At 48.8% G+C, this 70664-nt stretch overlaps 2 protein-coding genes across 3 annotated transcripts; both read right to left on the minus strand.

The window, feature by feature from the left end:
- Positions 1-913: 913 nt before the first annotated feature.
- On the minus strand, positions 914-27956 carry LOC111148147 (F-box protein 41). 2 transcript variants are annotated; one of them, XM_022504585.1, is made up of 13 exons: positions 27930-27956; positions 13756-14780; positions 12080-12305; positions 11497-11570; positions 10873-11231; positions 9797-10038; positions 9466-9581; positions 9192-9344; positions 8938-9033; positions 7401-7519; positions 7060-7218; positions 5228-5343; positions 914-5094 (listed from the first exon to the last, which is right to left on the minus strand). In XM_022504585.1, exons 2-13 carry the CDS (start codon positions 14640-14642, stop codon positions 5032-5034), a joined length of 2610 nt encoding a protein of 869 aa, XP_022360293.1. In that variant the 5' UTR covers positions 14643-14780; positions 27930-27956; the 3' UTR covers positions 914-5031. The 2 variants fall into 2 exon arrangements, with proteins under 2 accessions (XP_022360293.1, XP_022360291.1); XM_022504583.1 differs by lacking the exon at positions 27930-27956 and having other exon boundaries at positions 13756-15144.
- Positions 27957-35446: 7490 nt separating this feature from the next.
- Positions 35447-37606, minus strand: LOC111147904 (early growth response 4). The gene is made up of 2 exons (XM_022504171.1): positions 37162-37606; positions 35447-36765 (listed from the first exon to the last, which is right to left on the minus strand). The coding sequence occupies exons 1-2, from the start codon at positions 37604-37606 to the stop codon at positions 35447-35449; spliced, it is 1764 nt and encodes a 587-aa protein (XP_022359879.1).
- Between the last annotated feature and the right edge of the window lie 33058 nt (positions 37607-70664).

The raw sequence follows: 70664 nt of genomic DNA on the forward strand, positions 1-70664 counted from the left end.
GAGGTTTGGAGTGGCCAGCACAGATAAACTGGAAATCTGCAGGGTCTGACTGCCTTCTCGTTCACACTGTCCTGAGAGCCAGCCTGTAGCTAGCTATCGTCATTGTTGAAGCTAGAGGACTCTGTCTCCTTGAGCCATGGAAGCCTTAGCTGCCTGACACTGGGAGGCGATCAGGAAGAAAATCTCTTGAGTTTGGCCCACCTTTGGATAGGTGGACTCAAGCAGGATGGGGTGCTGGGCAGGCTGTGGAGTTGGGCATCCCTCCCTACTTGATGGTCTCTGGGTAAACTAACTTCTCTGAGTCCCCGCCATGCTGCCCATATGGGGAACAGAAGATCCGGCTTGGAGTTTTGGGGACACGTGTTCATCTGCTTGTTCAATGCTGGAACCGCACGTAATTTAAGCCCAAACCCCTGGTCTTTTTTCTGATTTTAAATATTTCAAGACCTTAGTAATCAAATCAGTGGGGCAACCTCATTTGGCAAAATGGGGGAGTTGAGGCCAGAAAACAATGGTCAATTTGGTCTCTCCCCCAGGCCAGAGCCTGATTGGCTAGAGCTTCCTGTAGAGGTGGCCAAGCCACTGAGGGGCTGGGCAATGCCTGGTGCTCCTGCTGGACTTGTCCTGTTGTCCTTAAAATGGCCTCCCCCAGCTGAGGGTCAGAAATGACGCCCCAAGGCTCTTCATCTGTGTGCAGAGTGATTGTGGCAGGGACAGCGATGTCTAGAGCCCTGAGACAGGTCTTCCTAATGCTTTATTCACTCTCAATGCTGTTCAGGTCACACACACCCCCCACCTTCCTGCCTCTGCACTTGAGGGGCAGAAAGGCTTGGTGACACAGATGGACAAAAATACGACCACCTACCGTTTACTTCCCTGGCAGATAGTCCAGTTTCACCATCTTTTATTGGATACAAAGTCATAAATTCTCTGATGCCCACATGAGTCCTTTTAAATACATACACTCAGGTACATTCGGCAGAGGGCACCTATGGGTGACGTGGAGCAAAGTGCTGGGATGGTGATGCCTGGGGGGCGGGCAGAGAAGTGGGGCCAGGGAAGGCCCCCTGGGGGCTGGAGGTACAGGCACCACTTCAGAAACAAAACCAAAAAACGGCTCTCCGCCTCCGCCTGCTGTGCTTGGGGTTGGGGGAGCTCCGCTCACGGTTCAGGCCCATTGCAGCCTGGCCGTGCAGGGAAGGCAGGCCTGGGGGCCACTCGTGGAGGGCCCCACTAGCAGTGCCCACTAGAGCCAAGCCTACTGGTGCCAGTCACGAGGCAAGCCAAGGTCGCCTCGGGCCTCTGCACTTGAATGCAGGACCCTGCCGGGGCAGAACTGAGGCTTGGGCTCATGGTGGGGAAGCCTGCCTGATTGTCAGGGCAGTCTTGGGACTGGCCGGGGTCCCGGGGTGTTGGGGAAGGAATAGGAGCTGGTTGCCTTAGTTGGCCCTGGTATTCCGGTCTTCACCCAATCCTAAACCTTATCCTCAGGCAGAAGCTGCAGATGAGTACACTTGTCCGGGAATAAATACACACACAACACACAGCAGTATATACAGAGATGCAGGCCTGGAACAAGGCTGGGTGAGAAAGCATGACCACCAGGGTTAAAGAGAGAAGTGCCAGGCCCCTGGGGGAGGAACCAATAGGCGGGACAGATGGCATCAATCTGAGTTATTATTACCTCTGGGCAGGTAAGCCCTGTCCCCACTCACCATTTCTGCTGTCCACCAGGAATTGGGTCTTTGGCACCAGTAATCACTCTGGGAAGGTCTTCAGCCTAGCGCCTTAGAGGGATTAGGGCCTGGGCAGCTTCCCCCCCATAGCCCAAAGGACCAGGGGAACAGGCAAGGACCCAAAGGCAAAGGATGGAGCCAAACCTTGGAGCAGCAGGCTTTGGGAGGGAGGTGGCTTTTTGTTTTTGAAGCATTTCTTGAGGGGCTGGCTCAAACCACTCTCACAGGACCAGGAAATCCTGGGCTGCCTTGGTCCTTAGGTGGTTTCTTGGCCAATGGAAAGCCACAATTCTGGGCAGCACCCTTCCTCTCTCCCAGGGGTCAGGTACCTACAGCACCACCTTTGTTCCCTGCTAGTGCCACGGGGAGGCAGCCCAAAGCCTGACGAAGTGCTCAAGCTGAGTGCGCCAAGCCTCTGTTGCTGGGTCCAGACCACGTGGCAGGGACAGGTGTAGGGACACCCGAGTGCTGGAGCCCATGGGACCTCTACACGTGCCTGGGAGCCCTGGAGCATGTCCTGCCTCGATTTCCTCGCTCTGATGTTTCTCCCCCTTTGCATCTTACTAGGTGTGAGATATGGAGGATTCTCCTTTGAGTGAGTGAAGGACGGGTGCTCCAGGAGCGGCCAGACCCTCCATCCCTGTTGCCTGTCCTCAGCCGCCAAATGGAGCATCTCTGCAAATGGGCTCCCCGTATAGCAGCAGGGCTCATCCCCGAGAGTCAAAAAATAGCTTTGAGCCAGGGGACGAGGGCCCTGCGCCCTGCCACTTCTCAGCATGCATGAAGTCCAACGTGCATGAGTCTGTGAGCTCTGGGGCAGCTGTGCGGCGGGACACGCTATGACCCATCGTTCCTGTTGGCAGGGCCAGGGACCAATGCCATAGGTCCTGTACCCCCTTCACACTCAGCTGGGAGATACAAGGTGGGGACTTGCTAGCCAAACTTCCTCCTAGTGGAGCTGGGGGATGGGAATGGGGTGGCCTATTCACTCTTCTGCCCCCAATGCTGGTGGTGCTCAGGGCTGTTGCACAAATGAATGAATGATTGAATGAATGGGTAAATGCACCTACTCCTAGAATCAGTCTTTTCAGCACTGCCTTGCTCCCACTCTAGCTCCCAGCCCGGGCACCCTGACCTCCTTTTTCCAGGACTGATGCCAGGCATTCCAGAGGGCACCCACCCGGGGAGACATTGCCCAAAGTCTTGTATTCAGGGATGGAAGCTTCATGGGGCAGAAAAAATCCCTCAGTAAGGCAGGCTCTGGCCAAGCAGGGCATCCCTTTGTGCTTTGTCCAGGAGACGGGGAGAGCAGCACCTCTGGTCCTAGGGTCTCGAGCAGAAGCTACAGGGAGTACAGCTGGCAAGGCAAAAACAGATGCATCCAGGGCACCCCCATAGCCCTTCACAAGCCCCTGGAGGACAGAAACGTTGTGTTTACTGCAACTCCTGGGGACAGGGCCAGGCAGGTGGGAGACAGTGGGGCCAGCTGCTCTGGAATCGGGGGTGCCACACGGCCAAGGCTTTGTGCAGGACTGGACAGGGAGTTGCCAATATGACAGACACCCTTAGTATTTGGGGGTCTTCCAAGGGCAGGGCCAGAATAAGCCATGGGAGGAAAAATCAACAGGAGCAGGGACGAGCTGGGTGTGGAGCCGGGGGAGCTGGATACTGAGGCTGTGGGGTCCCAGATCTGAAGGGCTCCGTACAGGGTAACCCAGGGCTGGGTCCTGATGTCCAAGCCAGGCTGTAGCAGAGAGGTCCCTGGAAAGGGCTGAGAAACTAGAGAAGCCCAGGCCCCAGCCAGGACCGGCAGCCTAATGGTTAGGGCAGAGCTGGCTCCTGTATGGGAAAGAAGGAAACCCTAAGATGGATTGAGGTTAGTGTTTGAAAGAACTTCCCAAGTGAATGTTAGCAGGACCCAAGGCCTCTCCACCACTGGGGGAGTTCTGAGAGGAGAACTGGGGAGACCTGAGTCTTTGGAGCCTTAGTGTCAGAACCTGGTCTTACCAGAAATGTGCAAGAGTCCATAAAAAACCCCCATTTGCATTCTGTGGTTTCCAAGCCAAGTGGCTCTGGCTCGGGCCCCAGCACCCTCCCTGGCCAGAAGCACTCCAGCAGAGCCCACAGCCCATGGGGCCCGTGAAGACTGTGGAGGGAGGCAAGTCTGATGAGGCTACTCTTCCTCGTCCTTGGCTCCATGGGTCTGGTTCCCTACCAAGGCCATGTCTTCAAGCAAGCTAGCCAGACAAGGAAACGAACCAAAATTCCCTCCTCCTGGCATCCTCCGGGCACCAGCATAGAAGGCAGCCCAGTGACTCCCTCCCACCCACAGCACTGGGGATCCAGAGGCCATTTCGTTCCTGCCCAAGCACCAGAAAAACACTTCTTGAGGATAGGAGCTGCTGCTCAGTGCTGCTAAGGTTTCCCAGAGCTACGGCCTTACCCCTCCAGAGACTCGGGATTGGAGGAAGGTATAGATACATGCACCTTTTAGCTCTGAATTTAGCTCTGGTGTGTCATGAGGGTATGCGATGGCTGGGAGGAAAGGTCTTGTTGTTTCTACAGCAGTAAAAACTAAGTTTTCTCTACTTGGCAATTTCCCCCCTTTGGGAGTGGTGGTTTCAATATCCTGGGGAAAAGTTCTAGATGAATGTTTTGCCATTTCAAGCCCATTCCCATTACCTCACTGTTCCCCTGCTCCCCACTTTTGGGTGACCACATTCCCAGACCCATAGACCTATCTGTGTTATCCCTGGGGAATGTGGACACGGAGCCTAGGAAGGATGTCTGAAGGGGATGCCCCACAGAGAGCTGGAACAGGGCAGGACGAGGAAAGGAGCCCTCCTTGCCAAGTCTGAGCTGCTTTGGGGAGCCCACTCTGGCTGGGGCCTAGTGGAGCCCCCTGACCAGAAAGAAAGGTGGGGGGGCCTGCCCCAGTAGCCTGAGCAACCAAGGAGCCACTCCATGGTTAACTGCAGGTCCTGAGGGCAATGACACCAGGTGCTGGTGGTGACTCAGCTCCTTGCTGGCTGTGCCCAGAAGGATGCCCCAGTTGGGGGGTGGAGCAGGGGTCGGAGGGCAGCTTCTGTCCAAGCCCCAGCCCTGAAGAGGCAGTGCCCAGGGTCAGGCCTGTTGCTCCACGGTCCCAGGAGAAGAACAGGAAACTCAACCCTTCCCTGGAAGCCAGGGATAACACCAGGCCTCCAAAGGTCTAGTCCAATCAGGGTCCCTCTGGAGGTCCAAAGAGAGTGCCCTGGTGTGGGGCTGGCAGAGGCCCTGCCGCCCCCCGCCCGGGTTAGCAGCCACCGTCCACCTTGATGTGCAGGATCTTAGAGAAGCCGGGCCTCCGTCGTAGGGCCTGTAGACCGAACCCTGGGTTAGTTCCCCTCAGGGTTAGGCAAGCGGGGCCCTCCCATTACATGCCTAGGTCAGCAACCCCAGCCTAGGGATGCCACCTCAGGTCTTGTGGGGCCTAAAAGCCAACTCCTCACCTGAAGTTTTGTCACCATGTCCTCAAACAGCTTCTGGGCCTCGGGACTGCTGGGTTCTTTGAAATAATCGGCAATCCCAATCTGGACCACAATAGACTTGAGGTTCCGGCAAATGCCTGGGAAAAGGTGGGCAGTAAGGTGGTGGCTCACGTTTCGCCTGGGCAATGGGACTGCTGCCTCTCCTATCAGTACTTAATGAACCCAGAACCCTACAGAGAGACAGTCACATGCCAGGCACTGGGCACTACATAGAGGAAAGCAGGCCCATGGCACCCAGAGGGTCAACCAGGCAAGGGGTTGGTGAGGGGCATGGAGGGCAAGGTCATACAGCAGAGGCTGCGGTGGACTCTGGGAGGATGAGTGGGCAACAGTCAATCATGCAGAGGCTCTAGGAACATCCCTGGCAGAGGGGACAGTTGTACCATGGCCTGGCCATCTGGAAATGAATTCAAGGACAGAGCAGCTGGGGTGAGGCTGATGGTCTTCTCTGGAGCATGGAGGGGAGGCAGGCAGCAAACAAGTTGGGAATGGAGGGCTTAAGGGACTAGATGTTGCCATGAAGTCAGTGGAGGAGGAGGAAGAAAGGAGGCTGAGAGGGTTCTGGAGGTCATGCTTATGGAGGCTGAGCAGTTAGTCCTGGAGGTCAGTCCAGGGCTGGGCCATGAGGCTGAGGGGGAGGGAGGAACAGGGTCTTGGAAATAGTGAGATAGTCAAGAAATCTTCAGGGCTCAGGACTTGGGTGTGACCAGGACCTCAGGAAAGGGGGCATGCTCCAGTAGCCTGAGCAACCAAGGAGCCACCTGGTGGTTACTGTGGGTCCTGAGGGCAGTGACACCAGGTGCTGGCGGTTACTCAGCTCCTTGCCGGCTGTGCCGGCAGGAGGATGTCCCAGTGGGGGCATGGAGCAGGGGTCAGAAAGCAGCTTCTGTCCAAGCCCCTGCCCTGAAGGAGGGTGAGCTGCCCCAGCTGGGCGCCCGTGTCCTCAGTGAAGGTGGAGTAGGTGGCAGAGGGCAGTGGGATCAGAGGACACATGTGGAGTCTGCAGTAGCATGGAGAGAGGGGTCTTCACGCTGAGAATGGGCCTGGCGGGGCTCACACACATGATCTCATCTGATCCACCCACCCATTCCAGAATGTCTGCTTAGAAGATGGAGATACAGGGGCACCTGGGTGGGTCAGTGGTTTAAAGCCTCTGCCTTCAGCTCAGGTCATGATCTCAGGGTCCTGGGATCGAGTCCCACATCGGACTCTCTGCTTGGCGGAGAGCCCGCTTCCTCCTCTATCTCTCTCTCTGCCTGCCTCTCTGCCTACTTGTGATCTCTCTCTGTGAAATAAATAAATAAAATTTAAAAAAAAAAATTGAAAAAAAAAAAAAAAAAAAAAAAAGAAGATGGAGATACAGAACCCAGAGAAGCAGAGTAACTTGCCCAATGACACAGCTGATAAGCAGCAGAACCAGAATGGAGACCTAGATCAGTCCAGCTCCAGAACCTGTATTCCTAACCTGTCCGTCCTGCCCCTGCCCTTGGCCAGAGCCCCACGTGGAACAGGTGACAGCCTACAGCTCATGTCTCCCGTGGGGCCTGAGCACAGGGCAATAAATGTCTGTGGCACTGAACCATTTGGACCAGATGCTAGCAGGCCTCACACGCCACACTGGCCTCCAGAGACACGGGTGGCGAGGCCGAGACTGGCAGCCTCATTGGTCTGCCCCCCGCCCCCGGGCTGGCGCTTGCTGACAAGGAGCGACAGGGACCTGGGTATGCTACCTGCTGACCAGGCATGGTGAGAAAGGACAGCGGGCCCCCGCCCCCCGCATTCCCATCGCTCACTGTTGAAATGCAGCAGGGCCTTGGGGGTGACAGGGGTGGCCGTGAGCACCAACATCTCCAGTCCCTTCAGGCCTTCCCGGCAGACCTCAGCGGCCACCTCCTGGGTGATCTCTGACACATGGTCCAGCTCCAGGACCTGCAGCCGCATGCAGTTTCTTGCTAGGGAGAGGAGGAGGAGGGGAGGTCCTGCTGACAAACTCCCCAGGTCGCCTCCAGCCGACCCAGTGCCTCCATGCTCCTGCCACCACCCGGGCTGCAGCCCCAAGCCCCTCCGGGACATCGGTGTCGCACCCACACCTGCTTCCCATCACCTTCCACCCCAGTCCCGAAGCAAGACTCACCAAGTGACGCCAGGCCCTGTACCCCACAGCCAGCACCCCCAACCCCCAGGGCCCGAAGGTGCGGCCAACAGCGACCAATCATCTGCAGGCAGCGGTTACTGAAGCGCGTGGGCTGCTGGCTGGAGAATGGGGCAGAGAGAGGGCTGTCAAGGAAGCTTCTGGTTGCACAGCACCCCGAGGCTGCTCCTCTTTCATGCCTCCCCCACCCCCACCCACAGCTCGGGCTGGGGTCCCACCAACCACCCAGCAGCTCAAGTTAGAAACCTGGGATCATCCCTGACCCTTCCTCACCCCGGCAGAGACCTACAGAATCTGATTCCTGAAAAACTATTCAATGCACCATTCGCACCACCACCCACATTCGTGTGGGTTCATCTAGTTTCTCTGCCAGTTCACCCAGCCACACTGCTGACAGCGAGCCCCTTGCTCCTATGTTCTCTCACTCAGTCATTCAACAAATGGGCCTCAAGTGTCTATTAGAGCGGAGCACAACTGAGCTGGGCCCTGGGGACACAGCGGTGACAATACAGAGATGGTCCCTGCCCTCAAGGAGCGGGGCAGGGAGGGGATTCAGAGAACATAACCAGCCTGGTGTGATCCTGTCTTTAAGATCAGAAATACTAAAAGGCTTCCCGAGCACTTCCTAGGTAAAATGCAAAAACCTACCCCCCTTACGCAAAACCTTCCTAACCTTGCCCCCACCTTCCTCTCCACACTCACTGCTCCACCCAGCCCGCCACACACAGCAAACCCGCCGTTTCCCTGAACACCTCCTTCCTCGGCATTGGCCCAGACAGCGGGCTCCCTGGTGTCTGCTACACACTCGGTACCAGGGATATGGAAGCGAACATTCACAGCCCGGCCCTGAGAGCTGCGAGTATGGTGGAGACTCAGAGAGAGAAAGATGACGGCAAAACAAACTCCAGCAGGGCTCCAGCCCAGGCACCTGACAGGAATGGGGGCCAGGGAGCAGGAACGGATTCTGCCAGGTGGCTAGGAAGGACATGAGATGCCCCAGGAGGAGCTGTCGTGCAGAGAGAGGACTTGGAGGACAAAGTGCAGGGACAAGGAAGCCTGGTTTGAGGAACACCAAGTCTAGTGGTGAATGATCTGGATTCTCCAACGACCACCTCCTTTGTGGATGTTACATCGACCTTCCTCAAAGGCCTTCTGTGTGCCAACCAGACATGGCTATTTCTAGCTAGCGCTGACTGAACACCGACATACAGGCTGTAGAGATACAGCTCATCTGAGCCATCTACAGTCCCACTAAGGCTAAAAGATCTCTAATGTCACCTTCACTTTGCACTTGAGAAACTGAGGCATGCCTGGATTGCCCTGTATCACACGGCCAGTGAGCCGGGACGTCACCCCAGGTCTGATTTTGAAGCCCCGCTCCTAACAGCTAAACACGCAGACTGATGAACATCAATCCGTCCCCTCAAGCATCTTCTGGAATGGCCCAGATAGGCTCAGTCCTCAGCTAGCCCCAGCCCAGGCTCAACCCCAGCCCCTCCAAACCCCTGCTGGGGCTCACCAAGGGTGAAGTGGCGCCACCTGGAGGGAGACAATCTCTCTGCAACCTGCGCCCAGGGCCCAAATGACCTCATGGCCCACCGGGTCTGTGGCGCTCCTGTTGAAAAGACAGATCTGGGACAGCCCACTCTGGTGGCACCTGCTCCCTTCCCTTGAACCAGAGAACTCTTGGGTCCCCTCGCCTTAGAGCCCTGGGGGAAGGGTATGCAGACCGCAGGGACCCCTTTGGCCCCCAGTGGAGAGGGTGCGAACTACCTGTAGGTGACGGCCTGCAGGGCGCGGCAGTAGCAGCTGGCCAGCCAGAGGGAGCGGTCGGTGAGAATGTTGGGACAGTGTGAGATGCGCAGGATCAGCAGATTCCCCCCTGCCGCCTTCAACAGGGACTCCAGCCCCGCTTCCAGGCAGCCCCTATGGATGGCCAAGAGCTCAGGGCACTGCTTGGGGCCACTCCCTGCCCCAGGAAGCCTCCCCTGTGGAACTCCAGGTGTGTCCGCAGTACCCCCCCCACACCCACCCTCCCTGGCCTCACCGGGTGCTCCGCGCATACTCTTCCTTGCTCTCCTTCTTGCCCCGCTGCCGGGGCTTCAAGTTCTGCAGCGTCAGGGAGTGGGCCTGGGTGCACCACTGAGCCAGCATGGCCAGGAACTGCGGGGAGAGAGGGGTTGCCTGGCGATGGGGGGCCTGAGCTTGGTTGGGCTGGAGGGAGACCAGCCCCAAGACAGGAGGCCCCGACAGAGCATCTGGGGGAGCCAGGCTAAAGCTGGGGTGTTGAAAGGGATGCAAGGGCCAGACCTCGAGGGCCCCAGTTCTGCGGGAAGAAAGGTGGGTTCGCAGCAGGGCCGGCGGGTGAAGACAGGCACCTTGGAACAGACGCGGGCGTTCTCGAGCAGCACCCGGGTCCAGACCGCGGGGTGGCGAGCCACGAAGCGCCAGTCCCGGCAGACCTCAGCGGCGTGCAGCAGCGTGCGCGTGTCCAGGTAGGTGAAGATGCAGAACAGGGCAGCGCGCATCTTGAGGATCTCTGGGCTGATGACCTCGTTGGAGCGGGAGGGGCTGCCCCTCTCAGCCCGCCGACCCCGCCCACTGCCTCCCTCAGGGCGGGCTGCACATACCAGAGGGTCAAAGGTCAGTGTGGAGGGTCAAAGGCCAATGGGGGTGTTGTGGTGGGGAGGTGGGGTGAGGTGGGAGCTATAGAAGTAACAGGCACGGGAGACCCCTGCTGGGGGACCAGTGACTTGGGAAGGACACAGGGCCTCTGCTTCCCCCTCCTCTGCACACCCCATCTCTAATTATACACTTTAGAAAAAGGTGACCCTTCCTCAAGTAAACTGTTTTTTAAAGATCATACATCAGCATATTGTCCAAATTCACCCCCTAGATGAAGCAGCTGAGTCAAGTCTAGGAAAGGCAAGGGTTTAGAGGGTGAGGGTGCAGATAGATAGAAACCCGGCCTCTGTGAACAGAAGGCCAGGGCGAGCCTGCCCAGAAGTCACTCAAAGAGCAGCCATGCACCTGACCTGAGCCCTCTAACCTCCTGACCCTGACCCACCCACATATGCACATGCCTTGTGCATATATAGAGGTGGGGGGCTCTCCCTGCTGTTCCAGGGACTTCAGATTGCAGTGAACACTCAGCTACTGTCCTGTAAATGTCAACGAGCCCATCATGTGAATGGACCCCCTGAGACATGGCATCCTTGTACAGTCCCCAACATGAACACCCCTGTGCGGCAGCACTGCTCTGTCTCAGGAGTTCCTTGCCCCGCCTCCCAGGACACTTGTAGAAGAGTTTGTCATCCTCACTGCGGGAAGTCTGGGACAATGGGAAAACACGTGCAGGAGCCCAAGAGATCTACTGCCCCAGCCCCGTGTCCCCTGAGAGGGCCCAGCACCCAGGAAAAGCTTGGCCTCTCTGGCCTACCCTTCCAGGACTCACCTGAGAGCCGGCAGCTGCTCAGCGGCCCAGCCAGAGCAGGCCCAGGGCGGGGGGCCTCTGAGGGGCCCTCAGCCTCCGACTCGGTGGTTCTCGAGCCCACGTCTGAGACATCACCCTCCTCCCCCTCCGTGCTGTGTCGGCGGGGTCTGCGCTGCCAGTTCTGGATGGCCTGACGCCGCAGGCCTGAGCTGCGAGGGGCCTGGGTGCGCTCCGAGCCACCGTTGGCGGCCTGGGCCCGTGTGCCCAAGCCCCCAGGGCCACTGTCCTCGGGGGCCCCCTCTTCTGGCCGGGGCAGCTCCAGACTGTCACTGTCATAGCAGCCTGAGCTCTGGGACGCAGCGGGGACGCGACTGGAGGCCCTGGGGTGGGGTGGACCAGACAGTGAGGAGTGAGGGGCACCAGGTCGGCCTCAACTCCCCATGCCACCCCTACCGAGGGCAAACCCCCTGCCCTACTTTCCAAGAGCCCCCTTCCAAGAGTGTGGAGAGGCAGACAGAGGTGACCCAAGGAATGTGGGGAAAGGAGAAGGAGCCAAGGCCCCAGATGGGCCAACCAACCAGGGGGCCAGTGGATCTTTCTGGGGTGAGGGTGGGTTGTGTGGGACGGGCCAGGCCCGAGGCTTACCCTGTGCTGGGAGAGGAGCCATGCCTCGACACGGCGTATGTGCTAGGCATGGCCGGGCCCGCGTGGTGTTCTCGCTGTGGGCCCCCGAGCAGGAGGGAAAGGCGGAGGGGCAGGGGCAGAGGAGGCAAGAGGATGAGGAGGAGCAGGAGAAATAGGGCACAAGATGGAGAGAAGAGAGGAGGGAGAGGAGAGAGAAGGAAAAAAGTTGGGAAAGATGGACAAAAAGACAGACAGACAGCCCAGAAAGGCAGGCTCACCACCCCCCTCACCACACCCACCCAGCACCCCAGACCCCAGCTTGTGGCTCCTGGGCTCTCATTTGGGCAGAGATGGGCCCCTGAGAACGGGGGCGGTTGGATCACAGCTTCAGGGGCTGGCACTTCCGCCCAGTCAGAGGGGCACCCCTGTTCCCGGACCCCTCCTTCAGACCCCTCCTTCAGACCCCTCCGGAGTCGGCTTGCAGGAAAGAGCCAAAGAAGGGAAGCACGGACCATAACAGGGAACGCCAGGCCAGGCGGTGCACACGGTGGTACTGGAGGGGGCAGGGGTGCGAGTGGAGCAGGGACGGCAGGTGGACACTCACCATTCTGCCGGGGCCCCGGGGACCAGGCCCAGCGCCCCCTCCACCCCCTCCGCGACCCAGGCTGGCACTCGGTGTGCTCCCACAGCTGCTGCTGATGACCTGCAGCTGCCGCTCAGCGCGGTCGGCACGCTCCAGAAGCTCCTCGATGAACTGCTGCAGACGCAGCTTGGCGCTGGCCTCCCGCGCCGCTGTCTCCTTCAGGAACTGGTCGATCTGCACCACCTCCCTGGGCCGGAGCAGTCTCTCACCCAGGTGCCTCAGTCCCTGCCTGCCCACCCGCCCTCCAGATGAGACCCCGAGTGGGAGGGAGAGACACACTCACGTGGGTGCACGCAGCACGCGCCCCACGCTACCGCGCACCCAGAAATGCAACCCATAGACCCCAAGACCCACGCTCACACCCCACTGACCCAGCCCCAACGCTCCTGCCACACATCCCTCATCCCCACGGAAGCGCTCTGACATTCACAATCACACCCAGGGCCACCTCCTCCTTCCGGAAACACTCACCGGCACAGGGCCACACACAGTTCCGTACGTGTGCTCGTGTCCTGTTCACTTGCAGGCATACGCGCCATCTGAGACAGGCACAGTCCCGCTCACACAGCCCAACACACACACACACACACTTTCAGAAACATTCTCAGATGCAGAAGCCTCTGGGAAGTACACACAGCACCCTTCAGAGTCACTTGAGCATTTACTCCCAAATGTATTCACATTCAACACCGTCTAGGTGTCAGGCACTGTTCTAGGTATTTAGGGGCACAGCAGTGGACAGACCTGAGAAAAACTCTTGCTCCCACAGAACTTACTTGAATCACAACGGGGGTAGATAAATAACATCCTTATATTTCCTTCTACATTTAAGGACCGCAGAAATAAGAAGCGAGCAAAGAACACCGAGAAGGAGCAGAGAAAAGGAGAGTGTTCTGGAAGCCAAGTGAAGAAAGCATTTCAGGTTGTGTTTCATTTCATTTCATTTGTTTCATGTGTTTCATTTGTGTCAGATGCTGCTGACAGGCTGAGGTGAGGAATGGGACTCGGCGACCTGAAGGTAGTTGGTGACGTGGAGGACAGTGGTGGCGGTGGACATCTATCTGATCAGAGTGGATCCAAGAGAGAAAGTGGAGAAGGAAATTGGAGATAAGGAGTATAAACTTTCAAGGAGTTGTTCTGGAAGGGGAGAAAAGGGGCAGCAGCGCAAGTGGGCAGTGAGGCTATGGCGGATAGGAGAAACAACCTCCTGTTTGGCTGCTTTCAGGAATGATATAGCTGACAAGGAAAATCTGATGACGGCAAAGAGAGAGGACAGAACTGTGCCACATCTTTGAGTCGGCAAAAGGTTAGAGGATCTGGTGCCACAGTGCAGGGTCTGGCCTTGACTAGAGACATGGAGAAGGAAGAGAACGAGCTGTCATAGGCAGGCACACGGGTGTACTTGCATGTCCTCACAGTCCCAAACACACACCATCATGACGCTCTTGGCCCCACACACACTACCATCATGTGTTCGTGGCCACAGATGCCACAGGACCAAGCCATGGCCACACAGGCACACGCAGAGCCACACTCGGGCCCACTCACGGTGGTGGCAGCAGCAGTGACACACACGGTCACCCAGTCAGGAACATTCACGGGGACACCCGCCCACAGGGCCCTCGCAGCCCACTCACTGTTGCTTGCGGCTCAGCTCCTGTTCCTTGTGCACCAGGTCCTGCTTGAGCGAGGCCAGCAGCTCCACACTCACGTCCACCTGGCGCGAGAGCTCAGACGCCCGCTCCTCCAGCTCCTCCTTCTCGCGCCCCAGCCGCGCGCTCTCCTGCCGCGCCGTCTCCAGCTCGGCCGCCTTGCGCTCCAGCTCGGCCTGCAGCCGACCCACCTGGCCGGCGATCTTCTGCTCCACCTCCTCACTCAGCCGCTCCAGCCGCCGGTCCACCTCCAGCTTCTCCAGCGCGCGGATCTTGAGGCGCGCCAGGCCCTCCTCGTAAGCCACATCGGCTGGCGAGGGGGACGCAGGCGAGGCGGAGGCGGGCCCGGGGCCCGGCCCGGGCGGCGGCGTCGAACACGCGGAGGAGGCCACGGACTTGCGCGCGAACAGCTCCCCCAGCGGGATCTCGATCTCGCGCAGCGCGTAGCGTGCGGCGGCGGCGGGCACGAGGCCCGGCTCGGCCAGCTCCTCGCACGGCAGGCTGGCGGGAACCAGGTCGCCCGCGAAGTGGGCGAGGGGCGCGTGGTGGTGGTGGTGGTGCAGCAGGTGCGGCGCGGCGGACGAGGGCCCGGCCGCCTGCTCCTTGCCCTGGAAGGACGTGCTCTCGAAGACCTCGCGCCGGGCGCCGGGCACGGCCAGCAGGGCGGCGGGCTCGGGCGTCAGCGGGAAGCCGGAGGCGGCGGCGGCAGCGGCGGCGGCGGCACCGTCGCAGATGCTGTTGGTCTTGGAGAGGATGTAGAGCGTCTCGTACGTGTGGCTGTACTCCAGGTGAGCACGCAGCGACGACAGGCTCCGGAAGCGCTTGTGCTCCCCGCAGCGGGGACAGCGGTACGGCAGGTCCAGCGAGGCCATGGCCCCGCCGCCTCCGTGGCGCCCGGGCTCCACCGCGGCCGCCCCGCTGGTCAGCCGGGTGCGCTCATGGAGGGCCGCGGGCGAGCCCCCCCGCGGGGTCGGGAAGGCTCACGGCGCCCACGGCGAGGGGCGAGGAGGCTAGAAGAGAGGGAGTAAGCCGTAGGAGGATGGTCTCCCCCACGCGTAAGGAAATTGCCCCAGGAAACACACACCCATAAAGGAGGGTATCCCATGGCTTGGCCTCCTAGAGGGGGCCGGCCTGCTCTAGTACCTGCAGGGGTGAGGGGTGTACATGCACGACAGTGAGAAAGAATGAGAATTCTTTGGTGTGGGGGGAGGCATTCATTATACTTATAACACTTCCAACCTATATTACTACTAGACATAACCCAGGTGCCCATCACCAGTAGAATGGATAAATTAAATTTTATCCAGCAATAAGAAAAGGAAGCACTGGTACATGCAAGGACATGGGTGAACCCATCCCACATTATGCTGCACAAAAGAAGCCAGAGCAGAGGGCACACTGTAGGATTCCATACATACAGAGTTCAAGAACAGACTAAATTCATCATGATATAAGTCAGAACAGAGGTCACTCCCTGGGGACTAGAAACTGAGAAGGGACAGGAGGGAACCTTGTGTGATGCTGAAAATGTTCTAGATCTTGATAGGAGTGGTGGTTATTCATGTGAATACATATGTAATAATCAGGCTAAATGCTTAAAGCTACTGCACTATATGTATTTGGCTGTATGTATCTTACATCTGAAAAAAAAAAGTCTTTAAAGGAAGGTGCTTATTTCCATGTCACGCAAACCATACCCATCAGACAGGGTGGACTGTTGGTACCATGTTGCAGCGACCAAGTTGTCACCTCACCTGATGATACCTGTGTGCGTGTGTCACTGTTTATTCTTGTCCTGCTTCTGTACCCTCCCATCACTGCCACTCTTGGTGTGTAGGTCCTTTTTCAGAGTCCTTTGCTAGGTCGGTCTCTAATAAGTGTCCTGCCCCTGCCCTTTGCTCCAAGGGCCACCATATTTGTCTTCTTCAGGCTATTTCTAGCACAAGCCACCACCCTTCCTGACATCCTACCCCCGGTCGCCCTGAACTCCCACTGCCTCTCGTCCCTCATCTCTGGCTTCTGGTCATACCTCTTCTACCTTGTGGAATCTCTACCCCACTCATCACTGCCCTCCTCTTCCTAACTGCCTGTGACTGGACTTCAGCCACCCTCTACTGACACTGTGCTCCTCTGGGTCACAGACCACCCGTTTATCAATCCAGTTGTCATCAGGTATCTCCACCCACTTGGTCCCTTGGCTGACACTACTGGCCCCTCCATCCAGGCTGCCATGAAGCTGCCCATTTGGGTTCTCCAACCTCCTCTTCCTACTGCCTTCTAAATCTTCCTGATGAGAGGTCCACCTTCACACCCTCTTTGCATCTGCCCTCTTCCTGGCAGTCGGGTTTGCTCCCACAAGTTCACTCCTAGCTTTAAGCCACTGACTCTCAGCTCTGCATCTCCATCCTGACCTGCTCTCGAGTTCCCATCACCTTCAGGGATTTCCATGTGGGGGTATGGGTGACTGTTCCCTTTACTAGCCCAGCACCCAGTCCTTCTCCTGATAAAATCATTCTTCTTTGACCTTGGAGAAACATTCTTCCTTCCCCACTTTCTCCATCCACATGCTTTGAGTGGGGGTTGATGGTCCAGCCCGGCTCCAGGGGTAAGAAAGTAATATGGACCTGGCCAAACAGAGTCCCAGGATGGGCAGAGATCACCCAGGTTGAGTCCAGGGGTCATTCCTCCCTCCAGGACTTCTCTGGAACTACTGGGGGGAAAGTATCCTCTTTGGGCTCGGGTTTCTAAGCTGATGGGGAAGGCTAGAGCTACAAGAGCTGTCTTTGCTTCTTTGGGGAGGAACCTCCTGAGAACAAAGCCAAAGCAGAGAAGTAGAATTGAAATGGAGAAAGAGATTTCTCACAGACACTGTTTGAGATCTGGTCTGTTCAGTTGGGTGAGCCAATCCTTTCCCTTTGTTGCTTAAGCCATTTGGAGTCAGGTCTGTGGTACCTGCACTAGAAAGAAGTCCTAACTCAGAAACTAGAATGAGAAATGGGATTTTTTTTTTTAAAGGAATAGACCCTAAGGAGGAATTAGCTGAACTAAGAGAGGAAGTAAGATAGTACCACTTCCCCCCTCAGAAGTTGGTGACCCCTTTCTGCTACCCAGCAGCAAAGCAGCCGATGAAACTCTCCCACTGTCTCTGGAGCTCAGGTGATGTTCCTACCTGGAACTTTAGGGGACTTGTAAAAAATGTCACCCTGTTGGGGTGTGGCCCCTCCCTCAGCCTCAGTAAGGTCCAACAAGAAAGAGACACATGGCTGAAAGGGGCCCATCTGAAAGCAGAGGAAGAAAATGCTGCTTTGCCTAGAGAGGCGCTTTCTGCCTGAGGCCAGTAATCCAATATGGCTGAGAGTCAGATAATTAAGAGTCCGTTCTCTGCTTCTAGTAAAGTCAGCTCAAGCAAGGATAGGGAGGCTGGAAACACAGAGAGACAAACCTGGGCCATGGCAGGCTCTTGACTCCTCAGGCCGTTCAAGAACCCTTCCTGCTGTGCCACCATTGCTTTCATCAGAAACAGCCTTCCACTAGGATGCGGCTTGAGTGGGAAGGGGCAGATGGACTCTGCCTCCCACCCTAGAGGAAGGGTTTGCCTTGCCCTGCGGCAGAGGCCTCCCAAGAAGCAACAGAACCATGGGCTTCTGGGATGGGCAGGGCACCAAGGGCTGTTGCTAAGAGACAACCTCTGCTCCTCCTCCAACACCATCACCAGGGACTTGATTCAAGAATTACAACTTCCAATGAGGTCTCTAGTTTGGTTAATGGCTCTGGGGACAACTGAATGCAAATTGACTGAAAGCTTTCTAATGATTAAGGGGATTGTATTGCCAGAAAAACCCACAAACCTGGAAAACAAAGGCCAGGGATTACTCAGCTCCTAGTGTTCCCCACCCCTTACACTTGCATCAGTGGGAGGTGAGCCCCCAAGGCCCCTTTTCTGCGTGGCACAGAACCTGAAGGACCAGTGGAGGCTCTTGGAGATGGCAGAACCAAAGAAGCCGAAAACAGGAGTCAGGGAATCCCGTCCTCCCCAACTGGTAAAGTATGTGGACCACATATGGGTCTGTGACCACTGAGTATTTTTCCTCATCTCCCCTCTTCAGCTGGGAGGATTTTGTGCTTTCAGCTGTCTGGTCTTTCCTCCATCATTGTCTGGCCCTCAACTGAAAGACCATGAGGCCTAGCTCAGTACCTGCCAAAGAGACAGCCTACCACCAAGATCTTGAATTGGGGCCGGACTGCTAAGTGGATGAGAACTTGGAACATCTCCTTCTGGAGATGGGACAAGGGTATTTTAAGTTTTGTGAGGGATCGTTGTGTTACCATAAAGAGAAGGATTTTAAAAATTGTACAGTTAGCAGGATCTGTGTAGATCTTGTTTAGAGGATGGATGCAGGGGACACGTATTCTTTTTGCTGTTCAGCTCCAGTCCCCCTTTGTGACTAGACTCCCAGTTTTCCCTTGGAGAACCATTTCCCCCACTGTGGGTTGGGCTATGACCTTAGCCTGTTTATCAGTCGCATTTCCCACTCCAGGCCCATACAGCCACTACAGGACCTGTGCCTGCTGAGAGAATGTGGGCCTGGAGCTGTCCGTGGCCATTTCTGTCCTCCTTGGACAAGAACACAGAGACTCCTGATGACCTCCCTTGGCCATCCAGATCCAGATGTGCCTGAAACTTCAATCCAGGACTTGTCAATTGTGAGAGGCAGCAAATCCTTTTTGTAGCCTAAATCTTTTGACTCTGCTGCCAGTCACTGGTAATGAAACTCTAGACTGAAACCATGACCTCCGGCGTCAAAAAGCAAACCTTGGACTTCCCCTCACCCACTCCCTAGGATCCATCCTTGTTTCCTCACTGTCCTCCCAGTCACACCACACACTGGCCATCCTGACCTTGCTCTCTGCTCACCATCAAGACCTATGGATTCTGGGGTGCCTGGGTGGCTCAGTGGGTTAAAGCCTCTGCCTTCGGCTCAGGTCATGATCCCAGGTCCTGGGATCAAGCCCCTTTGGGCTCTCTGCTCAGCGGGGAACCTGCTTCCCGCCCCCACCCCACCCTGCCTACTTATGATCTCTGTCAAATAAATAAACTCTTCAAACAAACAAACAAACAAAAAAACCTATGGGCTTTTTTCTGAGGTGGTTCTCTTCTCCTGCTCTGTGCTCTTCCTCACACCCAGAGTGCTGACCCGGGCTTTAGCTCGGGGCTCTCCTCTGTCCCGTTAGGCACCAGACTCCTCTATCTACAGAGGACTCCTGCTCATGCCCTTTCAATGGTTCCCAACGTCTACCAACTGCAGCCAAATTCAGCTTCTCTTTGGCCTTGCTGTACTCTTGCCAGTTTGAGAGTGAAAAGTGGCCTGGCTGTTTTACTTGCCTTTCTTTTTTTTAAGATTTTATTTATTTATTTGACAGAGATCACGAGCAGGCACCTGCTGAGCAGAGAGCCCGATGTGGGGCTCAATCCCAGGACCCTAGGATCATGACCTGAGCGGAAAGCAGAGGCTTTAACCCACTGAGCCACCCAGGCGCCCCTTTGCTCACCTTTCTACCTTTCTTTGTTTATTATGCTTGGTTTTTTTTTTTTTTTTTTTTTTTTACACATTTAGCGTTCCTTTTTATTTCTTTGGTGACTTTGCCTCTGCACTATTTTGCTCATTTTTATACTGAATATTCATATTTTCTTACTGATATTCAAAGGCTTTTTCTAATATTGATCCCTTGTCATTTATATACCACAAATGGTTTTCTCCAGTGTGTTGATTGGCTTGTTTATGGTCTTTACTGATATAATAAAGCTGATAGTTTGCTTCAGTAAAAATCTTTAGGATTTCTGATTTTGTTATCAAGTTTACTGAGTCCAGGCCTACCCGAAGACTATATAAACAGTTATATATGCTTTCTTTTCGTACTTTGTGATTACCTTTTTTTAAAAGTCTAGAACAATTTTTTAAATTAAGGGCGTTAAACAAATAACCATAATAGCATAAACCAACAGTGACTTGGTAGCATGCAAATACTTCAAGCTGTATGGTTTCCTTTTATACAATGGAGTTGTAAAATCCAAAAATTTTTGGTATGCATTGTGGGACAAGGATTAAAGGAAAACATAGGTTTTGGTCATGGGCATTTCCACACATATTCAAAATACAAAATACAGTAAACTCCTATGTACCCAGCATCCAATTTCAACTGCGACCAACTTATGACAATTCTTTCATCTGACACCTGCTCCTCTGCCTGACACTTCCCCCACCCTACCACTGAATAACTTTGAGCAAATCCAAGATTTTATATTATTTTACCCAAGAAGTACTTTAGTACCTAGAAGACAAGGACTTAAATTTCTTTTTTAAAAAAATACTTAGGGGTGCCTGGGTGGCTCAGTGGGTTAAGCCGCTGCCTTCGGCTCAGGTCATGATCTCAGGGTCCTGGGATCGAGCCCCGCATCGGGCTCTCTGCTCTCTAGGGGAGCCTGCTTCCTCCTCTCTCTCTGCCTGCCTCTCTGCCTGCTTGTGATCTCTCTGTCAAATAAATAAATAAAATTAAAAAAAAAAATACTTAGTCACTGTTCTAACATCACCATCATTTAGGTATATTAAAACCAAAAAGTAGCCCCTAGAGGTAAATCCAGAAGATCGTTCTCTGAAAAGACCAACAAAATAGAGAGTCTTCTGGCAAATCTATTCAAGGGGCAAAAAAAAAAAAAGAAAGAAAGAAAACAAATATATAACACTATGAATGAGAAAAGGGATAGAACCACTCACAGAGATTTTTTTTTTTTTATTACTAAAATGTTATCAGGTACAACTCTTGGCCCAAATTTTTGAAAATCTGGATGAAGTGCATATTTTTCCAGGAAAATATAAATTACCAAAATTGACCAAAGAAGAAATAGAAAACCTGAATAAATTAGCAACTATAGATGAAATTGAAGAAGTTGGCAAAGTGACCACAGATGTTAGAAATAGAATTCAGTGATCTCAGGGATCGAGCCCTGCATTGGGCTCTCTGCTCAGTGGGGAGCCTGCTTCCCCCCTCCCTCTCTGCCTGCCTCTCTTCCTACTTGTGATCTCTGTCTGTCAAATAAATAAATAAAATCTTTTAAAAAAAAGAAAGAAAGAAATAGAATTCGGCACATACACACACTCACACACACACCTGCTTAGGAACAGGGCTATTCCATAATGTCCGGTCAGCCTGGTATCAAGGCACCCATGTGTACTCGACCATCCCAAGCACTGGTCCCTTCTGTGGGGGCCCTGTCGGACATCAGAACTGACCAGCCTCCCTTCTCTCCTCCCCATATACTTATTTATTTGACAGAGAGAGATCACAAGTAGACAGAGAGGCAGGCAGAAGGAGAGAGAGAGGGAAGCAGGCTCCCTGCTGAGCAGAGAGCCCGATGCGGGACTCGATCCCAGGACCCTGAGATCATGACCTGAGCCGAAGGCAGCGGCTTAACCCACTGAGCCACCCAGGCGGCCCTCCCCATATACTTTTGAAGCATCCTCTTCCTGCACAATACCCTGCTAGCCAGGCCCCGAGAAAGGGGAAAGTCTGGGGGTGCAGGCTGTGTGTGGCTGTGCAGGGTAGAAGAGGACTTCTCAGGTCCAGGTGGCTCTTCACTGAGGCCAGCCTGCCCCACAGTTTCCCTCCACAGGCCAGAGCAGAGGAATGGCTTATGAATCATTCTTAGGAATATTTTTGCCTAGATGTGTACACTTCCTCAGCGTGAGTATAAGCTTTGCCCAAATGCTGACAAGATGATGATGGAGGGAGAGGGAGGCAGAAGAAGAAGAAGAAGAAAAATAGAAGTGTTGCCTGTTCAAATTTGATCACAGTCCTGTATTATTAGTATCATGACAGAACAGTTGGCAATTTTCCTTTGCATTCTGGTCTCCCCAAATCAGCAACCCCTGCAGCCCTAAGACCTGCCTCCTTTTTCAGCCAGGACCCGCCCCCTCACCATCCACGGGACCTGGTCTGCTCCCCACCCCACTTCTGAAATGCCTATCTCAAGTCTCCTTTCTTCTAAGTCCAGCTGAAGGTTTTCATTGGGTGGAAGGACTCTCCAGGCTGAACCAAAGGCACTGACTTTTTTTTTTTTTTTTTTGGTAAAGTTTTCAGGTATGTGAGTCTCATCTCCTTAAACAAGGCCAACCATCTCGAGATGGGTGTCTTCCCTGGCTCCTGTCTACTGTCACATGATCATGGTCTCTGCCAAACACAGAGAATCCTACATTTTCACGGCTTCCACTACCAAACAGGCCCTGAGAATTCCTGCAGTGGATCTCCACATTTTTATATGTTTGGCAAGCCTTCTTCACCTTCTGATGACAGAACCTCTCATTCCTTCTTTGGTAAGCTGCCCCTCCCCATTCCCTGTGGTTCTGACAGGGCTGCGTGACCCAGGCCTGACCTAGCATGGTGCCCCACCTCTTTGGCCACAGTGAATGACACCAGAACAGCCACATTCCTCAAGCTGAGCCAACAGAATCCTTCCCTGGAAATACAAATGAAAGACTAAGGAGTCTCCTGTTCCTCTGAGATCACTGGCTAGTGAACATGAAGCGGTCTATGGCCTTATGTAACCTCTACCTACCACATGAAGGAAGTCCATGCACGGTGGGGGGAAAAGTATGGCAACAGAGTGAAGCTGAACCAAGAACCAGGAAGAATCCTCATCACATTTTTGAGAACCCAGCTACGGTCATGCCCCAAACCCACTCCCCCTTCTTTCCAGTTATTTGAGTTGGTACATATCTGTTTTTGCATAAAGTAATTTGAATGGTTATTTCTGTCCCTTGTGACCAAAAGTCCTAACATTCTCGCAAATTGATATTTTTAGGCTAGAATTCTCCCCTGGGCTTTATTAAAACATGAATTCATTCATGTTACATTTATTGAGTCCCTCCTCTGTGCCATGAATGTATCAGGTACAGTGGAGAGTACAGCCCACCGGGGATCAAGATCAGGAAGAAGCTGATGGGCGCCTGGGTGGCTCAGTTGGTTAAGCAACTGCCTTCAGCTCAGGTCATGATCCCGGACTTCCAGGATCGAGTCCCGCATCGGGCTCCCAGCTCCTTGAGGAGTCTGCTTCTCTCTCTGACCTTCTCCTCTCTCATGCTCTCTCTCACTCATTCTCTCTCAAATACATAAAAATAAATAAATAAATAAATAAATAAAAATCTTAAAAAAAAAAAAAAAAAAAAGATCAGGAAGAAGTTGAAACTGTTGGCCAAGGCAGCAGGAGCACAATGAGAAGGATGGATATGGAAGCAGCATAGGAAGGAGAGTCAAGAAGGCTTGGTGACAGAATAATTGTGGCTGGTATTAAAGGGAGGAGTGAAGGATCAATCTCAGCTTTGGGTTTTGAGCATCTAGGTAGATGGGGCTGTGGTTCAGTTTGCAGGGAAAGTGAAGCAAGGCACATTTGGGGGAGAGATTGGTTTGGTTGTAGATTTCACAAGTTTGAGGTTCCAGTGGGCCCTGGAAGTAGAGATAGTACATAGTTTGCAATGTGAAGCCAAAAATACAGTTTTCGCACCTTAAGCGTAAAAGTGGATGAGTAGGATCGGGGAGAGGGTGCAGAGAGAGGGGAGCAGGGGAGAAGGGTGCAGAGAGAGGGGAGCAGGGGAGAAGTGGATCCTCAGAGAGGTGGAGGAGGGAGAAGAACCAAGAAGATCCTAAGAACCGGCAGAAGCCGGGGGATTCTGGTGGGAATTCTGGTGGGAAACCTTTGGGAAGAGAGGATGTCAAGGAGGGAAGCAGTGGGCAGTAGTGTAAACGACAGTGTAAACAGCAGGCGTTGATGACACAAGCCAGAGCAGAGGTGCAAAGGGTCCACTGGGGACTTCAGGGAGCTCCGCTTTCATGAACCGGGTTGATGGGGTTGAAGGGAGAGTGAGGTAGAGACAGTGAGTAGACACAGGAACCTCAACTGTGAAGGGGGAAGAAGCAGCGTGGGAGATTCCAAACAGAGCTTTTTTTTTTTTTTTTTTTTAAGATTTTATTTATTTATTTGACAGGCAGAGATCACCAGTAGGCAGAGAGGCAGGCAGAGAGAGAGAGAGGAGGAAGCAGGCTCCCTGTGGCCCAGAGAGCCCGACGTGGGGCTCGATCCCAGGGCCCTGAGATCATGACCTGAGCTGAAGGCAGAGGCCTTAACCCTCTGAGCCACCCAAGCGCCCCCCAAACAGAGCTTTTAAGAGGAGAGACACCTGAACATATTTAAATGCTTCTTAGGGATAACCTACTCTCATCTATACCATCACTTGTGGTATCCTGAGGTACACATAACCCAAAGCTTTAGACCTGACATTTATAGCAGGTTTTTTTTTTTAATTTTTAAGTGCACCTTATAAGCAGCCTGCACAGAGGGAGAGGATGAAAAGGATGATATTTTAATGTCGGGGGCTCAGAGCTTACTATGGCTAATAACGAACTCACAATAGCACGATGTTCACCTTCAAGCCTGCTTCTTTCTCCTGTTTCCCCGTCTCGACCAACATCTTCATCAATCTACTCTTCACCTTGGATACAACCTGCAAAGCATCTCTGAATTCTCAAAGTCCTCCTCAGCCCTCATCAATCACCAGTTTTTGTAATACTACCTTCTAAATACTTGACTCTCTTTCCTCTAGCCCCTGCCCCAGACCATAACCATCCCCTTCTATCTGATCCATTGATACCATTGCTAACTGTAGTCCTAATTCCACCAGCTTTCAATTCTCATGTTTTCTGCAAATACAGATCCAGTCATGTCACTCTTTTTCTCAAATAAGTCTCTGAGTGCAGGCCATTTTCTGGGAGGTAAAGTCCACCGTGCTTTGACTGCCCTCAAGGTGGGCCGGGACCCGAGCGCCACTCAGCCTTGCCAGCCTAGCGTTTGCATCCGCTTCCCATGTGCAACCTTAATGAGGCTTGTGGGCCTTAGCTCACTGAGAAGTGCCATGAGCTGTCACACCCTTAAGTCTTGGCTCATGCTAGTCCCTCTTCCTGGGACTCCCTTCTCCACATGGGGAATTCTGCAGGCCCAGCTCAAATGCTACCTGTTCAGGAAGCCTCCTCGACTCCCTCCTTCAGCTCAAAGCACATCTGAGTGTGAATCACCCGTTACCATAGATCTTCACACATGGCAACAGGTGTCACAGGCTGGATGGTAGTAGACCTGTCTGCACATCAGATCCCACCCCATGCACACACTGGCGGGCAAGGACAATGCAAATGATTCACCCTCACACCTTCCTCCCACACAGCAGACATCAGTGCATCATTCTTAGAGGACTAACACTGAATAATGGAGGAACTGATGAATTTCATATAGCTGAAGTGATTTCTGCCCCTCATTATGGAACGGGATGAATCTGGTTATAAATAAGTCAATCCAAGAATCACCTGGAGTAACAAGTGCTTCCCTGTCTCTTCCCACCCACCGGGGAGTAAGGACCTGCTGTCTTCTTGACTCTGTCACTCTACCAGAGCTCCAAGGTTTAGGGCTTCTCTGCTTCTTTCTAGTTTATCCACCCAACAAAAAGATGTCAAACAGGGGCTCCTGGGTGGCTCAGTTGGTTAAACATCCGATTTGATTTGGGTTCAAGTCAGGATCTCAGGGTTGTGAGACCAAGCCCCTCCATGGGCTCCCTTTGGTGGGGAGTCTGCTTGAGATTCTCTCCCTCTCCTTCTGCCGCTCCCCCTGCTTGTGCACGTGTGCACTCTCCCTCACAAATAAATAAAATCTTTAAAAAAAAAAAAAAGACGTCAAACACAGGGGCCATGACCGCCACTGGAGACACAAAGATGAATAAGACAGTCACGCCCCCAAGATGCTTACAGTCTAATAATTTGAACAGTGAACGTTTACCTACTAATTACTCTGCTCAGATACCATGCTTCTCATTTAATCCTCAAGACACTGCTGCCCACAGGTGGTACTGTGTCTATTTTAGGAGGAAAGTGAGGCTCAGAGTGCCAAATTACTTGCCCAAGGCCGGGAAGTGACTGGAATAGACTGTGGCTTTGATGGCCCCCAGGAACCATGCTTCCCAGGATTCTTCCCCATATGTGGTCCCCTCCCTTCCTGATGCAGAGCTTGGCCATGTGACTTCCTTTGGCCAATGGGACATTAGCAAGCCTGATGCAGGCAGAGGCTTGATAAGCTGTTGTCCCAGAGGGCTTATCCTCTTGGAATACTTCCATTTGGGATCCAGCTGCCATATTAAAAAACAGGCTAAATTACTGACCAAGTAGGCATCCCATGTAGAGAGGCCCTGGAGGACGAAAGGCCATCTTGATGTTCCTTTCCAGCCAGTCCCTCAACTGAATGCTGCTGAGAGGTGCCATGAGAGCTCACAACCATGGCCACAGTCCTGGCCAACCCACAGACCATGAAGAATAACAAATCACTCTTGTCTTAAGCCCCTAAATTCTGGGGTGGTTTGTTACACACCAGGGAATGAGTGATAGGCTAGGATTTGAACCAAGTACTACCTGACTGACTTCAAAACCCATGCTCTTAGTCTTAATATATGTTTCTTCTGATTGGGAGGAGAATATCACACCAACTCTACAATATTCATTGGCTGGCCCATAGTAGCGCTCAATAAATATTTGTTGAATGACTGAATAAAGGGAGTGGTGGGCTTCCAGAGGGGCAGGAAAGTCCAGGGAACTCAAAGGCAGGATGGCAGTTACCTTTCAACAACCATCACCCCCTTCCAGCTATAAATATTCCCAAACCAGACATAGGCTAGGCATCCCTAAATCTAGAAACAAGTGTGTGGCTATAGCCAAACTTCCTCTCGGTCTCTTTCACTTTTAAATTCAGATCAGGCAAATGGATAGGTTAGCAGAGTTGGGTTTTTCTTGGTCATGCTCCCTGGCTCCCGTGTCCCCCTCTGGCCTCTCCTCTATCTCTCACTTGGACTTCTGGGCCCAAGAGCTCTTTCTCCCTCTTTCCATAAAAATTGGCATGCAGGAAAGGAGCAGAGAAAGTAGAACTTACAGAAACGGGGAAGGAAGATTTGGATGTTAATTGATGGCGTTAGAGGCCAAAGAAAGGAAGCTCTAAGCTCAGTGGTTTCGGGAGACATCTGCCACCAGGTGGAGGAGGTGTTCTGAGGATGGGGAGGCAGCTGGAAGTGTCCCTGTGGATGGAGAATAAAGGCATGCCCCCTGACTCTCTCCAAAGCCCTCCAAATCCCCCAAGAAGGACAGGGTTCTGGCTCTCCACACCTGGGTTGGGGTCACCATAGGTTACCTCCCAAAGCAGTCTAGTGAAGACCCACAGGGGTCAATGCATCCAGTCCCCTGCTTCCCCGCAGCCCTGACACTGCCTTTACTGTTCTAAGCTCCTCTTCACTCTTGTGCTCCTGCAAGCGAGCACACACCTCCCAAGGTCACACACACATGGCTCGAGCACCTGGATCCCACACCCAGAAAACCATCTGGGCCCCTCCCCACTGCACATTCGACCTAAGGAGAGAGCAGGCCCCACTCCTACCCACAGGCACGCTGTGGCACGCACACACAGGCGCCGTGTCACACACTCACATGCAAAGCAATGCAGTGAGGAGCACACAGCCAGATCACCGTGGACAGTCACCAACGGAGGCACTGGGCTACAAGGAGAGAGAAACATGCGTGCACACACACGCACACCTCTGGATCGTCCAGACCATCACACGTGCACACCAGCACGCACACAGACACCCAAAGCCTCCCACCCTCAGACTCCCGCACAGGTGCCCAGCCAGGCCTCAACACCACGCCCCTCCCCCACCCCTTTCCAGAAGCAGGTGGAGAGGGCTGGGTTTGAGGGCGCTCCCCTTCCTGCTCCCTCCCTCTGGCCCCGCTCACCAAGGTCCAGAGTCCCACCGGAGCCCGCCCCCACCCCCAACCTGGCTCGGGGAGCGACTGGCTAGAAGGGGGGATGGGAAGCCTGGTCTCAAACGTTCTGATTTTAATTCCTTAAATTAACCCCTTCCTTGCCTCTGGCCTGGCCTGCCCAGAATCCCTCCCGGTCCGGCAGCCTCGCGGGCCTCCCGAGGGCTGTGGGGGAGAAGGAAGAGGAGGAGGAGGCAGAGGCTGGTGTCCTCCCTGCCTTCTCTCTCCAGGAGCGGTCCCGCAGCGCGCCCAAGACTCGCCCTTACCTCCTCCACCCCGCGGCGAGGCCAGGCCCCGCGGCCCTCGGCTGGGGGTGCACAGGCAGCCCCCGCGTGCCGTGTCCAGATGCAGGGCCGCCCTGGGGCCTCGGATCTCGTTCCCCTTTGCAGCCTCGGGTGGCCGCCGCGGCTTGCGCCCCCGCCTCCCTCTCGGGGCGGGGGCGGCAGAGCCTCCCAGCCAGTCGCAGCGGGAGGGGCACACAAACCGGGTGGGGGAAGGATGGAGGAGGAGGAGGAGGAAGGAGGAGGGGGCTGGAGGCCGGAGGAAAGGAAGAGAAGGGGGAGGGAGGCAGCTAGGAGGTGGGGCGGAGCCGGCCCCTCCTTCGGGGCGGGCTCTCCTGCGAGCTGGGGAGCGGCAGATGCCGCCAGAAGCGGCTGCGCCGGGACCCCACGTTTTCCGCTGAAGGTGGCTTCGATGGGGGAGGGGTCCGCGGCGCCGCCCTGGGGGTGCTGGGGCCGCTGGGCCGCGGTTCTCCTGGGGTCTGGGTCTTCCAGACTCCCGGCACCGCCCAATGCACTCTGCCTGCCCCAGGCACCTCTACTGCCCACCTTTAATTCAGACCTCTCCGCCGTAGCCCGACCACTCTGGCTAGGCCTGATACCACTCAGGGCAGATCCCGGGGGAGGGGGATGGGGTTCTGTGGGTCAGGAAGAGAGCGGGTGCGCTGCGCTGCTCCTGGGGTATGCGCCACGGTCACTAAGCAGCCTCGTGGGCCTCGCCCTAGGTTGTGCACTCGGCGACCTCCCTCCAGCCAAATGCTTGGTCTCCGCCAAGATTGCTTGAGTCGATCCCCTCTCTCTGGGCATCCCTAGGGAACCAGGAAAGCTGGCAGTGATTGCTTTCCCAGGACCCAATTTTGCCCTTGAGGATATCATCGAGGAGAACTTGTCCCCAACACAAATCCCATCCTGGACCTAGAGGGGGAGAAAAGAGGCAGAGAGACAGTGGCCTTCGGGTTTGGTTCCTTTCCACCCACCCCAACCCAATCCTCCACCTCACCCTGAGTCCCACCTCTCAACCCCCCACCCCCACCCTGCCTTGAAATTGGATAGGAGAGAAGCCTAGCTCCCTAGCACTTGAGCATCTAGAGGGGCCTTGGCTTAAGGCCTACCCAGCCAGTGAAGCAGGATCAATCTGCCTGGACTGGAAGGAAGTCCACAGAGCTGCAGGGGGACCCTGAGAGATCAGACATGGTGTTAGGGCTATCAAGCCCATGGCTGAGCTGGGCTTTGGAGGAGGAAAAGGGGAGATGGAATTTCAGGCTGTGGGTAGTACTTGGGCAAAGGCCCAGAGGTGAGCTTGGGCAGGATTGAGCACCAAAGCTATGAGGGACAGTCTGGCTGCAACAGCACAGAAATCAACATAGCCTGAGGATTCTCCAATAAATGAGGCTGACAGAGACTTTTCTTGACCCCATCCTACTCCTGCTAAGAAAAAGGCATATAATTTGTAGACTTGTCTGGTGGCTTTGGAGGACAAGCAAATTTAATAAGGACTGAGGCAGAATAAGCCACTCAAGTCAAACTACCCTTCTCCCAACATCTTCTCTTTTGTCCCCAACCTCCTGAAATTTTTTCCTCTTCCAGAAAGTCTTCTTTGGTTGAGCAAGTGAGAAATCACTTCTTCTAAGACCTAAATGATAACAGCTTCTATTAGCCAAGTGCCAAGCATCACACTAATCATTTCATGCAAATCATTCAATTGTCCTAATAAATCTGTTAAATACGTATTATTATTATTCCTACTTTACAGATGGGGAAGCTAAAGTTCAGAGCCCAGTGAATGGCACAGTCAGGATGTGAACGCAAGTCCATGAACTCTAAAGTCTGCACTTAAACACAGTGCCCTCCTGCTACCCTTTTGTTGTATTAAGCTTACTGGACCCTCCTCCGCCAAAGTACAGTTTCCCCAAATCCACCTACTTTTGCAGAGAACCAAAAATGTCCATATATTGTCTTGATTCTAACTTTGTCCTGGTGATGTTTGTCCGTCCTCACACTATGCTTCCTATGGATATGCAAAAACAATCCAGGGCATGCCTGTGTATGCCTTTTGTGCATATGTATATGCATGCAGGTACAGAGCTGTGCATGTGCACATGTGTGCAAGTGTGAGTACACATACAGGTGAATACACGCATGTGTACACACGTGGGTAGATGCTGTGCATGTATGAATGTGTCTCAGTGAATGCACGTGTGTGTATGTGTGTGTGCATGTACGTGTGGGATGTGCACATGTATACACACATGCACATATGTGTGTGTGTGTGTGCGTGTGCGCATGTGTGCTTATGCTACATTTCACAGACAACAGTTCCTGCTTGGTTGTTATGGGAACCACAGTTCTAAAAATGTTAAACTGAATCCCACTCCATGTGGGCCCGAGAAACCAAAAGAGAGAGAACTGAGTGGCAGACACATCTGGGGTCCAGAGCTGAGGTACAGAATCATGGGCTCAGCCAGAATTGGACAGACACAGACCAGCCAGAATTATGGTCCCACTCATGACACCCCCATGGCTTGGAGCAGGACCTCAGTCCTGCTTCTGCCCATCTCTCCCTCCTAATCTTTTCTCAGCTTCATGCTCTCCAAACACCTGCTTTCCTTCCTCTTTTCCTTCTCCTTTTAGCACTTTAGACCTTTTTGGGGGCGGAACCAATCCACTCAATAATTAAGCACTTAAGGGGCACCTGGGTGACTCAGTGGGTTAAAGCCTCTGCCTTCAGCTTGGGTCATGATCCCAGGGTCCTGGGATGGAGCCCCGCATCAGGCTCTCTGCTCAGCGGTGAGCCTGCTTCTCCCCTCCCCTCTCTCTCTGCCTGCCTCTCTGCCTACTTGTGATCTCTGTCTGTCAAATAAATAAATAAATAAATAATCTATAAAAAAAATTAAGCACTTAAATGTGCTGGGGAGTGGGCATGATGATACGGAGCCCACATATGTGGATCAAACGTGGTCTCTGCTCTTGAAGGAGCTCAAGTGTGGGACAATTTGGATAATACACAAGGGGAGAGGAGAGAGCAAAAGGAGAGAAGACAGAGGATGGAAGATGAATCTTGTTCAGATATGGAAGGCTTTAACTGCAGTGTATATTTTTTTGTAGGAAGATGGAAGCTGTGGTCATTTTGGGATACAACACCATGAGTGCTTTAGGGAAGTTGTATCAGTAGTGATATGCAATGTGGAGTGGAGGGAGAGAGACCACAGAGAGCAGTTTGGTACAGTACAGGCTTGTCTCAAACAGGGCACAGGAGTTGGGGGGATGAGGGAAGAAATAGCAGGCATTCCAAGTTGCTTTGTCAAAATCTCCCACTTCATCAAGATTTTTAATTACTCTTCCCTGTATCTCTATGATGAAAGTCAAGACTAGAATGACCTTCGTTACTCATGTATGTGTTGAATTCTTCCAGTATATTGGAAAGGAAAAAAGGTGGGAACCACTGGCCCGGCTCAATATGGCCTTACCATCATATGGTAAATGCTCAATGGTTGTGGAATGACTAGATATGCAGGAGAAATGCTGGTCTTGGAACTGGAAGGCCCAGGTTCAAGGTCCACTTCAGTCTCTCACTCTCTGTGTGTCCTTAAGAAAATCCCCAAATCTCTCAGGCCTCAGTTTCTTTCTCTATACATAGAGAGGTTAGAAAAGATGTTCTTATAAATTCCTTCCAACTACATGTTATGTGATTCTATGTGATTGTCATATCCATGGTGTTTGTGTATGTGCAGGGAGGGGCATGGACTGAGATGCTGGCAATAGGCACAGAGAAGATAAACATGGAAAATGTTTCACTAAAGGAACCAACATATTCAGGCTTCAGTTTCAATCAGTATTGTGGAATAGATAAACCAAAGACCCTCCTGCTACAGAATATGTGGACTCACTCACAAAATATAACAGACCTCTGAAATGCTTAACCAAAAATGCAATCACGGAGAGAAAATCTATATGGACCAAAACTGGGCGTAGAACTGGGAGACCAAGAAATATAAGCATGGGATGTGCTGTGAGTAACCCCAGGAGGTATGGGGAGGGAGGTTTATTGCTTGCCTATGCTGACCTGGGCCCCATTTGGGGGAGTTTCCTTGAGGATGCATAACTATATGAGTTAGCGTTTGAACTCACAACCCCTGTGATACAGGAAACCCAGGCAAAGAAATTAACAAAGAGACTGATCTCCATTATTTGGTATTCTTGGGATGCACGGCACAAGCAAACGCAAAATTGCTCAGGAAAAACATACCCTCAACCCAGGCCACAGAGTATTATTGCCAGGTAAATGCCCACTGAAGGTGAACTCACAGCTAAAAATCACACTACATAAAAGGAAACAATGCACCAGGGATGAGAGCAGATAAGACCCTGAAGATCTTCAGTAAGATCCAACAGTTCTTTTTTTTTTTTTTTTTTAAAGATTTTATTTATTTACTTGACAGACAGAGATCACAAGTAGGCAGAGAAAGAGGGGGAAGCAGGCTCCCTCCTGAGCAGAGGGCCTGATGCAGGGCTCGATCCCAGGACCCTGAGATCATGACCTGAGCTGAAGGCAGAGGCTTAACCCACAGAACCACCCAGGCGCCCCAGTAAGATCCAACAGTTCTGAGTGACAGCCTGGATATAGGAGAAGGAGGGGTCAAGGATGAATCCCACAGAAGAACTATAAGTTATTCAGGTGAGTCTAGGGACCCAAACAAATGATAGTCATCATTAGCAGAAACTGGGTGTATAGATGAATGATACGGTTTTAGACGGTATTTTAAGTGGCAGTGAGACACCCACACGGAGTTGTTCATTAATCTGACCAAGGAGTTACACCTGGGGCAGATACTTGGGCTGGCTGGCTTAGAAGTCATTTAAACAGCAGTAATCACTAAAGGCCTGGAAATGAATGTGCTTTCCAAGACAAGTGTTGAAATAGGGAAGGTGAGAGCTAGGAGCGACGTCTGGGAAAACACCCTCATTATAAGGGCTAGATGACGAAGAGAGTAAGTAAGATAAGAGCTCTCTGTTTGTCCCTGATTCTGTGGGGGTCTTGGGTTTGGGTAGATTTTCTGATGATTTTATTTAAATTCTTTCCATCTCTGACGTTAACATTCTCTTCCCTCACAATCCCTAGGGGAAGCTCTGGCATATGGAACAATTTCCCTTGGGAATACTATGAAGAGCTTTTCAGCTGGGAGTTCTAGAACTAGGCTGGGCTCTGGCACCAGCAGCATGACTTTAATCATTTCTGTGGGGGTCAATTTTCCCGTTTGTGATGTTTAGGCCTAGGTGTGTGTTTGAGGACAAGATGGGGCACAATAGAGCTGACGGTACTTGATAGAATGATGTTAAAGAGGGCAAGGGTGACATGGTTAGACACCACCCACCCACAGCCTGTCTGCCCTTCCTTCTTTGTCTAGGTTGTACGGTTTGCAACCAGTTGCTTGAAATCTGGGCCTTTGTGCTCTTCATTACCTTACTCTGCATGGAAAGTGAAGTCAGGTGGTCCATGCCTATAAGTGAGAGGTGTGGTCACTTAAATAGGAAGCTGATGAAATTCACCATTATCTTTTGTGTCTGTGAATCTACAAGTTACCTATTGTAATGCCTGATGGTCCATCATTTGAGCCTCTTTACAGGGTTAAATATTGCCCTCTGCAGGCTACTCTTAAAATGTTAACTCTTCTAGAAGAGGTAATGTGGAGTCCTTTACCACAAACTGGTCTAGTAAATATGAGATACTCGGATCCCATGAAAGCACTTAACACCTGAGGAGAGAAATGGATGGAATTCTCTGACTTGATTATTTTGTCTCTGGTCAACTGAACTGTGGGGTGGAAGGTTAGCATGTCTGACAGTGAAGGGACAAAGAAGCCAAAGGATCCGAAGCCAGGCTGATCTGGCATCACAGGGCTGTAAGGCACTCTTAACTCAAGAACAGCTCAGCTTGAAGGAGAAAAGAATGAAGCCTGCAGACAGGCCCTATCTTTTCCTTAGCAGAAAGGAATTACTGGGGAGGAGAGAGAGGGTGAACAGCAGACTTCTACTATTCCAGAGTCTGCTCAAGGTGACCAGAAAAGCTTTTGAGTTGGGAGTTCAGGGAGAAAAGGGGGACCAAGTTGCAACCATTCCCCATCTTCCCCACCTCCCTTCCCAAGCCATGAAGGGTTCATCTGGAAGGAGAGTTAGGGAGAAGCGACTATGGCAGGTGCATGGCTGGATGGTAAATGGGCTGCTGCCACCTAAACAAGATCGTTTGGGAGCAACTAACATGACTGTGAGAATCTGGCAAGCACCTTGTGTGGCTTGGCTCTGCCCATCCATGGTCTGGCTGAATGCTGAGTCCCGTTTGGCCCTGACAGCCCCTGTTTCTCATACAGATGCACAGACACTGGCTGGAGCTTCTGTGATACCTAATACTTCGGTTGTTCACAGACAGCTCTGCCATACTGCAGTCTTCCATTGTCATGGCTACTGCCTGGGTCTCCTCTAGTTCCCGAATCTATCTCACTTCTTGGTAGGAAGCCTTTCCAAAAGCGCTATTAAGGTGAGGTGCCACCATTCTCGGGTTGGTAAAAAAAAAAAAAAAAAAAAATTACTGGCTTTGGAGCCAAACAGATCTGTGTTTGACCCCATCACTTACTAGCCAGGTTACCCAGCAAGTTACCTACTTTGCTCCTTCACCTTTGAAATGGAATATATGTTGCTGCATTTAGAATTGTGAAGATTTAGGATCATATATCCCCAAATGTTTAATACCTCAACATCTCAATCACTCTCAAGTTTCAGAAAAAACTTTGAGCTCTTAGGTCAGTTGTGATTAAATGCATTTGTTAATTCAGTACATATTTATTGAATGTCTAGTATGTGCCACAGTGCCTGACAGTAGCTGCGTAATGATCCCTTTGGCTGAATATCTCCTTTCTCTTCTGGCACATATTCTCCTGGGGGAGTGACTTGGGGGAAAGGGTCAGGAGCTTAGATGGCAGATTCAGTAAGCTTTTAGCACAATAATTTTAATTGCAAAAATAAACAGTTTTGTCAACTGCTCGAGAGTAGCGTCTGCTTTACAAAAATTAACAACAACAAAAGGAAATAACCCCAAAGCAAAACGTTACATCCAATGGCTGCTGGAAACGACATTGCTGTACAAAATCCCGCGCGAGACCGGCTCGGCGCTGCCCCAGCCTGACTCTGGGGGTTCTAATGAGGGGCGTGGGGCGTGCGCCAAGTTAGTTACAAAAGGCTATCTTGAGTCTCATGGAAGTGCCTACTCAGTGGGTGGCCTGAGAGGACTTCTTCAAAGAGCGGCGGACGCGGGAGTCAGCGCCAGGGACCGCAGGAGCTGTCCACGGAGCTGGTGCTGAACGAGGCGTGAACGACGGGCACTTCAAGGGAACTGGAAGCGGGACCAGAGGCAGGCCCCGGGACGTGCCGGAAAAGGGGTGGGTGGGGGGTCGGGCCAAGTTTCCTCTTTCGTGCCGGGCGGCAGCGCCTCAAACTACAAACCCATTTCCCCCTCACAGGGCGGCGAAAGAGAGGCCCAAAGAGTAAAAGCCAAGGCCCTTGAGCCGCTCCTCCGCGCGCGCCTTCTGCTTGAGGTGCACCTTGCTGTGCCTTTTCTTCTCATCACTGCGCGCGAAGCGGCGGCCGCACACGTCGCAGGCAAAGGGTTTCTCACCCGTGTGAGTGCGCACGTGGGTGGTAAGGTGGTCGCTTCGGCTGAAGTTGCGGAGGCAGATGCGGCACTGGAAGGGCTTGTGGCCCGTGTGGATGCGCAGGTGGCGGTTGAGCTCGTCGGAGCGCGCAAAGCTGCGCACACAGCTTTCCACTGGGCAAGCAAAGGCCTTGGCGTGAGGCCGCGGGCAGAAGCAGCGCGCGCTGCACTTGCCGCCCCGGCGCCCCTTGCGCCGCGCCTTGGTGGGTGGGAATGGGGCCGGCGGCGGTGGCCCCGGAGGCTCGGCCACGCCACTGCTCCCAGTGATGTCTGCCACCAGAGGTTTCGGGAAGTCCGCCGCGGTGCTGCGAAGGCCCAGGGGAGAAACCTGAGCCTGAGTACCCGCCAGAAACTCTCCACCGTCGCCGCTACTCCCCCCATCCCCACTTGGAGGGGTCAGGAGACCCGGGAGGCCCTCGGCCACCTCTCCTAAGTCACCTGCGGCCAGCGGGAAAGCGTCGTAAGACCCCGTGGGGTAGAGTCTGTTGGCGGGACCGGCCGGCAGCTCCGCCGGGCAGCTGATGGACAGCAGGTCTTCAATCTTGGCCCCCATCGAGGGGAAACGGGCGTCGGGAGCGGCCTGGTAGCCTCCCTGAGACCCACAGCTCCCTGGGGCTCCAGCTGAGAGCAGCTCCCAGGGAGCGTAGGGGCCTTTGAAGGCCGAGGCAGTGTCCAGCGCAGGGGAGGCCGGGGGCGCCCGGAGGCCTGGCTTGACGTCGGGCGGGGAGAGCTGAGGCTCATACAGGCACTGTGAGGGGGCGCCTGCCGAGGGTGAGGCTTCCCAGAACGCCTCTGGGAAGGCGGCAGCGCCCAGATCCGGGGAGTAAAGGTCCGGGGGACCCGGCAGCAAGGCGTCGGGGCCTGCGGAAAAAGAGGCGTCCAGCGGAGACCGGGATGCTGCCGCCTCAGGGCCGGGGAAAGGTGCCAGACCCAGGATGCCCGACATGAGGTTGAAGAGTGCCTCCGGGTCGTGCGGGTGTTCGGGTACTGCTTGGATGAAGAAGCTACCGCTGTAGCTGAGGCCAGGAGGGGGCGTGGGTGCAGGCCCCTCCAGGAAGCAGGAATCGGCTAAGTCCCCCCCGGCGCTGCAGCTGCTCAAAGCCCAGCTCAAGAAGTCGCCTGCTGAGGAGGGAGCAGGAATCAGCTCCGGGCACATCAAAGGACGCGCCTCAGAGTCTGCAAGCCCCTACCCCGAAACCCTGGGGGCGCACCGACACATAAAAGTGCCTTTTGCGCATTCTGATCCAGCTGGAGCCCGAATACGCCCAAGACGCACACACAAACATGCACACGAAAACACACGTGCACAGGCAAAAGGACGCCCTGATAAACCCACAAGTTCCTGCGGAGGCGCTGGCGGTACAGAGGGGCTGGGGATGGGGTGCGCACCTCAGGACCCTGGAGCCTCCTACCACCTCTACCCCCCACAGCTCTACAGTTCGGGTCCCTGTCTGTCCTCAGGCACCATGCGCCCCCGCTCTGCGCCGCCGTCTGAGCACCCTCCGCCGCTCTCCTTACCTCCGGGGTAGCCGGCAGTCGCCGGCGCGTCCCTACCGGGCAGCCGGGACAATTCAGTGCTAGGTTCCGCGCAACAGCCTTCGGTGGACTTGACCAGAAGCGCGTCGGGGCCGGAAAACTCGCTAAGGTGAAGCATGGCGCGGCGGCGGCTGCGGGGCGCCGGGGGCCTCGCCCGCTGGGCTTGGCTGCGCGCGGGTGACGGGGAGGCCAGCTGTTGGGGTGCCCTGTGCCTCACACACCCAAGCACCCGGGCTCCTGGCTCCAGGTGCTCACCTTTGGGAAAGGGAACGGGGGGCCGAGGCGCCCTTGCTCGCCGGGACCTGCCTCGGGCGGCGGCTCCTCGCTTCTCCAAAGCGCAGCCGGGCTCCCCCGATCCGCGGCCCCCCCACTTATATAGCAGCGGCCGCGCTGGCTCCGGGCTTCCGACTCCCCGGGCCACTGCCATTTCGGGAGGCCCCGGCCCTGCCGCCGTGACGTAAATGCCCAAACATGGACACAGGATGTGTGCCGGGGACTCCCGAAAAGGAAAGCTCGGCCTGTGACGTCGCCGCCGCCGCCGCCGGGCCCGCGCCGCTGCGTGCGCGCGCGCTCCCTGAGCGTGGAACCCCGTGCGCGCCGGGGCCGCCGGGGCACTAGCTGGGGTGCTACGCTGCGTGGGGCCCGGCGTTAGGTTAACGCCCTTCCCGCCTGCAGACAGAGACCCGCGGTCCGCGAGGAAAAGCCCCGTGGGCTTTGGGATTCCACAGTTAGGGATTCGAATCCGCTCTCTGCCACTTAGTACCTATGCCATTTAATTTCCCTGAATGTCCGTTTCCTCACCTGTGAAATGGAGCCATACATATCTCCTTCGTAAGTTTACTGTAAAGAATAATTGGGTTAGAGCGTATTAAATTCTATGGACGAGGACACAGTAAGCTACAGAGATTCTTGCCATTATTCGCTGTTTGCTCCCTCTTGTGTGTTTTTTTTTGCGTTTTCTTAATATTTTCCCCCTTTTGTTTGTTCTAGGAAAAATAACTTAATTCAGTTAAAAAGGACGATAACGCTTGCTACTGATGAGAGAAGTACATTAGTACAGAAGAGTATATTCTAAACTGAAAAGTAAAAGTCTCTTTTTCCTACCCATCTACATCTTGAGGTAGCAACATCTAAGTTTCCCGTGTATTCTTTCAGAAAAAAAAAACAATGTATATGCGAGCATACACTCTGCCTTGCAATATAATTTTCCCCCATTTATAATAGTTGAGAGATTGCTCCGTGTCTGGACATAAGGAGTGGGGCCATTCTTTTCTAAGGCTGCATAGTATTCCATTGTGAGGGAGGTCCATATGTCCCCTATCCTCGAGCATGTAGAAAGCTTCCAACCTCTAGATTTTACCAATGTTGTTGTAATCAACGTTCTTAATTATATAAATGTGAATATATCTGTGGGATAAATTCCAATAAGTGTAGTTCTGGGTCAAGGGTGTGTAAAATTTTGATAGGCCACAGGCAAATTGCCCTCAATAGAAGTGGGGTCAATTCCTGCTCCTTCCCCCATCACCTTTCAGGTATGAGATGTTTCCACAGACTTTTTTCTGCCTTTGTATAAATGACTTTTACGCTAAGGATGTTGTTCCAGCAACACACAGAGAATCCCCAGGATATATTTCTCTGGAATCAGCACCTGGAATGATTGGGCTTCTTATGTGGGGAAAATATCCATGTCTTAAGGAGGCTGTGCATTCTGGCTGCAGCAGATCAGTTAATTCCAGCAAAGAAGCCTGCCTGCTCTCCTGATCTCATCTCTCTTCCACTGTGGTTTCCGCTCTGTCTTACTTTCTCATTCTCTTTAAAAATCTTTCATTTAATTTTGGGTTTATAGCTTATTTGCCTCCTTTCTGGAACAAAATTAGGGGATTAGATAAATACAAGGGATAGCATGTTTTTCTTTACAAAGAGCATCAATTCTTGGAAGCTGAAAAGTGGGGAGGGCAGAGCTGGGGTTCCTTATTTATTTATTTATTTATTTATTTATTTATTTATTTATTTGCCAGCGATTGAGACAGAGAGCACAAGCGGGGGAGCGGCAGACAGAGGGAGAAGCAGGCTCCCCACTGAGCAAGGAGCCCAATGCAGGACTTGATACCAGGGGGATTCCTTTTTCTATCTCTGTTTTCCTAGGAGTGGAAACAAAGCCACTTAGGGGTGACAGGCTACAGCATGGTTTGCCGTGTATCTCCCAGCCTCCTTTGCGCATTGGTACTCTCCTTTTAGAGAGAGTGCCAAGAATGTCCCAACCCCACCAAATTCTCAGGCCTTTTATCCTGTTTCCAATATCCAAAAATTCATTCATTCATTTTCTCAGTGTTCATTCATGCAGTATTCATTCCTTAAGTGCTTACAATAAGGTCCAGAAGATAGATTTTAGTTTTGAGTCTACCAGGACCCTAAGACCCATCTCCATCCCGAGTTGCCCCAACACCACCCTCCAATAACCTTATAAGTATGTTCACAGAATATGTTGTCACATAATCACCTGCAAAACCTGTGCTGATACACTTGCCTTCATCTTCTCCCCATGTCTGGAAATCCTACAAAGCTTTTCAAGAGTCGTGCTTGTGTAGCATGTTCTAACAAATGCCACAGATGTACTAATTCTATGTCAACTACACATATGTTTGCATGTAGGAAGTGAAGGATCCCAGCACATGTTTGTAAGGATTAAACACACAGAACACTATTTCCATTATACTCTATTTCAGACCTGGGGATTGATTGTAATCCAAATGTATCTCCAAGCCCAGGTGAGCCCACACCAGACACGCAGGGCACACATGTCTCAAATCCATTCTGGCATCTTGCTGCCTGGGAGGGAGAAGGAGTGGAGGGGTTTGGCTAGGCCGGTGTCCAGGGCTCCCCAGGTTGCCCCGTCGGGCCAGATTGGCCAGCCGCAGGTTCCCCATCCCTTCTGCTGTTCTTCCCTCTGCCACAGCATTCCTCCTCCTTCTTAGTCATAGATAATTCCCCTACTCCTTTGGCAAGTTCCCAGGCCTTTGCTGCTCTCTGCCAAGGGCTATTGGTCTAGGTCTGTGTTAAGACAAGGGTCCAAGTCATTGCAACTTCTTCTTGTTACAGGCCAGACCTTCAGGCAAAGCTGCAGAGGGAAGAATGAGAAGGAGAGGAGATGGGGAACACAGCTTGTGTTCTGGGTGTGGGCTGAACCACTCACCTTCACTGGACACACATACACACACTCTCCTATGTGGGGTGGTTACCTCTGGAGGGTAAATGCATCTGCATTTGGTTCCTTGAGGAGGAGGAAGGACTATAAAGAGAAAGGGCCTTTGTAGCTCTTCCCAGCTCAGTCCCTCTTATCCCTAAATTTTAATATCTCTAAAAGAGATTCTGGGCCCAGATAGAATAAAGGTCTTTGGGAGGGGATAGAAGAAAGAGGAACTTAGACCCATGAGTTCAATTTTAATTCACACTTTAAATATAAAAACACAAGCAGGAAGGGAAAAAGGGAAATCATACACTTTGAGCACTTTACAAACAGATCATTTAATCATCCCCAAACTCTATGGAATAAGGAATTGGAGACCTCTTTCACAGATGAAAAAACAGACTAGATAAAGTTAAGTAACTTGCTCAAGACCTAGCTTAAAAAAAAAAAAGATTTGGTTTATTCTTTTTCTTTCTTTTTAAAATTTTATTTATTTATTTGACAGAGGGAGAGCACAAGCAGGGTGAATGACAGGCAGAGGGAGAGGGAGAAGCAGGTGGAGCCTGATGTGTGGATTGATCCCAAGACCCTGGGATCATGACCTGAGCCAAAGGCAGATGCTTCACCAACTGAGCCACCCAGGTGCCCCTAAGTACCACTTCTATTCAGTGGTAGGACTGAGAGTCAAGCCCAGTCTAGTCTACTCCACAAGATAGTTGAAAAGATTATTCATTTTACAAAAGGATTCATTCTAGGATGGCCTAGGTGGAGGTTCTTCCTCCAGCTTTTCAAGTAGAGTATGAGGTACAAATTCAATCTGGCTGGTGTCCTTCCCTGCAAGTATTCCCTGGAGTGGCCACCATGGCTAGAAACACTGTGGGTCACATCAGATATGTGTTAAGGAGGAACACATGCAAGGTCCTTGGGAATTACTGTGGAAGTTGGTGGTGGTGGGAGTGTGTGTGTGCATGTGTTTGTGCATGTGGCCTTGGGGAGGATGAGAGGAAATTTCTAATTTCCATGGGAAAATGTTGGGGAAGGAAAGTTTACCTTCTGGACAAGCATGGAACAGACAATTACTGAATGAATGAATGAATGAATGGAAAAATTCATTCATCAAACGTTCATTGAGCACTGCGCAGGCCCTTGGGACAATGATGCAGACAGATGCTGCAGTGGGAAAGACTGGAAACTCTGGATCCAGGGCGGGAGGAGGGAGAAGAGGGGGATGGGGAGGAGTGAGCCTCCATTTTCTCTCTTCTGGGAAGGGCCCAGCCCCTGTCATCATTCTGATAATGCTACTGCCCCCTCCTCCACCCCCCACCTTGATCTTTCTGCTCTAAATATCATTGTGTTCAAATAATAGCGTATATATTTAAAAAGACTCCAAGAAGACAGCTGCCTCAGAGTATTAATCATGAAGAGGCCAGCACTCAGTCTCCATGGCGACTCCTGACAGAGCTGAGGAGCAGCTCCACGTCCCACTTCCTGGGGCCATGGAGATGCGGGGGACACAGTATCCCGGTGCACCCTTCTCTTTCCTCTCTGCCTCTCCTTTCTTCCTCCTTCCTCCCCTTTCTTCTCTCCCCACCCTGCCTCTCCATTCACTCCCTTTTTCTCTTCCTAAAGGATTTATTTAAAAGCAAGGACAGAAGCAGGATCTAGGTATCAGACTAACAGGGAACAAGGCCAATGAGGCTGCAGCAGAGATGAAATTTGCCTCCAATTACCACCTCTGGAGAACACAACTCCCCTCCCCAAGCACCCCCCCTTCCGCCACAGCGCTCCGCCACAGTGACCCCAAGGACAGAGGAGTCTGATCATCTGTCCCTGAGGCAAGGGACCCACTGTCAGGGTCCTTCTCTGTCCCTTCCCTCTTCCCTGCCCATGGCCAGTCATTAGTTTGTGGTTTTTGTCTGTATTATTTTTTTATTGCCCACAAAAGTAACATAGGCTCCTTGGAAAAAGAAAAACATGTTAAAATGTTAACAATGAAAGTATCTCTCCCAATTCTATACCCAGATATATACATTTAAATAGTTTTAAGTTGATTCCAAGAGATTTTTCTTCATGTATACTCGTTCAACATTCCTCCATTCAACTAGCACTACCGTTGTCATCATCATTTATACCAATGGTGTCACACTATACATACTTTTGTAATTAACATTATCCCCTGAATGGTTTTCTTTTCCCCCATCATGATACAGATTAATCTATAGTGCTGTTCACAGCTGCTCCGGGGTATTCTATCTTGTACATGTATATAAGTTTTTAACTCCATAGTTTCCTGTTTTTAACTCTGATAGAAAGAACCTGGCTGTGCACAGCCTTGGATGTGTACATGGTCCACTGATGGGGTTAATAATAATATGTGTGTAAACGTTTGTATAGCACTGACTATGGGCACTATTCACCACGTATTCAGAATTTTATGTACACTCACCATTTAAGCCTCACAACTTGATGAGTACGATTACTAACTCTATTTCATAGATGGGGAAATTGAGGCCACTATGCTTCACCCTAAGGTCAAGAAACTTGCCCAAACTTACAAGGTTAGCAAAGGATGGTGCCAGCATCTGAACCTACAGTAAAACCATAGACTAGACTCCAAAGCCTGGAATTCCTAGGTCAAAAGTACAAACATTCAAAATTATATAATATCAGATGTTCCTCTAAGAAAGTTGTTTCGATTTTGGAGCCACACAGCAGCATGAGAGTCAATGGGTAGGCACACAGAGGCATCCGTGTGGTATTTTAATTTGCATTGTAAATTTAATTTGCATTGTAAACATTATCGGAATCATTCTGCAGGGTCTTGGCATTTCATTTTCTGTGATCCAGGGGAACCTTCTTGAGGCTCTTCACATCCTCACAATGGGCAGTGGAGATGAGGCTGTTCTGACATTGATCAGAGTGGGTTGTGGGGTGTGGGAGCTTCTGTACCATCCTTCCTTTTGTTCTTTCTCGTTTGGGTCATGGAGGAAGTAGAGAAGAGGAGAACAAGGTGGCTTTGAACCATTTAGGGAAAGGTTCCTAACTCTTTCAAGGCAGCTTCTAGCTGTTCTCTCACAGGAGAGAGGTAAGTTATTCTTTCTCCTGTCTTCCATTCTACATCCTTCCTTAGGCGAAGTCAGCTTTGGACAGAGCTGAGAGGTAGATGATCACAGAAGAGGTGTGACTGGGATGGGTTCCAGGAAGGTCAGAGGCGGGGGCAGTGGGAGGAGGCAGTGGACGCAGTGACTTCACATGCTGCTACCCACCCTAGGATTTGGAATCACCCTTCTACCACCCCTTCATATCTAAGTCTAGTTCCCCCTTTGTGGGCACTGATGGCCTTGAACCTTGATAGATGTTTTTATTTGGTTAGGTAATGGTGTGCAGAGCATTGATTTTCAATTCAAGAGTCGAGAAGATGAAAAAGAGGCTGACAGCGTGGACTGAGAGGCTGCAGCTCTAGAACAGAATTAGAATCAGAAACAGGCCTGCTAAACCTCCCTGGGTATTTCTCTCCTCCCTGGCCTCTCCGGATTCCTCTCACCTGACTTCATCTCATTGTCTTCTAGCCTTTCTCCTCCCCCATCTCACAGTTGTTCTCTTTAAAGTAGATTGGTCAATGTACTGGCATCTGACAGCAAAACTCTAAAAGTACCCAGGCAATTAGCCACAGAGGAGCCATTGAGCCAAAGCCTGGTCAGCTGTGTGTCCCCAAACCCTGACGACCACCAGTAGGCCAGGCTTCTTGTTGCAAGTGACAGGAATGCAACCTGAATTAGTTTAGGCTAAATAAATTAATTAGCACCCCACCCCCATGGAATTTATCAGCTCACAGAATCCAAAGGAATGTCAATCCATCAACCAACCAACTAACCAACTGACAAGGGGGTAGAGATACAGCTGCGGATCATGAATTAGTGAAACCTGGGGCCAACAATTCTTCAAAGGCTCTCAGCCCTTTTTCTTTTCTCTCACTGATGACTGAAAACCTGGCCCGGAGCAAATTCGGTGTTCTCCATGTCAGCCTGCTGTGATAAATGGATTCTTGTTCTCAGTTCCAGGTAAGAAATCTCAGGAAAGACTTCTGCTATCCTCCCTAGGAAAATTCTCTGGCCATGTGGGCAGGGTGATATACAGCTGATAAGACCACAAGGGGCTTGTGCTTGTGTTTTGAGGGCCTTTTCCAAAGAGAGGAAACCACTGGAAGCCAGAAAGTCTTCCAAGAGGCCACTGCCTCAGGCCCTGAGGGCAGGAGCTAGGCAGCAATGGGTTCTGGCATGTTCTCATACCAGGGGCAGAAATGGATAGTTCCCTCTGCTTCACGGTGCCCCTGGAGCAAGTCGCCTACTCCATCTGTCTGCCAGCTCCAAGGAACACTGCCCAAAATAAAAATCCCTAATTAGCAATTCCTGCAATCCAGAGCAAAACAATGTATTTATTTCCTAGAATAATCTGGAGCCATATTCGGCTTGGCAACCAGTGGGTCCCACACATTCATGTGGTGTGCCATGTGAAGACTCCAGCAGAGGCCTATACTCAGGGCATGTGGGGGAGGGCTGCAGGGGTCCCCCGCCCAGGCAGCAGCAAGCAGGGACCCAGAACAGAACTGGCTTTGTCAATAATCTACAGCAGGTTTCCAGTACAGGATAGGTAGGAAATGAAAGGAGCTTCAGTAGGATTTCTAAATAATTTCCCATAAAGGCCAGTGTGGGGACACATGACCTACAGGGTCACAAAGAATCCCATTATGCAGTAGTGACCTCAAGCCTGGGAGTCTGGGAAACCGACTCTAACCCAGCTCTGCCGTTAGCTTGTTCTGTGACTTTGAACAAATGCTTTACTAATGCTTTCTGTGCTTGTATTTTTCTCACCTGTGAAATGGGGCTATGTTAGTTGCTGATCTACAGTCTGGGGATTAAGAGCTAGAATAAGCACGACTGTACAATAGAGAGATGATGTGAGATGCAGTATATCCAGTTAAGAAATAGTGAATAACCCTGCCCACCTCAAATGTGCTCCCTGTTTTCTGGGTACCTCCTCATATAGGGGTGGGATGGGTCACCATGACCAGAACTTCCCTGCCATCATTGCTCTCACTCATTCACTTATTCATTCAATTAACTCTCTATTGAGGAATTAGTGTATCAGCCCCTTCAATAAATTATTGCAGAAAGGTGGGATGCATGTGACAGGGCGATGGGCAGAATGGTTTGAGATCATACAACGAGGCAGTGGATAGTTATCTAGTTGAGAATTTCAAGGGATGGGCAACTGGGTGCCTCAGCTGGTTAAGCATCTGACTCTTGATTTTGGCTCAGGTCGTGATCTCAGGGTCGTAGGACTGAGCCATGTGTCAGGCTCCACAGTCAGTGAGGAGTCTGCTTGTCCCTCCCCCTCTATTCCTCCCCCTGCTCTCATATGTGCTCTCTCTTTCATAAATAAATAAATAAATAAAATCTTAAATGAGTAAAAAAAAAAGAAAGAAAATTTCAGGGGAGGCTTCCCTTGAGGAAACAACATTTCATTCGAGACCAGAGGTTGAGTAAAAGTTAGCCAAGAGGAAAGAACAGGTTGAGTGGGAAGAATGTTCTAGGGAATAGGCCAGAAAGAGAGACGGGATTGGGGGAGAGAGAGGATCCAGGGAACTCTGAAGTCCATTATGGCTGGAACATGAGGAATAAAAGAAGCTGGAAAGGAAGGAGAAGTGGAGCCAGGCTGCTGTGAGGGGCAAGCTCGGGGTCATGAAGGACATTTTAAAGCATGTTAGGCATCTGGACTGTATCCTTAGGGTGGCAATAAGATGTCTTTGAAGAGTTTTGGCTGTGTAGGACATAAAGTTTTTAATTTAGGAAGGCCAGTCAGTCTACTGTATGGAAGGTGACCTGGAGGGGAGATCAGTTAGGATACTGCAGCAAATCAGGTGAAAGGAGGTCCTGAGGCCTGAGCCCTGGTGGTAGTAACAGGAAAGGAGACGCTTTCAAAGTCAACAGCCAGTTGGGAGCTAGTATATACTAGACAATAGAGGAAGGAATCAGGTTGACTCTCAGATTCTGGATTGGACACTGGGATAGTCATTTATTTAGGTGGAGAACCAGCAGGAAAAGTAGAGTCCTCCAAACAAACATGTTGTGTTGGAGCTATGATTTACATAGAGTAACAGGAGCAAAACTTAAGTGTAAAGTTTGATGGCTTTTTACCCAAATCAAGATAAAGAACATTTATATCCCACAGAAAGTTCCCTTATGCCCACCTCTAGTCAACAGACACCCCTTTTTTGAAATAACTACTTTTCTTTTCAAATTAATTTAATTAATTAATTAATTAGAGAGTGAGCAGGGGGAGGAGAAGAGAGGGAGAGGGAGGAGGTGAGAAAGAATCCTAAGCAGACTCCACAATGAGCAGGAAGACCCATGCGGGGTTCGAACTCACAACCCTGAGATCATGACTTGAGCTGAAACCAAGAGTAGGACACTCAATCAACTGAGCCACCCAGACCCAAGTTAACCACTTTTTTCAGTGTTATCCCTATTGAATAGTCTTACCTGTTTTTGACCTTCACATACATGGAATAATTCAGTATGTACTCTTCATGTCTGGCTTCTTTGGCTCAAGACAAAGTCTGTAAGTTTATTCACTCTATATTTTGCATGTATCAGTAGTTTGTTCTTATTTTTTTTTAATCACCGATTAATATTCCATTGTTTGCATATACGTAGTTTATCTATCTATTCTTCTAGTGGTGGAAGTAGGTTTTTCTTCTTGTTGTTGTTTGCATTTATGTTTGTTTGTTTGTTTTGATAAAGCCAAAAGAAAAATGATTTAGGGGCACCTGGGTGTTGCATCTAAGCATCTCTTGGTTTCGGCTCAGGTCATGATCTCAGGGTTGTGAGATCCAGCCCCACGTCAGGCTCCGTGCTCAGTGCAGAGTCTGCTTAAGCTTCTGTTCTCCCTCTGTCCCTCCCCCCCCCTACTCTCTCTCTAAGATAAATAAATAAACCTTTAAAAAAAGAAGAAGAGAAATGACTTAGGAATGAATGATAATGAAAAGATATAACAGTTATAAAACCCTATGACCTACTACATAGTTTTAAAATATACAGAGTATGAATAAGAGCTCTCATTTACTTAAGAAAAAAAAACTTTAAATGATTTAGCAATAAGCTGAAAGCTGTACAAGATGAAAAAAAAGAAAACTGTAACATTTTCCTGAAGAGCATTAAAAAATACGACTAAGTGAGGAGATGTTTTCTTAGATGGAAAGCCTCAATATTATAAATAAGTCAATGTTTCAGTGTCCGTGGGTTCTCTTGAAGCAGACATTAAGATGGAGTCAGGGGTACAGGGCCTTCTTTGGGAGTGCTACATGTGAGAGATAAAAGCAGGTATGGACAAGAGAGCCTCAGCCTGCAATGCACATCTGATAAAGTCTCAGGCAACACAGTGATGAATTTCAGAGCAACAATTGCCCATTAGAAAAATCTTTTTTTTTTTTTAAGATTTTATTTATTTATTTGGCAGAGACAGAGATCACAAGTAGGCAGAGAAGCAGGCAGAGAGAGAGAGAAGGGGGGTAAGCAGGCTCCCCACTGAGCAGAGAGCCCGATGCTGGGCTCGATCCCAGGACCCTGAGATCATGACCTGAGCCGAAGGCAGAGGCCCAACCCCTGAGCCACCCAGGTGCCCCCCATTAGAAAAATCTTGCACTGAGAAGAAATGGCCTGTCCCATAGCAGCCCCTCTGTATTCAGTCCTAGTGAGGGCTTTCCTGGAAAAAACATGGCCTTGGCTTGAAAGTTGAGACGAGCCTGAAAGGTGCTAACAGCTGGAGACTCTGCTCTAACTGCATGCTTTGGGGGCACCTGGGTGGCTCAGTCAGTTAAGCGTCTGCCTTCGGCTCAGGTCATGATCCCAGGGTCCTGGGATCAAGCCCTGCACTGGGCTCCCTGCTTGGCGGGAAGCCTGCTTCTCCCTCTCCCATTCCCTCTCCCACTCCCCCTGCTTGTGTTCCCTCTCTCGCTGTGTCTCTCTCTGTCAAAATAAATAAATAAAATCTTAAAAAACAAAATGAAACAAAACAAAACTGCACGCCTTGCAGCTGGAGGGCACATCCTTTCTTGAAGGGGGTTCCACAGATGCTACTCAGTTCTCTCCAATATTAATTTGTAAATTTAATGCAATTCCAGGGATGCCTGGGTGGCTCAGTTGGTTAAGCTGCTGCCTTTGGCTCAGGTCATGATCCCAGGGTCCTGGGATGGGGTCCCGCATTGGGGGCTCCTTGCTTGCCAGGGAGCCTGCTTCTCTCTCTGCCTCTGCCTGCCACTCTGCCTGCTTGTGCTTAAAAAAATCTTTTAAAAAAAATTTAATGCAACTCCAATAAAAATGCACAAGGTTATGTACAAGGAGAAGTGTAAAGAAAGAAATTGATTATGAGAAATCATAATGGAGTTTATAAACGATTCTTGATGCAAAGTCAACATACAAAAATCAATTTTTAAAAATATATCAGCAACAGTGAGTCAAAAAATGAAATGCAAAAGAAAAAGAAAGCAGAATTTTAAAAATTCTATCATTTTGGGGCACTAGTCAGTCAGTTAAGCGTCAGACTCCTGATTTTGGCTCAGGTTATGATATTAAGGTCAAGAGAACCAGCCCTGCATCAGGCTCTGTACTCAGTGGGGAGTCTGCTTGGGATTTCCTCCCTCTCCCTCCCCCCACCCTACCCCTTCTCCTGCTCACAAGCATGTTTGCATGCTTTCTCTCTCTCAGATAAATAAATAAAATCTTTAAAAAAAAAAGATTGGCAAGTTTATCTATGTGAAAATTTTAATTTGTTTTAAAAGATTTTATTTATTTATTTATTTGAGAGAGAGAGAGCGCAAGCACAAGCAGAGGGAGCAGCAGAGGGAGAAGGAGAAGCAGACTCCTCACTGAGCAGGACTCCAGGATCATGACCTGAGCTGAAGGCAAGCACTTAACTGACTCAGCCACCCAGGGTACCCCTTACTTAATGTTGTTTGACGAAAGCCATAATAAAATTTAAAACCAAGTACAGTTTAGGAGAGAAAAAAAATCTCTCTACATATGATAGACATGGCTTAATATTGAAAGAGTATCTACAAATAACTTAAAGAGAAAAACAAATCAATAGAAAAGTAACCAGACGTTATGACAGGCAACTGTCATAAAGAAGGAAAAATACAAATGATAAAGAGATAAAAAGATGTTTGACCTTATTGGTAATAAAATCAATGCAGATCAAACAACAAGATGTAAGAGATAAAGAGTTTTATCCTTCAGGTAAGCAGAAGTTTTAAATAGAAGTTTAGTAATATTCTACCAATACCACTGGTGGCAAAAAAAAGAACGAGGTGTATCTAAATGGAGTTGTTTATCATAATGCTTATTATTATACATTTTTATTTTGTTATACTGTTAGGTTTAAAAGTGACACAGAACAATAAACATAAAATTATCCCAGTTTTAAAAAAACAATTATATTTACGTGTACTTGTATGTGTAGATGAAGACCTTGAAGGACATACATTAAACTGTTAAGTGTTTAACTCCGGGGAAGTGTATATGGAGGCATTTCTGTATTTCATCTTACATAACCTCTTGTCTGAATTTGTAAGCATAAGAACGCATTTACACATAAAGAAAAACAATAGGAATTCCCTTTGATTCAACAGCTACACTGCCGGAATCTATTCCAAAAAAACTTCCCATACTGTAGCTCTGAATGAAGATTCTTTATAGCGTTGATTATAATAGAAAAACATTTGAAACAAATTATATGTCAATCAGGAGAAGATTAGCAAAATAATTAGAGTAATTCCTGCCATTAAAAAAATTTGTAGCTATTAAAAATGAGGTGGTATATCTCATATGTATACTGTTACATATATTACATATCTCACATATACTGTTGGGTGATTTGATACATTATAACATAATAAAAATTGCAGAACAGTATAGATGTCCAGCCCATTACATTTTTGTGAGTATAAAAATACTGATGTTATGGGATGCCTAGGTGGCTCAGCCAGATGAGTGGCTGCCTTCGGCTCAGGTCGTGATCCTGGGATAGAGTCCCACATCAGGCTCCTTGCTCAGCGGGGAGCCTGCTCCCTCTGCCTACCACTCCCCCTGCTTGTGCTCAGTCTCTCTCTGATTTAAAAATAAATAAAATTTAAAAAAAACTACAAAAGACAAAACAAAACAAAAATATTGATGTTATTTATTAGGAGGGCCCAGCTGGGTCCTGCAGGGGCATCTGGGTGCAGAAGGCTCTGATCTCCCCTGCGTGGAGAATGCACGCTCCTCAGTGCGATCATTATTTAAATCCATTAACTCTGCTAGCCAATATAAAAACAAATCATGGGGGTGCCTGGGTGGCTCAGTGGGTTAAAGCCTCTGCTTTCGGCTCAGGTCATGATCCCGGGGTCCTGGGATCGAGCCCCGCATCGGGCTCTCTGCTCAGCGGGGAGCCTGCTTCTTCCTCTCTCTCTGCCTGCCTTTCTGCCTACTTGTGATCTCTGTATGTCAAATAAATAAATAAAATCTTTAAAAAAAAATCATGGAGAGCCAGGTAATAAAGATAGAGAAGAGAAGAAAAAGAGATGAAAATGAAATAAAAGATTTAGAAAGATAAACATTGATGTCATCAGCTGGCAGGTGGTCGATGGGGCTGCTTTGGGCTGATTCCTCAATCTCTACTTCCCTTGTTTCCAAGGGCTTCCCTGTACTGCAGAGGCTACGAAGCCAAAAACTACAGTTCTGAGACTCCTTTGCAGCTAGAATTCAGAATGCAGATTAGGCAGTGCCAAGTAGCGTTGTGGAATTTGAAAGGCGGGCGTGGGGCAGGAGTTCTCTTCCTGCCGCTTTGGGTGATTCTCTGCCGCCAAGTCATGTCAAGGAGACACAAGGTTTTCTGACAACAGTGCTCCCGGGGCCACTCCCTCCCTTGCTTCTCGGGTGTTGAAAGGGGGTTGTGTTGGTCAGTAGACCAACTACTACTCCTAGTTTCTTCCTGGATTCCATCTATTGGAGTGTGCTTTGAAGCTCAATAATTTACATTCTGAGGTTCATTCCAGCCCTTTCCAACATTTTGTAAGTACCCAATATCCTCTAATAAGCCTCTTCCTGTTTAAAATACCTAAGGTCATTTCTATTTCTTTGTTTCGGTTATTTTACTGCTACATAACAAACCACTCAAAACTTGGTGGTTTAAAATGGCAGCAATCATTTATTTGGCTCACAAATCTGTGATTCTGTCTGGGCTGGGCAGAGAAAGCTCATCTCTGTTCCACACCTTATAAATTGGAGGCCCTCTCCTGAAGGCTGGACGTCTGCGTCCCAGAGGGTGAATGGATGCTGGCTGTCAGCTGAGCTGCTTGCCTTCCCAGCCATGTGGGCCTCTCCCCACTGCATAGTGGCTGCATTCCGAGGTAGAGTTTGTGTCTGTGTGTGTGGGATCATCTTCATTACTTACCTCCAGAAGTCCTATAACATGGCTTCTACCATACTACCATAGACAGTCACAAAGCCTCACCCAGGTTCAAGGCAACCGGACTTAGATGCCTCCTCTTGAGGGAAGAGCAGCAAAGTTCTGGAAGAGCATGTGGGATGAAAATATTGTGGCCTTTTTTAGGAAGTACAATCTGCCACATTCCTGCTCTGAAACATAATTGATACAGTTAATAATAGCTTTTTTAAAAAAGCCTTAAGAATAAAACATTGAGCTAAAACTAAATGCAATAGAAAGTATTAAATCTGTAAATATCTAAACAAGCAACGTTTTAAGGGAATATACAAAAAAAAATAAAGAAAAGGCAGTAAAGATTCAAAAGTGTGACTAGAAAAGCCACAATATAGAAGCAAACAATTTTGTAAAGAATGAAGTTTAATACCTGGGATGTGAAGGTAAGGGGAAGTAATAGAAGGTAAAATGAGAAGACTGAAAATTAGAAAAAGGAGCAATAAAATAAGGAAAAGGATAGGAAAAGAAGAATTAAAATAGCCCACATCAAGATAGCAAAATATGTTTAAATAGCACTGACACAAAAGTCTATTAAATTAAATATATCTTTGTTAAAATGAGGAGAAAAAAAATAGTGACTGGAGGTCAGTGCAAGGTGGGTTCTGGCCCTCGCCAGAAGGAGTCTCTCTTCAAAGCCTCTGTGCAACCAGAATTAGCTTTCAGGGCTGGCTCTGGTAATCGGGCGACATCCCGGCTTTGGAGGTCTAATTTCTTTGGCCAATCTCTCTCTCTTTTTCTCTCTCTCTCTCTCTCAATAGGTCTCTCTTAATGATCTTCTCCATGCTAATTTCAGACTTCTGTCAAAGCAAATCTTTTTGGACTTGGCTGCCTATATCCAGGTCTTTCCCAGCTCTTGTGGCCATCACAACTGGGTCATCAAGCTGGAGAGGAGACAACAGAGCCCCATTGAGGTACTTCTTCTGGAAGCCATTTTGCTGACACGCAGCTTAGAGTAGGAAGTCGTCTGGGAATTGATGTGGGCAAATTTTCGTGAAGACCCAGAAGCCCACTATGTATCTTCATAAATGCATCCTGTCAGTGTATGGATTCATTAAGTGATCTTGTTTAATCTACCAGTTGTCTTATGATAGCGTTGTTTTAATGACAGTGATTAAGAGGAGAGCCAGTCATCATCCCAAGCACACATTTTCCATTTCCAAATGGAATAATCTGGGCGGATTCATTTCCCAGGATTACGGTGCCTTTGTGCTGTCCTTTCCACTCTCCTGTCTTGCTCTCTCCACTGGGTGGCTATTCTTTTTGCCACTGAAGCCCCCCACCCCCATCCCCGTGGAAGACCCAGGTTTCGTCCAGGGCAGTTTGGGGAGCACAGGTGAGCAGAACTTACCCAGCTACTGGGCTCCAGCAGCAGATCCTCCCAAACAGCCCCACACAGAGAGGGAGCTGGGCTGGGGGTGGAGGTGTGAGAGGTGAGCCTGGCAGGCTTCAATTACGTTGCTAAGTTCTGAGTTGCTCGTTTCCTGAACGGCTGTGTCAGCTCACCCTGGAAACAGTCATTTCCCTGGCAGCTCCATATTTAGGCTGCGGGCTGCCTGCTGCTGGCACCTTTGCCTCGGAGATCCTGAGCTGCCTGGTGGCTCGGAGGCCTTCAAGAAGAGCTTCATGTCTCTTGCGTTATCAGGGGCTGAGCCTTTCTCCAGAGCAGTAGGAGTGTCAAGACTCTCTTCTTTGGGGTGTCCGTTTTGGGAGGGGGCTGGAGGCAATGGGAAGGTGGGTGGGGAAAAAGAAGGACTGAAACCTGTGATTGAAATTATTTCCTCTCCCCCTAGCTTAGAGAATTAAAGAATGGTGGGAATGCTGGGGTCCAGAATGATTGCTCAATGGGGAGATGAGTTCCCTGCTCGCTCCTGGTCCCCTACAGTACCCCTCATGACCAAGGGCACCTGCTTTCCAATGGCTGACCTCCTTCACCACCACCCCCCACCTGCCGCCAGGATGGGGTCTGTGCTGAGGTATGCTTCATCGTTGGTATAGAACTAAGAAGCCTTAATGGATCCATAGAGAGAGACTGAGCTCCAGCCCACTGACCTCAATAGTCCATGTTTTGGCCAATTGAGTGGATTGGCCCTGAATTAAAATGGAACGGATTTTTGGGAAAAAAAAAATCAGTAAGGATAGAGAAGATGGGGTGGGCACTCACGTCCAAGGAGTAGAGAATAATCCTAGCTAACATTGATGACTGCTGACTATGCACTGTTCTTTAAACTTGTCAACTCATTTCCTGCTCATCACAGCTTTAAGAGGTGGGTGATACGTTTTGCAGATGAGCAATCTGAGGAACAGGGTTTATGTGTTTTTAAATTTTTTAAAAGATTTTATTTATTTAAGAGAGAGAGGGTGCAGGGGGGAGGGGCAGAGGGAGAGGGAGAGAGAGAATCCCAAGCAGATTCCATGCCTAGCGCAGACCCAGAAGTGGGACTAGACCCCATGACCCTGAGACCAGACCTGGAGAACAGACCCAAGCCCAAATCTAAGAATCTGTGTCCCGAACGACTGAGCCACTCAGGTGCCCCCAAGCCCCAAGTGTTTATGTTTCAACGCAAGATTAAGGGACTAAGAAGTAGGAGATCTACCCTTCCTCGTGGCCCTTGTCCTTGCTCCTTCTCACTCACCCTTTCTGAGCTGTCAATCATGCAGTACCCCTGTCTCATCTCTTAAGCCCGTTGTCACCCAGCAATGTGTCCATTGATGCTCTGCCTGGCTCTTCCTCCAGGTCCCAGCATGAGGCGACACAAAGTCCCAGACTCTTCACACCTTCCCTTCCTTACTCGATATTCTTGGCTCACCCCTTTCCCCTGCCGTTTTTGAAATCGAAGTCAGATGTTCTGTTTTTGTATGAAATGGCTATTGGCATACAGGCTTCTCTCCCCGAGGAGACTCCCAACTCCTTGAGGGCAGGCACCGGTTCTTACTCATTGTGTAGTCCTTTCAGTGTGGGGCCCAGGGCTCCATACTTGATGCACAGGGACACAGTGGGGTGGGCCCCCTGCGGTGGGCCCCAGGTTACATCTGGGCCCACAGTTTACTCACCATGCATTAAATGTCTTTCACCTTTTTGTTTTCTTTGTTTCTTTTTTCTTTTCATTCTTTCTTTCTCCCTTCCTTCCTTCCTTTCCTTCCTCCCTTCCTTCCTTTCTCCTTTTTTCTTTTTTCCCCCAAGACATTTATTTATTTATTTATTTATTTATTTATTTATTTGAGAGAGAGAGAGTGAGAGCAAAAGAGATCACAGAGGGAGAGGGAGAAGCAGACTCCCCACTGAGCAGGGAGACTGACCCAGGACCCCAAGATCATGACCTGAGCTGAAGGTAGACACTTAACCAACTGAGCAACACAGATGCCTGTCTGTCTTTTGCCTGAACCAAATGAAAGTGACCTTCTTTACCTCTGTATATTAATAATTGGTGCTCCAGTCTTTCCTCATCATACCTAGATGGCAAACTTATGGAAGACCCAGATTCTGTGTCTAGTCACTTGGATCATCACTTAAACTCATACCATGGCATGTCTATACATGTAAACACTTTTGAAGATTTTAAAGGAAGGGCACTTGGCTGGCTCAGTTGGCAGAGCATGTGACTCTTGATCTTGGGGTTGTGGCTTTGAGCCCCATGTTGGGTTGTAGAGATGACTTAAAAATAAGATCTTTAGGGGCGCCTGGGTGGCTCAGTGGGTTAAAGCCTCTGCCTTCAGCTCAGGTCATGATCCCAGGGTTTTGGGATTGAGCCCCGCATTGGGCTCTCTGCTCGGCAGGGAGCCTGCTTCCCTTCATCTCTCTGCCTTGCCTCTCTGCCAACCTGTGATCTCTGTCTGTCAAATAAATAAATAAATAAAAATCTTAAAAAAAAAAATAAGATCTTTAAAAAAGAGAGATTTTATTTTATTTTATTTTTTAAAGATTTTATTTATTTATTTATTTATTTATTTATTTGACAGAGAGAGAAAGACAGAGAGCACAAGCAGGCAGAGAGGCAGGCAGAGGCAGAGGGAGAAGCAGGCTCCCCACTGAACAAGCAGCCCAATGCGGGACTTGATCCCAGGACCCTGGGATCATGACCTGAGCCGAAGGCAGCAGCTTAACCGATTGAGGCACTTAGGTGCCCCAAGAGAGAGATTTTAAAGGGATAGTTTCATCAAATGGATTGGCAGAGTTGAAGAAGCTGAAGATCTCCATATTATATTGTTATTTTGTTAAGTTAGGAAGTGCTTGCCCCAAACGTACTGAGAACTTCCGGACTTGCAGGGGTGGGGAGAGACATTTATAATCTTCGTATCCCAAACATGATAGGATTATGGAGATATTTACTCTTTCGTGAGTCCAGTATTTTCTAAGCATTAAAAAAAAAATCTGGCTTAAACTATAGGAACGGGGAGCTGCTGAGGATTCTTCCGTCTCCCCCCATCCTCATTTATAACTTACTTTTGTTTAGTTGCTTTTAATAATGTAATAGCACCCACCAACTCACCACTCAGAACAAAACTAGGCCCTTGACAGTAATCCACATCTAATTATGTGGTCCCCTATGTCATCCCTTCATCTTGCTGCACACAAAGTGACTTTCCATGCTGTACCCAGAGTCAGAAGCCTGTCCTGTTATACCACTTTTGCCTCTCCCCTCCTTGTCACTGATAGGGCAAATCTGCTTTGGCGGGCTTAACATTTTAAAAACATCCTTAAATGGCCTCACTTGGCAGAGACTAAAGCTCAGATTAAATGCTATTTCTTACAGCATAATTTTCTATGTTTAAGAGGAGCTCAAATATAGCTGAGATATTATTCATCTTGAAGCCATCACCCACCAATTTGGATATAACTTCCTTTGTCACATTCCAGAAATTCTTTCCTCCAGGATAGGATCAGGGCGGCTGACTAAGAGATCCCCACCCCACACACCCTACCCACCTCCTCTCCAATACTGATTAGTGTTTTTCCCTCGGCCTCTGCCATGGAGCAGAATGGCTGGTGAGTGACATTCTCCTTCGAGGCCCGTAATTTAGAGGCTCCTGCGTGGAGTGACACATGCTGCCATTAGTCACTTGTCCCAGTGGAGTTGGTATCTATGTTTCTCAGTTCCAGATAGCAAGTAGAAGTTGGAAGACACTTGCCCAGACTTGGGAATAAAAAGCGATTTGTGCTGTGGAAACCCCTTAGTTCCTCTTCACCCTTGTTGAGGAGAGGGTCCCTAGAATAAAAATGAATTGTAGGAGATGATTTGAATTAGCAGAACAAAGGTCTGTCTTATAAGTGTTTGACTCTATAGAATCTGTAAGATCTGTGGTTATCTGGCCTTCAGGTCCTGTAAGAAGGCTTTAGCTGCCATCAAGACAATGTCATCTCTAAGCCACTGACCACCAGGGCCTCTTTCAGAAAGGAACCTGGAGTCTGCAGCCTGAGGTAGGGTGAAGACATGGAAGGGGTGGGTAGGTGTGAGCAGAAGAGTGGAAAAGAGGAGGAGGGAGCCAGGGGAAGAAGATCTTGGGACTTTTAACCCAAGACTGATTTGGTCTAGAGGAGGAGACCTGGTCCAGGTTGGGCCAGTTGTATTCTGTCTTCTAGGAGGATCTAGAATATGGAACCAAAAGAGGCACCTGGGTGGTTCAGTCCGTTAAGCATCTGCCTTTGTCTCAGGTCATGATCCCAGGATCCTGGGATGAGACCTCAAGTCAGGCTCCCTGCTCAGAGGGGAGTCTGCCTCTCCCTCTGCCCCTCCCCTCTGCTCATCCTCTCTCTCTCTCTCCCAAGTAAATAAATAAAATCTTTTAATAAATAATAGCTAGATATATAAATAAGATAAAATATTAAACCAAAAGACACATGGACGGGAGCCCCTAGAATGATGTTCTAGAGGGAAGTGGCTCCTCCAGCCTCAGTCAGGCTTTCAGGCCAACATCTTGACTTTAACTTCATGAGGTTTTCGCCAGAGCCAAAACTACCCACTGAAGCTGGATTCCTGACCCTTAAACACTGTAAGAGATAAATGGTGTGGGGTTTTTTTGTTTTGTTTTGTTTTAAGTTGCTAAGTTTTGGGAATTACCTGTTCTATAGCAACAAATAACTAAGACTATTGTATATACATCTCAGAGACAATGTTTTTGGCAGTAAGTAACAGAATACCTGGCCACAGACATAAATCTTTTTTTTTTAAAGATTTTATTTATTTCTTTGACAGAGCAAGAGAGACAGCGAGAGAGGGAACATAAGCAGGGGGAGTGGGAGAGGGAGAAGAGGCTTCCCGCTGAGCAGAGAGCCCGATGTGGGGCTCAATCCTGGGACCCTGGGATCATGACCCGAGTTGAAGGCGGATGTTTAGCAACTGAGCCACCCAGGTGCCCCCACAGACATAAATCTTGAGGACATTTAATGCTACATTAGTTTCCTAGGGCTGCCATCACAAAGTGCCCTGAACTGGGTGGCCCAGAACAACAGCAGTGTATTGTGTCCCAGCTCTGGAGGCCAGAATCTGAAATCAACCTGTCAGCAGGGCCACGCTCCCCGTGAAGAAAGTAGGGAAGGACCTGTCCAGGCCTTTCTCCTAGCTTCTGGTAGCCTCAGGCTTGTAGGTGGCTATATTTTCCCTGTGTTCTCTTCGTATTGCCTTACCTCTCTGCATGGGTCTGTTTCTATGTCCAGATGTTCCCTTTTTACAAGTACAACAGTCAAATTGGATTAGGGCTCACCCTAATGACCTGACGGTCTCCTTAGGCTAAGTATTTATAGGTGTTTTCCAGACGACAAATTGACTCAGAGAAGTTAAGGCTTTAAGGTCCTCTGACTGGTGAGTTAGGAGCAGAGATGAGCAAGAATCCAGGGCACCTCATTTCTAGCCAAGGGCTATTTACTTAGAAATGGAGAGGGTTCTGGAGGAGAAGATAGTGGGGCTCAAAGGGGGAAGCAGAATATGGAAGGAAAGACTCTTGAAGTGGGCCTCAAAGAAGGAAAGAGGGGGTATTTCCCTGCCCTGTCTCCTATTCACTGTTGCCCAACCAGAGAATGCCTCTTTTCTTTCAGTTGTACCCTTTTCACTGTTAAAGCCCGGTCGTGGCTCATCATAACTGATGTAATCAGAGCACACGGGTAGAGAGTTACATGAAAAACTCCCCTGCTCTGGCCCATCTCAAGAACTCTCTCGGGATGTCTCAAGAGCATCTGGATTAGTGTTGCCGTCCTTTGTGTAGCCCCTGGCAGGGATCATGTACTCTTAAAATGCTCACAGGGGTAGCCAGGTCTGTCTCTCCCACATATCCCCTATTTCAATTTGGGGTGGGATTTTGGTGTCTGAATGATAGTATGTGTTCTTCATCTATCTGGCGATTCCCTCAGCTGTACGTAGAAGTGGGAAACACAGTATCATGTTATTAACAGTGCGGAAGTGGAGGTCACAGGCCGAAGGTAGGTCCTCTCTGGGCTGGAGCATGAGGCTTCATTCTGAAAGTCCGGGAGGTATTTCCTGTGCTATCTCTTCCTAACTGAGGATTAACAGAGCCCACAGAATCTACACTCCCCTCCCTCCTGCAGGTCCAGGCAGGGAAGATGGAACAGGGGAGTTGACCAGAAGGACATTAAACCTGGTCTGTTCTCTGCAGAGAGGCAGGGAGTAAAGGAACAGAACTCCAACTCCCACCTGTTACAAGTTACAGTGGCTCTGTCCACCAGTGCCACATGGCTCAGGAATGTCCTAAGCTTTGAGCAACTCCTTCTCTCTCAGAGGGGACCAGTAATGTGGTATTCCCTTCCTTAGGGGCAAAAATGGACATATGAGTAAAGTAGTAGAAATATTCCTGCCTTACCTATAATTGAAGTGTCCCCAACTAGAGTCACACCCTTTGCTTAGGGCACAGTCCTTCCAACAGCCTCACTTAGGCAGAATGGATTAATACCCACTGAGCTAGGGACTGGGAGTCAGAGATGACAAAGCTGTGCTCCTGCTTCCAAAGAGCTTACCATCCAGCATGGCAGACCAACCCCCACGCAACAGTGGAAATGACATTCTACTGGAATAACAACGACCATAGCTATATGTCCACTGAACAATGACTATGTACAGGTGTGATACCGACCATGGAAGTGCTTTACCCTGGTTAGTTCTCCCAACTGTCACACTCAGGTAATTTTAGCATTCCCCATTTTCAGAAGAGGGGGCTGAGGCTTAGAGGGGTTCAGTGCCTGGCCTGAGGCCATACCGAGCAAGAGGCAGAGTCCAGAGCTGCGCCGAGTCTATCTGAAGTCTCCATGTGCAGCCACTACATTCTCTTCCTGCCATAGAGGACAACATGGGGTGCCAGGGGAGCCCAGAGCAGGGCAGTCACCCAGACCGCCGAGGTCAGGGCGGGATCACAAAGGAGCTCACACACCACCGCGCCAGTGACTGAGCTCATATTAGGAGCCAGCCAGGTAAATGGGGGAAGAAAGAGGGAGCATTAGTAGGTCAGGTCCTCACAGGACACCTCAGTGGGAGAGGGAGGTGGGGGAGGCTGCTGAAAGGGGCAAGGGGTGCCTGCAAAGGGGAGAGACAAAGGCTGCACCTCTTGAGGGTATATGACTGAGTTCATTCACCTCTGGGGTGACATGGAAATATTCAATAATGACCACTATTGAGACTGGTTGACATAAAAATATTTATCTCTGAGGAGCACACAAATGAAAATATCTAAGAGGGGAGGGAGGGGGGAGACATCAGGGCATCAGGAGCCGGAATCTCAACCATCTGGAATCCTACTGAGATTTGGCTACCCATTCCAGAGTCTCAGGTATCTTGCCAAGATATTTTTTAAAGGAGAAAAAGACAATAATGTTGCCTGCTATAATCATGCTCCAGAAACTCCTCACATTGACATCTACAGATTTCCTGCCAATGGCCTGGAGAGCATGTAATGGACGGATAGCACAGGCAGCTGGGGGTGGGGGAGAAAAGCAACTGAGTGATTGAGCTGTGCCTCCTTGGGTTTTTATTATCATTGCTGCCTTTAGCCATATGCTTTTCAAAGGCACTGACAAGCCTGGACTAGTTTCAAAGGAATTCCTAAACCCAGATTTCAAAATCGTCATTACATCTCCGGATTGTCAGTGCTCTGTACAGGAAACACAAATTTATGGAAGTTCCTAAATGTTTTTCCATAAATGTTGATCAGCCTCTCCTGTCATTACATGAGATGCCTGGGATGTTAAAATTGATGCTGATAAATTACCAATCCTGCTTATTGCCAAGTAATGAAAAGCATTTCTCTCCTTGGAATAGGATGTCTTACCACTTGAGTGGGTTCCAGAAGCTGCATAAAAAAGGGAATAAGATGGTTTCTTTTTTAGTCTGTTTGCTTGTTCCTTACCACCCCCCACCCCCACTGCCACTTTTTAAAACTGAATATAAACAGATTCAATCTGCTGGGAACGCCGGGTTTTATGTACAGCGTGGACCCTGGTTGTGCTGCACCTGTCATCCAAGACTTTTGTCATTCTTTGACACCACTGGCTACCCCATACTGTTGGACTCTCCGCCCATTCTAGGTCTTTCCCCAGCCTTTCCCTTGGCCTCTTCCACAAAGCACCCTTGCTGGATTTCACAAACAGAAAATACTAAACCAGAGGCTGATTAAGTCAGGTGGCTTATGAATCAGGAACAGAGCCGGGGAGCCCCCACAACCAAATGGGGCTCTGGAACTCGGCAGTGTCCCTGACTCCATCTCCATTCCAAAAGACAGCATGCTGCTTTGCAAGAATGATGGCATCATACCAAAGGCTCTGGAGAACTCAAAGCCACAAGCACACAGGGTACTCTGTGAAGTTTCCCGTGAAGGAAGCAGAGCAAAGAGATAATCCTGTGAAATACAGGAGCCTTCCACTTTACAAAAATTATCAGTTGGATGGAGTATAAAAAGATCTGGGGTACGTTGGGATACTCCATCCAAAATGAAAGGCAAGTTGTTTCACCTTGTGCCTCATCACTAAGAAGAAAGCAGTGTTTCAAGGACATCTTTGAATACCGAGGCAATGTAACATATTTAAGGGTCTGCTCCATACGGCTAATTACAAAACATGAATGCTTCCCAGGAACCAATACACAGTTATGTTCAGCACCTTGAGATAAAAACATGGGACCGTTAAATTTTTCTTGAGCACATACTGTGTGGCAGGCGTTTTTCTGAGTACTTTAGATGTATTGACTCTTTTAATCCTCACAGGGTTACATAGGTTATATGCAAAGCCTGCATTTGAACCTGAGCTTGTGGTTCCCAAGTCCATTGTTCGTAATCACCATGCTCTACTGTTTTCATTTTAAGATTGTTAGTTAATCCTGGAGATTGCAATTTCTAGGTGGTGCCCATTCCTCATCTAGTCTATCATCATTCCAGTATTCTTCGACCTATGGAGTGAAGGATGAATTTAACTACCACCTACACACCCACTTACAATAGTGAGAGGTGGGAATGAGTAAGAGGAAGAACTTTGCCATAACTAGTATTTTAAAGGAAAGTAAAAGGAGAAGGTAATTATCCAATCTTCAAATACCCCAGAAGCAGTACAGAAAGATGCAATTAATTAAGAATACAGTAATCCATACAAATGAATTTTGTGCCGTTTCTTCACTACCACAACTGGGGAAGTATATAAGCTCCATGATTTGGGGATGACTGCAATTACTAATAATTTTTAAAACAATATTTTTTCGGCTTTTTCCTTCAGAATCACAACCTCAGATAAAGCGATCCTTGTTCATTGTTCACCCAGACTTGAGTACTTTAAAGTTCTAATATGATCTTCCTTTGGCTACCCTTATATCCTACCCGTGTAAGAAAACACCTTACTAAAAATAAAATAAAATAAAATAAAAAATAAAACAATAAAACACCTTACTTCCAGCTCTGAGCTACCTCCTCAAGTTCTCCTTTCACTCTTCAGTAAATGGAGGGTCTCTAAAGTCAATTTTTCCAGGCTTATTTTGTGGAACTCCCAAATGTGCTAGAACAGAATTTTGCTGTTATATAAAAAAAAATTGCTATTATCTTTAATTTCCCACTGCCCTCTAGGGATGGTGGGATCTTTTGTTTGCCAAGTTCAAATGAAGGTATTGTCCTTGGTATAATAACCTTCTATATTCTTGAGGATAGAATTTAGATGCTGGGGTGGGGGGTGTAGATAAGCAATTTTAGATACAGAAGCTAGAAGAGAGCAAAATTACCGTGTTTAAGGAATAAAGAACTATAAAATAGAGATAATAATAGTTTCAAGACAGGGTTGTTTTGAGGGCTAAATGAGATAATTTAAAGTATCTGGGCACAGTTCTTAGCACATAGCGAGGGCTGAACCAATGTTAAAATTGTTTTGCACTGCTATCATTCTTGTTGTTGTTGCTGTTGTTATATAAGCCTTTCCTGAAAAAAGTATCTTAATGATAGAAATAGAATCAAGAAGAGAATCAAAATAAAGAACTAGAAATGATGTTTGGAAGTGTTATTTGCAATACCGATTCAAACATAGAGCTAGGAATAAACACTAGGGAAACCAATGTTATAGAACAAAGTGTCTATGTTATAAACCCTCACAACAGAAAATAAAATAGCATCCACTAAAAGTCAGAGTATATGAGGAAATATGAGAGTGCTAATTTGTTTTGGGTGTGTCTCTAGACTATAACATACAGTTGGCTTTTGCTTTGTGAGCCAATCTGAAAGTCTTTTTGTCTTAAAATCTAAATCTTGCTCATTTACATTAATTAACATGAGGTTTGGGCCTCTCTGTAATATTTTGGTTTTTTATTGCTTTTTAGCTTTAAAATATTTTTGCACTGTTTGCTTTGTTGTCTTTTTCAGTGCGATTTTAATTGAATAATTGTAGACACATGCACCTATAAGACATGATACAGAGAAATCTTGCATATCCTTTACCCAGTTTCCCCGAATGGTAACATTTCGCAAAACTCTAGTACAATGTCACAACCAAGATATTGTCATTGATACAACCATCAATCTTACACAGATTTCTCCAGCTGTTTGTTCTGTTTTGAGTGTAGGTTTCTTCTAATAATTTGGAAATTTTAAATTCATATTCTAATTTTTAGCTTTGAAATTTTATGTAACTGTCTTTTTAAAAATGAGATACAATTGACGTATTACTTATTAGTTTTAGGTGCACAACATAATTTGATTTGTTATATGCATCAATCGCTAAATGATTTTCCGAATAAGTTTAGTTAACATCCATCACCACACATAACTTTTTTTTAATTTAATTTTTTTAGTGTCCAAGATTCATTGTTTATGCACCATACCCAGTGCTTCATGCCATACGCGCCCTCCATAATACCCGCCACCAGGTTCACCCATCCTCCCACCCCCGTCCCTTCCAAAACCCTCAGTTTGTTTCTCAGAGTCCACAGTGTCTTATGGTTCATCTCGCCCTCTGATTTTCCCCAATTCACTTTTCCTTTCCTTCTCCTAATGTCCACTGTGTTATTCCTTATGCTCCACAAGTAAGTGTAACCATATGATAATTGACTCTCTCTGCTTGACTTATTTTACTCAGCATAATCTCTTCCAGTCCTGTCCATGTTGAAACAAAAGTTGGGTATTCATCTGTTCTGATGGAGGCGTAATATTCCATTGTATATACAGACCATATCTTCTTTATCCATTCATCTGTTGAAGGGTATCTTGGCTCTTTCCACAGTTTGACGACTGTGGTCATTGTTGCTATACACATAGCTTTTCAAAAGATTTATTTATTTATTTGAGAAAAGAGAGAGAGAATGTGTGCGTTAGCTAGCATTGGGGGAGGGGCTGAGAGAGAGGGAGAGAGAGTCTTAAGCAGACTCTGTGCTGAGTGTGGAGCCCAGGCCTAGGCTAAATCTCATGACCCTGAGATCATGACCTGAGCCAAAACCAAGAGCCTGATGCTCAACCAACTGCACCACCCAGCTGCTGCCATCACCACACATAATTACATTTTTTTTTCTTGTGATGATAACTTTTAAGATCTACTCTCCAAGCAACTTTCAAATATACAATACAATGTTGTTAACTATAGCCACATGCTGTACATTATATCCCCAGGACTTACTCATCTTATAACTGGAGGTCCTACCTTCTGACCACCTTCACCCATTTTGCGCCCCCCTTCCCTCTGGCATCCACCAATCTGTTCTCCGTATCTGGGAGTTTCCTTTTTTAAATTCCATGTTTAAATGAGATCATATGGTATTTGTCCTGTGTCTGACTTACTATGTTTTGCATAATGCCCTCAAGGATCCAACCATATTGTTATGAGTGGCAAGATGTCTTCCTTTTTATGACTGAATAATATTCTATTACTCACACATACACACACAACATAGTTTCTTTATCTATTCCTCCATTAATGGACATCGAGGTTGTTTCTATATCTTGACTTTTATAAATAATGCTGCAATGAACATGGGGGTGCAGATATCTTTCTGAGAGAGTCATTTCATTTCCTTTGGATAAATACCCAGAAGTGGAATTGCTGGATCATTTGCTAGTTCTATTTTTAATTGTTTGAGGAACCGCCATACTGTTTTCCATAACGATTGTACCAATTTACATTGCCACCAACAGTGCAAAAGGGTCTCTTCTTCCCCACATCCTCATCAACACTTGTTATTTCTTGTCTTTTTGATATTTATGTTTGATTTTCTTCAGGTAGAATCTATGAATTCCCCACCCTGAGCAATGATAAAAGTAGAACATTTCTACTTCCTTCCCCTTCTCCTTACTCCCATTTAATTTTAACTGATAGTTTTGTTTTCTTAGAGTTAAACTTCACATTATTAAATATCCTTCTCTCAGTTACTTTTGCAGCTCCGTAGACCAAGCTATTAAAGATGAAGAAACAGTTTTATGCCACAACATGTTTATACCTTATCCTGTCTTTGTGCCCTCTTCCCCTCTGCATTTTTGTGTTATGTCCTTTCTAGATCATTTCTAATCTCTTCTTCCACAACAGTCACTGCATGTGTTGTGTTTTGGTTCTGCAGTACAGTGCATCCAACCCTCTCTGCCACTTCCTTTGTTGCAGTTTCTCTAGTCATCTCCAGGTAGGCCTAAATTTACCTTCTAATAGAATCCTCCATTTGAACGCATAGGAATTCTCAGAATTCTTTTGTGTTCAAAGCTGTTTATCTGTTGCCTATGTATTTAATATGTATTTAATAATTATTTAATAATAAATAAATATTAAATATGTAATATGTAATAAATATGTATTACATATTTAATACATATTAAATATGTATTTAATAATGTATTTAAATGACAATTTGGCTTGGAATAGAGGTTTTTGTGATTCTTTCTTCAGTATCTTACAGCATTTATAAAGTTGCTGTAATTACTTTCAATGGCAATAAGGTTATTATTTTCAAGGAGAGAGGGAGAAGAAATGAGGAAAGAAAGACAGACAAATAGAAAAGATTATTACTATGAATACAGAAAAAGGATTCATTAAAAAGAATACAATGGAAAAGTTGTAAAAAACATACTTGAAATAACAGATGGGATATAACTTAATAGTGTATAGTTGAATTTATATGTATATTTAAATATAAAAATAGATGGGAGAAATAGGTGCATGGATTTACCCAAAGAACAAATTTGTGATTCAGAAGATCACATTAGAAACTTCTCCCAGGGGGGCGCCTGGGTGGCTCAGTGGGTTAAGCCTCTGCCTTCAGCTCAGGTCATGATCCCAGGGTCCTGGGATCGAGCCCTGCATCGGGCTCTCTGCTCAGCGGGGAGCCTGCTTCATCCTCTCTCTCTGCCTGTTTCTCTGCCTCCTTGTGATTTCTGTCTGTCAAATAAATAAATAAATCTTTAATAAAAAAAAAAAAAAAGAAAGAAACTTCTCCCAGGAAGTAGCAGAAAATGTAACATAAAATGCAAGCTAAGAGAGATGAAGTATTGAAGTAGAAAAGTTAACATCCAGATGGCAGGAGTCCCGGAATAAGAGAAGAATAAAATTATTGATAATTTATGTTTGAAAAAATAATGATAATAAAAATTGAAAAGTTTTATCACACGTCAAGCCAGGTAGGTGAGGAAAAAAAAATCACATTTATACCCAAAGACTCTCCAGAGTAAATGAGCTACAAAGGAACAAGAATAATATTGATATCACCTTTTCCCACAGACAAAGTGGATCCACATCAATGGAGAATAATTTTAGAGTATTAAAGAGAAAGAACTACTATATGTTATAATCTAAGTGTGAGACTGTATTAAAGACATTCTCTGACACAAAAGGCCTGCAAAGTTACCACATAAATAACACTGGAAATGTTCTAAAGGGAAGTGTTCAAATACGAGGAGAAATACAGGGGCGCCTGGGTGGCTCAGTGGGTTAAGCTGCTGCCTTCGGCTCAGGTCATGATCCCGGGTCCTGGGTTCGAGCCCCATGTCGGGCTTTCTGCTCGGCAGGGAGCCTGCTTCCTCCTCTCTCTCTGCCTGCCTCTCTGCCTACTTGTGATCTCTGTCTGTCAAATAAATAAATAAAATCTTTAAAAAAAAAAAAAAGAGGAGAAATAAACCAAGACTGTTCTGTGAGGTATATGGGATGTACAAGGGCAATTAAATAACTTAGCAAACGTTATCATTGTCTGAAACCTAAAGTGGCCAAAGGGAAAAAAGAGAAAAAGTTTATCTCCAACAACCCAGAATGAATTTTCTAGACAATATCAAATTGGCCATGGTCTCAACGGACATAAGAGTATGTTACAGTCATCGCTTTGTTTGGAAGATAATATGCTGATAAATTAAATAAATTAATAGGAGTAAATAAATGTAAGTATCAAACTTAAGGGTAATCACATAACAAAAATAAAAAGAACTAAATTTTATTCCTCCAGTAGAAAACACGAAATCTTAAATTCTGTTCTAAAAATTGATTGTACTTACTTGTTTCTGTTGTACTTGATGACTAAAAGACGCAAGCTTCTAGTAAGACCTGAAATCCATCCATAACAAATGAAATTGTTCTTGAGAATTCTTTAAAAATAGATTTGTCTCAAGAGTTGAACTTACTGGGGCACCTGGGTGGCTCAGTGGGTTAAGCCGCTGCCTTCGGCTCAGGTCATGATCTCAGGGTCCTGGGATCGAGTCCCGCATCGGGCTCTCTGCTCAGCAGGGAGCCTGCTTCCCTCTCTCTCTCTCTCTCTCTCTCTCTGCCTGCCTCTCTGCCTACTTGTGATCTGTCCCTGTCAAATAAATAAATAAAATCTTTAAAAAAAAAAAAAAAAAGAGTTGAACTTACTTATCCCAGCCTTAGGGAAGGGATAGCAGACTTGTAGGGCAAATACCACAAGACAAGTACTATATACATGTTTATTTCTTTTTTTGAAAAGTTGCTATTTTAATCCTACTTAACATACAGTGTCATGTGAGTTTCAGATATACAGTATAGTGATTCAACACTTCCATACATCACTTGGTGCTCAATGTATATGTGTGTGTTGCTCCAAGTGATCCTTTTAAATCTTCATTTTTTTCAAACAGTTATCTACTTATTTTAGAGAGGTGGGAGAGGTTGGGAAGGAAGGGAAAGAATCTCAAGCAGACTCCTGGCTGAACGTGGAGCCTGAGGCAGACCTCGATCTCAAGACCCTGAGATCATGGCCCGAGCTGCAATCAAGAGTCAGCGACTTAGGGGCGCCTGGGTGGCTCAGTGGGTTAAAGCCTCTGCCTTCCGCTCAGGTCATGATCCCAGGGTCCTGGGATCAAGCCCTGCATCGGGCTCTCTGCTCAGCAGGGAGACTGCTCCCCCTCGCCACCCCCTCCTGCCTCTCTGCCTGCTTGTGATCTATGTCTGTCAAATAAATTTTTTAAAAAACTTAAAAGAAAAAAAAAGAGTCAGTGACTTAACCAACTGAGCCACCCGGGACCCCCTTATGAGTCTTTAAAGTAGGCAGTATAATCCCATTTTACAGATAGAGAAACTAAGGTTCAGATAAACCAAGTAATTTGCCCAAGGCCTCATAACTAGTAAGTGGTGGTGTTAGAATCTAAAAATTGATTCCATATATATATGTCCAGAATAGGCAGATGAATAGAGACAGAAAGTAGATTTACGGTTTCCTCGGGCGGGAAGTAGAGGGAAATGGAGAGTGATTGCTAATGGGTATTAGGTCTCTTTCTGGGGTGATGGAAATGTTCTAAAATTAGATGGTCGTAGTGATTGCACAATTCTGTCAAAATACTAAAAACGATAATTTGCACACTTAGAAAGGGTGAATTGTATGGCCTGTGAGTGATATCTTCATAAAACTGTTATGAAAACCTGCATATACGTAGAGAAACTATCTTGAGCGATGTTCACCAAATGTGTGCTGTGTAGGGTGATTTGTTGCTCTTATATATTACTTGGATTTTTTTTTAAAAGATTTTATTTGGGACGCCTGGGTGGCTCAGTTGGTTAAGCAGCTGCCTTCGGCTCGGGTCATGATCCCAGTGTCCTGGGATCGAGTCCCACATCGGGCTCCTTGCTCAGCAGGGAGCCTGCTTCTCCCTCTGCCTCTGCCTGCCATTCTTGCTCTATCTGCCTGTGCTTGCTCTCTCTCCCTCTCTCTCTCTCTCTGACAAATAAATAAATAAAATCTTTAAAAAAAAAAAAGATTTTATTTATTTATTTGACAGAGATCACAAGTAGTCGGAGAGGCAGGCAGAGAGAGAGGGGGAAGCAGAGCCCGATGTGGGGCTCGATTCCAGGACCCCAGGATCACGACCCGAGCCGAAGGTAGAGGCTTTAACCCACTGAGCCACCCAGGCGCCCCTTGGATTTATTTTTTTAAGGAATTTATTCTTTTTTTTTTTTTAAGATTTTATTTATTTGTTTGACAGAGAGCAAGAGAGAGGCAGCGAGAGAGGGAACACAAGCAGGGGGAGTGGGAGAGGGAGAAGCAGGCTTCCCTCTGAGCAGGGAACCTGATGCGGGGCTTGCTCCCAGGACTCTGGGATCATGACCTGAGCCAAAGGTAGATGCTTAATGACTGAGCCACCCAGGTGCCCCTATCACTTGGATTTAAAAGTAAGGAATATTAATTTATTTTTATAAAAATAAATAATTTAGGAGCGCCTGTGTGGCTCAGTTGGCTAAGTGGATGACTCTTGATTGCAGCTCAGACCATGATCTCAGGCTTGAGATCGAGCCCCAGGTCCGGCTTTGTGCTCAGCATGGAACTCAAGTCTCTCTTTCCCTCGCCCTCTGCCCCTCCCACTCGGACCCCCTCTCTCTCTAAAATAAATAAATAAACGAACAAATAAATAAATAAATTCAAAAAAATAAAAATCAATCATACTTTCAAAGGAATAATGGGACAAATGAATCCCAATATACTGGTCTCAGAACTAGTGGAAGTTCAGGGGTAAGAGGAGCAGATTTGGGAGCGAAAAATCTTGTTTTCGGTGACTCTTACCTGCTGTGCCTAGGTTTGATGAAGAAATGCAAACTTCCTTAGTGTGATGACAATTACTAACACAACATCATTTTTAGGTTCTCTGAAGCTGAGTGATTTTCAAACAAAAAAACTCTTCATGATGCAATTTTACTGAACTCACAGAGGATCTCTTGGGACAGATAATTTAGGGACAGAAAAGCCACTTTCAAAGAGGCAAGAACAGAAATATCCCCTTTCCATGGTGTGCCTCTGATTTAAGCATGGAAAAGTGTGCCTGCCAGCATTATCTCAGCAGGCCAATCCATAATTAGAGCTCTAATTTTCCTGCAGGCGCTTTCTCTTCAATT

Source organism: Enhydra lutris, unplaced genomic scaffold (genome assembly GCF_002288905.1).
Source record: "Enhydra lutris kenyoni isolate GAN:26980312 unplaced genomic scaffold, ASM228890v2 scaffoldscaffold18, whole genome shotgun sequence".
Classification (NCBI taxonomy): Eukaryota; Metazoa; Chordata; class Mammalia; order Carnivora; family Mustelidae; genus Enhydra; species Enhydra lutris.

Excerpts from the sequence above, each read along its gene's own strand:
- LOC111148147 (XM_022504585.1), bottom strand. The coding sequence starts at position 14,642 with ATGGCCTCGCTGGACCTGCCGTACCGCTGTCCCCGCTGCGGGGAGCAC. Across the intron at positions 11,232-11,496 it reads GGCTCCTCTCCCAGCACAGG|GGCCTCCAGTCGCGTCCCCG; the intron begins GTAAGCCTCGGG and ends ACCCCACCCCAG. Across the intron at positions 7,219-7,400 it reads ACAGGGCCTGGCGTCACTTG|CAAGAAACTGCATGCGGCTG; the intron begins GTGAGTCTTGCT and ends TCCTCTCCCTAG.
- LOC111147904 (XM_022504171.1), bottom strand. The coding sequence starts at position 37,606 with ATGGCAGTGGCCCGGGGAGTCGGAAGCCCGGAGCCAGCGCGGCCGCTG. Across the intron at positions 36,766-37,161 it reads GACTGCCGGCTACCCCGGAG|CAGGCGACTTCTTGAGCTGG; the intron begins GTAAGGAGAGCG and ends CTCCCTCCTCAG.